We start from the raw sequence: 72,089 nt of genomic DNA, 5'->3' as shown, positions 1-72,089 counted from the left end.
ATTACCTTCAATGGATATTCTTTCCCCAACTAGCTCTTAAATGGGACAGATTTGTGAACTCTTTAGGTTAAACCTCACTGTGCATTAGGCAACATGGACAGTGAAAATTAGTTTTATGTAACATGCAGAAGAAAAATAACCAAAGTTGGTCACTAACATTGTTTAGAAGTTCTTTCTGCAGACAAATAAATTTGGAGATGAAGAAAATCTGGAAGAGGGCACCCCAAAATCTGCTTGATGGAATCAGGGAAAGGCATTGCTCATTCCTAATTAACTTGCAATGCCTACTAGATGCTGTACCATTTGAGAATGTAATGATTATGAAGTGTTAGGCTGAGATTTTCAAAGCTATATTTGAGATTCAAATATTCTTTTCTCATGAAGATGAAAGATGGAAGTAGTACCCCTTTGATGATTACTGCAGCATAAGCAGGCAAAGAGGTCTGTGAATGAGGAGAGCAAGATAGTGGCAGGCAATGGAGTATGGCAATCCAACAAGACTATAGTAATATTCGTATAGTTTACCAGAGGTAATTTGCTGGTGTCAACATTTAATCCAACAGACACTGTAGAAATGAGGATTCCTCATGAGAAAGCTGCACACCCATTCCTAATTGAATTCACCATTGGCTTAATTGTCAAGAGCAGAATTTGCTTGGAAATTATTTGAAATTTGGACTTAAGTTATATGTCAGGTTGCTTAAACATTTATAATAAACTCCTTCAGGTGGTAAGGCCTGAAGTAGGCTTGGATGGAAACTGAATTATTAAATATTGAAGTAAGTGTTCCTGTATAACAAATAAGTGTTTTCATATAGTGATAGCTATTTTCATCAGGCTTATCCATTAGAAATATTTATACATGTTTTCCAATTTATGTACAGATCAGGCTGTAATGTAGGTCAAGCTTGATATGTAGGTTCCTTTTTTTTATTTTTTTTTTTAAAGTAAAAAGGTCCAAGTCTTTCCTCACTGATTACTCACTGCCTTTGGTGGGGTCCGATCTGGAATGAGAGCTGTAACCCCGAGCTGTCCGGTGCGCCCTGCAGCTATTTCGCAGACTCGAGTTTTCTCAGTTTTCATGCTTTTTGCACGAAATATAGGTCTCCAGCGCTACAGCGCGGCTTTGCCACTGGATGGGGCTCTCAACACACAAGTGACGTTCCCCGAAACCCGCCGTGTCCGCGTCAGCGCTTCATCGCGTACCCGCAGCGCAGCGCTTGGCGGTGTGCGGCAGGGAGGGAGCGGGGGGGGGCTGAACCCAGATCTGCAAGCAGGTGAAAACGGTGCGGAAAGAGAGCTGCTCACCTTTAATTCCTCAAAATAGGGCTCATGTATTTGTGCTAGCCACGCAGAAGCGAATGTTGTGATAACATCGAAAGTGTATATTACACGTGTACATGGGCCCAAAAATACCTCATACCTACTAATATACAGAAAGTTAATGTGACATCTCAATAGGCAGAAAAAGAACATATAGCTTCGAAGTAAGGAATGTTATAATTCTGTTCCTTCACTTTTTTTTTTCTTTTGAAATATATATTTTATTTTAAATATTTGTATAGTTCATGAAACCATAATGCTCAAGACCCATATGGCTTTTATTTTATCTCTAGAAGTAGAGAGATATGCTTATTCCCATTTGACAATTGCTGAACAGACACACAAAGGGAGTTTTTTGGTAAAGGTCACAAAGAAAGTACATAACAGAAAAGTAGTGTGAGCCTGCCAGACACCAGCCTCATGTTCACACCATCAAACCCTCATTCTTAATAGTCTTCTAAGTATTAATCTCCCGCATTAAGAGAAGTCCTCTTTGCCCCTGCTGTTGAACACCACTCATGTTCACTGTTTATTAAATAAGTCACAACTCCAGTTTGACCATGTAATACTGTACTTGGAATAACTCAAAACTGCAAATTCTGCAAATACGCTATTGAATATACCGTGCAGGTTGAACTTTGTGAGGAAAGAATAAACACACGAGGGAGCTGCATGGCCAGTGATGGCTTCTAACTTTAATAGAAGAGTATAGCAAGGCAGCAGAAACAAGTCTGCTCTGATACACATTTTACCTGTGGCACTTCCATTTCTCCTACTTTTGCTGTGAACTAATATGGAGGATCTTATTTTAGTTATTTTCTGAGGAGGATTAGGGATCTGTGGTTCCTCACCCCCACTGCTGCCAATCAATTTTAATTTTTTTTTTCTATATGGTCATTCTTTAGCCTCAGTCTCCACTCATTTTTCCTCATATAGCCTTGCCCATTTTCTGATATGGCATGTTTAACACTACTAGATGGGATGTGACACACTCATTCTCTTTTATATTGCTAAAATTGCACTTCTTTCTCTCTTGTCATCCTTAAATCTTCCTTTCTCAAGCCTCTGCCTTAAACTGCTGCCATTTTGGAAAAAAAAATAAAGGAAAGAAAAAGAAAAAAGAAATCTCATTTCACTAAGCCTAGAAACTGAAATTCATTCCTGAAAACTTGTCTAATTAAAAACTGGAGTCAAATGAAAGACAGCTGGGTATAAGCTTTTTTCCCAGCTCTCTCCATGGAGTTGAGTTCACCTTATGATTGCTCAGTAGACTTATTTCCCATTCTGCATCCTTAAAATGTGTTATCCCCTCACCACCAGTGCTGTCTTCCCTTCTAATCTGTCCTACCATAAAGAAACTTCCTGCAACAGATTTATATAGATTATTATAGGAAGTCAGTATACTTCGGGGCTCACAAAGCAAAACCCCACAAATTACATATTTGTAGCAATTAGGAGCCTGAGGATAACCTGTCAGGACAGAGTTATTTCCAGAGAGAAAAATTCGAGAGTCAAGGCTAATGACTTCTGTTGCACAGCTGAGACCCCCTGGCAGACTGGAGAAAATAGCCAGTATTTCCTTTACAAGGGAAGAAGAGAAACTAGAAAAAGCTTCAGCTTCCAAAATTGTTTTAGGTTTACTTATATCTTCTAGTAATTAAGCTTCAACAACCTGAACACGTTCGCTTCAGGAAAATACCATCATTCCAGTTCATGGAAACTGACTGCCCAAGACCTGAGGGCAGCCTGGCTATCCACAGCCACACTGCAGCAGAGCTGCTGGTGCACCGTGCTGTTTGGGGACAAACACAGGGACTGGGTCTTCTCAGCCAAGGAAAATGCGTGGTAGCTGAACTGCAGTTAGCCTACAGTGCTGATGAGCATTCTTTACTAAGAGTAAATGATGAGCATCTCTTTACTAAGAGAACCCTCAAAAATATTGGCAGTCATCAACCACAGTTAGGCACCCCCTCCCAGGTCTCCAGTGTTGTGGAAATTACTTCTGTGGTCATAGACCCATTGCTTTAGACAGTGGTTAATATAATCCCTTAAAATATAAGCCCTTCCACAAACTTCCTTGGCTCCTTCATGAAGAAAGCTACATTTTTCTGGTCTGCTTAAATTCTTCTTAGAAGCCTCATACAGAATCTTGCAGTGGCTTGAAACGTTTCTGACGTTCAAACTGAATTTATGAATGGCCACTGTATAGGCAATATCTTGTACCAATCTTGCCTCAGCATGGACACCTGTTAATAATTTACCATTAGTTAAACAGCTTCTCTTTAGCCAAAACTTACTGTTTTCTTGACTAGCACAAGTCCGTTACCCACTTAATTTCTCTGCTATTCCCCACTAGGTCCAAGTTGATTAAAATTTTCCACATTACTGAAGTCATTGATACAGTGCAAAGAATGTTTGAAACAGTCACTGCTGGATCATAGGTAATATGAAATTAGTTGCACAAAACCTATTTCAGGTCAATCCAATATTCTAATTATCCAATTTCCAAGTAGTTCTTTCTTTAGCTCTTTTGCCCCCTAGAAGTGCTGCATACTATTAATGCCAGAATAACAGTCTGGTATTTGGCGAGACTTATTTCCCCTTTCTTAAAGATGGCTACTACATTTGATATTTTCCAGCATTACAGTACTGCTCTGACTCAGATTTGTCGGAAGCCCTCCTGCCAGCTTTGTATGCCAGCTTGTTCAGGTTTCTGTGATAGAGGTTACCTGATGCATCCCTACTAAATGCAGGGAGCGAACCTCTGAATTTTGCTTGTTGCTCAGGCTGATCGTTTCCATTTCCACACCCTCCTTTTAGCTAGAAGTTCTGCCTTATCACAGCATCCTCTTACTGAAAACCAAGCCAATGTTTGTTTTTTTATAGGAAATAGTCACTGGGCTCAAGTTAGGGACTGTTCTCTCTGCATACATTTCCCCCCTTCACTCTTAAAAAGTTACAGGGTTCCAGGCTTGTTATGACTTCTTTACTTTTCATTGGCGATTGAAAGGTGAAAAGTTCCTTGTAACAGGGAATACTGGATTTCTGAAGGTTTTGAGTAGTGTTGCCTAGCTATAAATATAAATAAATAAATGCTCACATACTCTTCACTGAAAAATAGTTAGATCAAATGTCTTATTCAGCCACATCGAAACTCTGCAGTGACTTGTGTCAGTGGATCACGTACGCTGCTTGGCAGAACAGAATCTGACATCTGAAGGATGCATTTTTAGTGGCAGAGTGTTCGGAATAGTTCAATTACGAACAGTACTTTTCAAGAATACAGCCGCTCAGTGTAATGATTTCATCTGTTTCCTTGGGGGAATTATGTGATGAATCCACACAGAGCATCTGATTGCATTTACCACCTGCAGGTGTTTTTAAAGTCCTGTCTTGGTTTTAGGAACTTCAGAGCTTCACATACCCAATGGGTCTGATTATGGGTTTTAGAAAGGGTAGGAAATTATTTCTCATGTATGGGTATTACTATACCAAAGTCGATTGGTATATCAATTGGCATATTGATTTTGTACATATTTTACCATAGAGCCCTACCAGTAGAGAAATGTATTTCTACTGTGGATACATTATTTTAAGAGAATGTTGAGTTTCTAAATGAGCCCAAACCTACTTTTTAAATAGAGTCTGTGGAACCAGCTGTATGGCAATAAACCTCTCTGCAGAATATTTTGGGTTTTCTAAGGGTTCCGTAACACATTTTGAAAGAGGTTTATTTGCACTTGTGCATCATGTTTGCGCACATTTAAGTGAAGGAAGATCTTTCCTTGGTACTACAAGACACATTTCCATCTGTTACCGCACACTCAAACCATTACATATTATGCAGTCAAGAAGCAGAGCTCCATTCCAACATTTTACACTTTTACATCAGGCTATGGTCTTTGAGCAGAAGCATTCCCTCAATTTTGAGATCTGTGACTTAACTTGTTTACTTAGGAGACCTCTGCTTAGTTAAAGAACAAACAATAAGAGCATGACGAACTCTCATGGACTTGTTATTTTAACAATCATTAAGATGCCAACAAACTAAGACAAATACTTTAAAACTAAGCTACTGATTAAATCCCTGCAGGTGCTGTAGATTTTTTGCAGACTTCAGCACAGCCTGCAGAAGTAGCTAAATGGGTCTTCACAAGAAAAAATGAGTATGCTTTTGAACACTAGACTCCTTTTATTTTGACTTCTTTCAGACAGTATCCCTATGATTGGACAGATTGTAAGAGTGCAACTACAAAGCAACACAGAAACATCTAGATGGTCTGAACATTACAGAATCTTTCTAGATCATCAGTCTGGCAATATGTTTTAGAACCCTCTTGGGAACTTCAGGTACTGTAATCCTCCAAAGGCAGAACAGGTCCCTCATAAGCATGGCATCTATGTCAGAGCACTTTTAAAAGAAATGCTTATAAACTTGAGCATTATGAAATACCGCAGGAAAAGAATTGTGATGAGCAGTCTATATGCCCCTTAAGCTGTATATTGTAAGAGAGCACTAAAATGACTTTGACTATGGTTTGCTTTGCTAATAAGCAATGAATGCTGTTCTTGATTTGCTAGATTCTGCAAATACGAATTCTGAAATTACCATCTAAGCTTTATTCCCTTTTTCTAAAAAGAACAATTTTGACAGAATATTTCTACCCATCAGACTTTCAAAGTGTCACTTGTGCAAGAGTGTACTAGGTACTTCACAAAAATTAAAATTATTAAGTGTCCTTTAATCATGCTTTTATAATGGATTACCCCATACAGCATATTTTCATTAGTTATTGCATCACATGTTGAAGATGTTTAGGTATTTCTATTTATTCCTCTCATTCAGGAGTCTGGCAAAGAGTGGAAGTGAGAAGAGTAGGCTTATGGGACTCTCCCCTCTCCATAACACAGACAGAGCTACAGGAAACCTGAACCTTGATGTAGGCATCCGCCTGACTCATGCAAACATGTTCCAAGTAGATACAGCTTCTTTCTTAAGTGCAGCCAGTCAGCCTGGATTCAGTAATGGGACAAGCCTGTTCTGACACCAGGGAGGAAAAACCTCACTGTGAAAGATGGATGGGAATGAGAGTGTGTTCCTGTATATCCCACCAGGGATTCTGCACATACAAAAGAAATAATCTTTTCCCTGTCATGTCTGTTTTTCCTCTCAGCTGTGTGTCACAAAGCAGCACCTGTAGGGCCATTGGCTTCCTCTCTTGGATGGGAGAATTAAAAAGAATAGGGAAATTGGTTCCAGCTCTCTCTCTAAGTTCCTCTCTAATTCTGGTTAATTGTATTGGTGTGGAAACTGGAGATGGTTTTGTTTTACTGAAAAAAAAGATTAGCAGATTTTGCATGGAGATATATCTGCTACATCAACAAGCACACTGCTTTGACTACTTCATGGTTACATTCATATTTCGTTTTCTTTACATCATGGTATCTCTCAAAGGGATGAGCTGATCCAGTCACAGGAACTGGACCTCAGCTTGGCTCCAACTGCTTTTTCTAGTGGCCTGTGAGGCTGCGGTGGTACCTCCAAGCCTTAAGGAGCAGGTCATGTGCCTGTGAAACAGTAGTGTCTCAAGTCCCACAACCCCAGCCACGGGCACAGAAATGGCAGCTTGTAGCTGTCAGTTCCAAAAAAAAAAAAAAAAAAAGCAGCAGAGGCATGTTAGGAGCCTCTCAGAGCAACATATGGAGCCTGGCAGCTTTTCACTGTCTTCTCCAAAGCAGTTTGGAGTCTGACGGACTGACCCAGCTCTTGAGAGAGATTGAGGATGACAAAATACAGACATCTGCATCTGATTTGAACCACAAAGAGCAGCCTAGAATGACCATGGAGAGAAAGAGGACCTTTTAGGACATGATTTACGTCATCCTAAAGATGTGGGTTGCTGACTAAAAAAGGATCTAAGGATGACCTGTGTTCAGATGCACACAAAAAACTGTAGTTGTCTAAAGTTAGTGAACACTAATCCCCCTTCATTTCTTATACTTTTATGAAAGGTGGGGGCTAAACAGAGGAGACATAGCCAAGCTGGCTTTCCTACAGATAGAAAAGCAGCAGCATAAGGTCAACAGTCATCAACTGATGGCTTGAAAGCCTGTGTTATGGCCAGAGTTCACTACTGCTGCTGCTACTTGGCTTGTTTGAGTGTACACTTACAATGAGTAGCCCCAGTCCCGGCAGTCAAACTCACTTTTAATCTTTTTAAAGTCAAGTCAAATTGGGAATATAATACACTAATTACACTTCTCCTCTCAAATTATTTTCAGTAGCACTCAGATGTTTAATCATGATCTATAAGAACTACAGGACCATAAAATGCTTTCTAGTTACTAAGCTGTGTCAAGCTATGTTTATTTTATTTTTATATTTCCCAAGAGGTGCCATAATGGGTTATTATCTCCTTCTATAGCAGTAGCTGCATTGTCCACTGCTAATTCCAGTTTCTACAGTCCCATAGCTATGGCCACATAAGCTAAGTAGTTTCAGGATAAAGTTAACTATTAAAATGCAGCTTATGTTATGTCATAAATATGTTATAAAGATAATGGGGCAGAATTAATCTTGGTTCTTTATTTCCACACAATATATTCCATATTTCTAAAATTTTTATTATTTCCCTGGCCTAGCTTGCTGCATAGAACCAATCTATATATGAGTCATAAAACATATCAATGTGTCTATAAAATGAGGAAGATATTCTTAAACTTTGTTTTCCTCCCTAAGCAAGATAATCTCATGTATCCAAATAAATATCCTTCATGTAATAGAGGCTGAATTAGAAAGTTTATTAACACTAAATTAGGACAACATATTGCTATTAAATGTATTAGGCGAGTGATTCAACGTTCTTACCACCTCACTTTGTATTCAAAATTCATCTTTCTTCATGAGGCTTCACATATTCTTAAGTAACAATTTTTAATCCGAGTTTCCTCCAAAACTGAATTTCTCTTTGATTTTCACTCCAAGCTCTTGTTTCACCTGCTCACATACAGGTGTGTGTTCCTCTTAAGTGAGTGCTAATAAACAAATTTGCTCAAATTGTAAGATGAAGTTGATGCAAGAGGTTTAGTGGTTCCCAGAATTTAGCACAGAATTATGCACAGACACACATAAGCAAAGTCAGCTCATGTACAATATCAAGGCCTTAAAAAGTATATACATTTCTGGAAAGAACAAGGGCATTATTTGTTTAAAAGGCTAAAAATGTAACAGTTTAAACTCTCTACTACAAAAGTTTTTACATTACACATGGTAACAGTATAAACAGGCAATAGAATATATGAAGGGCAAAAGATAATGGGAAGTTGTGATACTTTTCTGTTGTCTTCTTGCGGTGGCACTAGTCTGAGACAGGAAGACGGAACTCCAGCACTAGGTGACACCAGCCTTTACAAAAAGGGTCCTTGTTGGAAAACACTTTCAAGCCCCTGCTATGCTTTAACATGTTCCAAACAGAAAACCCTCCCAAAATGCACACAATGCTTTGTTTAATCTGTCCATCTCAGACGACAGAGATAAGCAACCCTACATCACAGTCCACCTTTTTCAACAACCCACCAAGGCTTAACAGTAAAGGAAGAATAATATATGTTCAACAGAACTTAAGGTCAAACATTTAGCTAAGGATTAGAAAAAAAAAGTTTACAAGCAAAGATGCATATAAAGGCACTTTCATCTCAATTTAACAGTATATTTTGTGTACTCTCACCTGTGAGAAGCCATCAGAGAAGGAAAGAGCTTACACATTTTGATCTCTTTCTGGATGATATCCTCTGTTTTACAACTCTCTTCTTCACCCTGAACTGTTTAAATGTCTTTGCGATTAAAGACTAAATTACAAATGTTAATGCCCCTGCAGTTCTCCAAAATCAACTGTTTTACAGCTTAATCTGCAATTTCTGTCCTTCTTATTATACTTAATCTGCTGGATTAATATAATATACAGTCTATTGCAAACATTATTAATGACATGTGTTTCTCCAGAGTTTAAGTCCAAACTTTTCCCTCCCTGCCTATACTCTTAATTTTTGCTACCAACACGTCCTTCAGAACATGAAATGTGATTCCAGCTACATGCATCCTTGGTGAAGCTCAGCATCTTCAGTACATTAGCAGTTTTCTGCAATAGCTACACATGACAATACACGATGCACTTTGTGATACAGCATTTTCTCTAGCCCCATTTCCAAACAGGCACTGTAATTTTTAAGGGTCTGTTGTCAGACACAGCGAAGACAATTAGCTATTCTGAGCTATTTGCTACTTATACATTTAAGTTGTTTTTCCCCAATTGTTTGGTGTGAAGGTTTTTTCAGAGTCCTCCTGAATTTTTTGACTGACATTAAATTATTTTCCTCTAGATCATGTAAAACAGATAGAAGGTGTACTATATTGCAATACCAGGGGAAATAGATTGAATTTCTTTCCTTTCACCTCCTATTTCTCCTTGTAATCTCATCACAGCCAACCATAACAGTAAAATTTTATTTTATGGGGAATTAAACATGAGCTATTTTACACAAAGAACAACCTAAGCTGAGGAACTTGCAAGCATTACCTGAAGTCTGGAGCGACTGAGTTTCTTTGGTGGTTCAAGTAATTGTATGAAACTATTATTGTAAGTGCCCAGCTGATTAAAATGCTTGTTTCATCTATATCTAAAGCTGTGATAGTCAAACCAGGTTCTGTAAAGTGGTCCCAAAATCTGTGATGCAATTTCAATTAGTAGGGATAAGCCTGACCAGTTAAGGAGTGACCCAAAGGAAGCTTTCACAGAAATTTAAAAAACAAACCATGCTTTCCTGTTGTTTTTTTAAAAAGTTAAAGAATTTCTCCAATTATCTTCTCAGCATTCACTATTGTATTTCTTAATATCTAGGTATACACTGAATGACAGTAGGTAATGGTATAGTACATCACAACAAAGAAATTAATCACTAAGAGTGCCGATAGAGACAAGTGAAACACAAACGAGACATTATTGCAATTTGTGTGTTTATAAGCTTGTGTAGCCTAAGAAATCAGTTCATATCTTTTATCATGAAAACTGACTGCTAATAGTGTTGGATAAGATGGATCATATATGATTGTGAATCAACACCTCAGAATGGAAACCAATAACTATAATTTCTCCCTCAGATTCTTGCTTCAGATCTTATAGGTCTCCCTAAAATGTTGCCATTTTAAACAACTAAAAAAGCTAGGGTAAATTTAACAGCACTATTTGTATATTTAAAATGTAGCGATCTCCTCAAGATCTTTAATGGTGTAAAAACAGGCTTCAGCCTACTGAAAAACGTGAAGCATCAGATGTCCAGCAACCCACCTTCCAACTGGTTAATATTTGGCTGATAAACTACTGTCATTTTAGCCAACTTCAAAAGGTGCTGCCTGCAAAAAATGTCAACTTGCAAGCTTTGAGTTGTAAAAAAAATGTTTTATTAAATGCCAGTTTCTGTTACATCACAGTTCCAACATATCTTAGAATTTGATACGACAGATTTCCAAAGCTCAGTAGTACTAAAGGCAAGGTAGAGAGTTGACTGGGTTGTAGGCACATGCACTACATAGCCATCTTCTAGTTCCACATCTATTTTATCATAATTAGAGAACATTGACCTACGTGGTTCACTGAATAAAAATAAAAATCCTGAGCCTGACTACTTCTCTGTCTTACAGAGATGAGGTCCCACTGCAGTCACTTTCTTAAAAGAGATGCTAATAATATCTCTCTTGTACTCTCTCCTTTTTTACAACCCCCTCATAATATCTATAAAAATGTGAATCTTTGGAACCAGTACCATCAGGTCAGACATACGGCAAATTTGTCAATTGTTGCATCTGAGGAAGAAAGGGAAGGAAAGAGGAGGACCAGAGACCAACAGTGTAAATGTCTAACTCTGGTTTCCTTTAGAAAATGGACTAAAAGCATCAGGAGAGAAGTTAAAAACAGAGGGAGTTAAAGATGAACCAATTTATCCAATAGTGCTTAATATCAATAAAAGGATTGATTCTAGGATTGTGCTGTCAGATCCTCATCCATACTGAACCTACCTTGGGCAAGGCTATACATCAAGTGCACAGGAAGATTTTCTGTTTTTTTCACCCTGACATATATTAGTGTCTTGAAAGAAAAGAAAAGGAAAATGAACTGGGAATTTCTACTTCTTCCTGTTCTCCAGAGAGTTCAGTTAACACTTTTAAAACCCCGTAAAACAACAACAAAACATACTAAAGAAAACATATGACCTAAAACACAGTACAACAAGCATCCATACTAGGTGAGTTTTCCCGTATTCATAATCCTGACATAATGCAGCATTTCTCCTCATGTATTTTCTGGCTGCATTTTAGTTTTTCTTTTTAAGAGATATCTAGAGGAAAAAATCCCTTGAAATTTCTCTTGTTTGTATGCTTTGGCAATTGAAAGAAATAACTGAAGTCAAAAAATACAAGACAATCTCCAACTTAGCTTTACAGAGAATGTGGTTAATAACCTATCAAGTAGTTCACTGAAAATAAAATTGATCTATATATTAAATATGAAGCCTGGGGTCAGATTTTGGAGGTCTTGGTTTAAACAAAGTCTTTGCATAGACTTATTCTGGGTTATGGGAAAAAGTACTTTTATTTACCTTAAATGAGTACATTGCAGGATCACTACTAACCCAAAACCACCCAAATTAAGTTCACAGAGCTATTCTGACCATCCAAAAGTTTCCATGTGCCTAACAGTAAATCAGTGTAATCTGCATTTTAACCTGTGGTGTCATTGCAATAAAAAGACAGGCTGCAAAGCCAGCTCTGTAAGTACTTCGCTATGCTCTTAATGAATGGCTACACATAAATTAGTAGCCCAGTAAATATTTGTGACAGATGGTTATGGCCTACCAAATGGCAAAATTTAGCTACTAGTTGCAAGTCACAACTCCAGGAGAGAGAGAGGAAAAAAAAAGTATTTTTTTGAAATAGGTAAAGGTAATTTAAAAATAATTTTTAGTGTGAAAAGTATTTGGCATACGTATCACAGAAAGGATACATGTATTAATATATTGTGTTTGTTCAGAAAACGAATCAACAATCACCATTTCTTCCCCTCTCTTCTCTACATTCAAAAGGTTTTGCTATTGCATACATAGCAGGGGATCATTTCTATGCCTCAGGAAACATGAAAATGGATCCACAGGTTACATTTTTAAACTTGGCATTTAACGTTCAAAATTCACACAAAACAAGTCTTGAACTCAGACATATATTTAAAAGGATTTCTTTCCTAATAGAAGGCTGAAGGCTGAGAGAAAGAGTTTTACTTTTTAAGAGGTTTAAAGAGAAAAGATGAATGAGATTTACTGAGATATTCTAGAACTACATGAAATAATAAAAGGAGGGGCTGAACATGCCTGCAAAATCTGGATTATGGTATCAGCACTAGTAGCCATATTCAGAAGGTCTAAATTCCTCCCAGGTCTCTCTGGGAGACAGCATTTCCAGTGTTTATTACTAGCTGACTGCAGGTCTTCACAGACCCCTAGCCAACAGCTGTTACCATGACAAAAGAATTAGACAACCTGAAGATGTCACAGGATATCATGCAAGTTTACATGCTGTAAAGGTGCTTTTAATATAAATAAAGAATTAAACATAAATGCTGTGGTCTATGCTTTAATCAGCCTGTAGTTTTCTGTTCTTCAGGGACATCAAAAAAAGCTTGACAACATAATGAGTCAAGTTGCTGTTCTCTTCCAGAGTTTGCAGACAGCCTGAAACAATAGCTTGGATAAGCTGTGATGCACCCCAATACTCTTTGCTCTAAAATCATCCACTTCCCTGAGAAAAGCACGCTGTCAGGAGTTATAAACAAAATTTATTCAATTTAGAGTCTCAGGCTTAGGGAAAAAACTTGGTATCATAGTTGTGCCTGTAGTGATGGCAATGAAAGTAGACTCTACCTGAGTTAGTGAAGCTGGTGGAAAAAACAGAGGGCAAAGAAAAGGTTGCAAATGGCTCTGCTGTCACAAATGACAAGCTCAGTCTGCTTACTTGAAAAGTAAAGAGCTACTCTAACAAGGATGGAAGTGGCAGGCTTATAATGAACTTCCCAGGTTACTTCAGAATAGGCCTTTTGAAGGAGCAGGCGATAGAGTTAATTACTTGCCCTTTTCTTTGTCTCATTTTTCCCTATGCAAACTTCATGCACAAAACGGACCTGTGAAATAACAAACCTCTTGTGAAGTAAAGTTGTAGTATATGTGTTTGCAACCCATCTATGCTTTTATTCTGCAAACCAATTCAAAACAGCTTTAGGCTTAAACAGGCCTTCTCTCAACTCAGAAGCAAACTAGAAATCGCTTCTCAGTCTTGTTTTGCAGACTGCTAGGTAAGGCAAGCAGAACCAAACTTTCGCATCTCCTGTCTTTATACTTAAGGGGCTACAAATTAATAATTCATCTTGATGTAGCAATATGAACCATGACAGTAAGAATCATAAACACTATCTGAACGACTAAACACAGCTTTGGAGGAGGAAGAATGGGGAGTGGAATAAAGCTGACCTTCAGAAAACTCCATCTGGGCTGAGTCGCCTCCGGTACCCTCCTCACTGTGGCCACAAGCAAGAGCAGGTCAGGCAAGCCCCAGTGAACATTTCTTTATAGGGTCTTACAACATGTTTCTGTCTGAAGCAAGGGGACCTATTTTATTTCATTCTCTGGGCTTCTTTCAAGCAGAAACTGCTGCTTTTGCCAAACTGCTGAACTATTTAACAATTCTGCAATATCCACAAGCAGGGGTTGGAATGAGATCCTCCAGCTTATTTTCATTTGATAGGGCTTAAATACTGAGCGTGGTATTTAGAAATCAAAGGCTAATACTAACTCTCTACTACCTCTTTCCCTGCCATATGTGGGATTCCTGTAGTGAAATTGCCTTTTCACGATAAAAATAGGAATTTAAATAGGACAGACTTCAAAACAGGTAAAAATTGTGTTTGTAAAGAAATACTGGTAACATAATTAAGTTGTCTGTTGAGATCCCAGTTTATTTTACTGTTTTTTTCTAGCACTGACAACAGAAGTGTATTGTGCAAAAGTTTATTTTCTCCGTCTTGCAAAAGGAATAAATATTAACTGGCCATAAAGTAAGCTGTGTACATTACTTTCCAAATACATTTGATCTTGTTAAAATCTATGTGTTATATATAAGCCTGTGCAAGGCTACTTATCCTTTCAAAGAAAGAACTGTTTTAAAGGTAAAAAATTCTGTGCAAACTATTCCTTGTCTATGTTCTTCTTAGTGTTTTTTTCAATTTTTGTGTAGTAGAAGATCACTAACTTAAAAAACAAACACCACCCCACCCCAGTCCAAAAAACCCTCCAAAAAAAACCCCTATGGACCAGTTTTTACATGCTGCAGATTTTCCACTTAGGTAAAATGATAAACCAATTTGCTGTTGAATAAACAAGATGCTACTGTTTCGTAGGGTCATAATTTTGCTCTTAGGCTTACAAGTTTTCCAACTTAAACAATTAAAAAAAAGTACATGACCCAGAGCCCAGCAGCTAGTGTTGACAGGAGCAGTCATGAGACAGCATCCAAATATGCTGCCAAGGGTCCCTTACTAGTTACACGAGGCAAGAAAGAGACCTCACCCATATGTGCATGATGCATTTTTTGCATTGTTTTACTTTTTTGAACTGTTGTGGTTTCACAGGTCACCTTTAACTCCTATGAAAAACAAGATTAGTAACACTGCTTTGGTAGTTTGTCCAAGCATAAATCTGCTTCTTTGTTTTTCATGGAATAGGAAAGTCAGATATATTACATTTAAAAGTTGAATGAATCAAGAATGTTGGAGGAGGTGGAAAAAGAAAAGGTTTGTTTTGTTCTAAAATACATTGTGGAAAGGTGAGACATGTATCAGCCTCCTGCTTCATTACTTTATTAGTTCACATTCGCAATAACTTCAATGGACCAGTCTCTCTTTTAATGAGAAGATAGAATAATTTTGGCAAAGTTGACTCAAGGAATTTTGGTTCCACTCAAAGGAAAAACTGCATTAATGCATTAATCTATCTCACATTAGGAAAAAAAAAAGACTTATTGCTGAGATTAGTGTTGTGTATGAAAGCAGAAAAGCTGGAAGTGGGACCTGAAAGACAGGAATCTACCTTCTGACTTTGTTTTGTGAAGCATTTGGAGGCATCTGTAGGCTGTGGTGGCACATCTGTGCAGCCAAATTTGGTACGAAATTCAGTTTGCACCTATAGCTGAAAAGACTGACAGGTAGGAATTAATCTCATAGTTTGTCCAGATTCTGCTAGTTTGATTGTATTAATTGCCAGCCTACTTCCAGTAGTTTTGCATTGGGTTCTCTAGAAGAGCAGAGTTATCCTACCTATGTAATACATCAAACAGCACCACACAATATGCAGTACAGATACAAATATTCTCAGTACACCAAGTTCTACTGTTTACATAGTACCTGATTGCTCCAATTCCATTTCTTTTGTAACTCTACTATATGGTTAACTCCAGTTAAATTAAAGTTTAGTTCAGAGTTCAGCAGAGATGGTCCTACTAAGTGTCCCTGAAAGCACTTCCAGCAGTCCGTCTCCTGGAATCTTCCACTGAAGCATGAAGGTTACATACTTTAGGACTATGAAGACATTTCCACATAAAAGGCAGATTTATGGGTTTTGCGGGGGTTTTTTTTTTGGTAAAGCTCTGTAAAATCAGAATACATTTTCATTGGTGCACTTTCGTTAGAATCAGCAAAATAATCCGATAGTTATGATCTCTAGCCCCATATTATGCCATCTTGATAAATCCTGTATATTTTCCTTCCTTTCCCTTATTCCCATCCTCCTTCCCAAAAAACATTATCATAGGTCAGAATTACAGTTGTTTACTTCAGACACACATTGTACTTTGTGTACTCAGTATAAACTGAGGGATTAAAGACATGGGAACCCTCAGGAGGTGATGCACTTGCAGAGCCTTCACAGAGTAGCAAGAGCTGAGCAGGTAATCCACCACCATGAGCCCTTAGTGCATGTATATCTCTATCTATAAGACTTTTCATCAAGACACCAAGTTATTATCATAACAGGATTATAAACTGGTATAAAAAAATAGATAGCTTGAGTAAGTTGCATGGAACATACTCAGTCACAGTGATCCTATGTCTGTTTTATCAGTTTTGTTAATGAGTCTATTCATAACCTATGTGAATAGCAAGATACAATTGTTAATAATGTAGGTTAATTGGATCCTACTTTTATCCAAATGCAAAGGACTAAAGTTAACTCTCTCTATACAGAAAATGTGAAGTGTCACAATTATTTAGTTAGGTCAGAGGAATAACCAATCCAGGTACTGAATTTCTTCAAAAGATCTAACATTTTTAGTAATTTAAATTAAGACTGATTAATAAACTTGCAAATGTTGAGAAAATAAATTTCTTACTCAAAGAATAAATGACAGCAAGTCTGAATGATCTGCTAGATTTCTGCACAGATTTAAGTGAAAATATGTTTAAATGAAAATTGTAATGAAATTTCTGTGGAAAAAATCAGGTGAGTTTAAAAGTACATGCAGTCTGGCTACAAACAGATTGAAGGAGGAACTCACTACAAATGCAAGTAAATTGTTCTGTCTCATAACATGTTGCATATTTATTTTTTTCCACATTTGCCTCCCTTCAACTTTAATGTCTTTTGCTATGAACTTTGCCTAGTATAGCAGCTGTGTACTCATAAATAATTACTTGGGAGAAAAGAGCAAAGTAATCTCAATCTTCATGCAATCCATCTATTTGTTCTTTAAGAGTTAGTTCAGCATGGAGAAGTGGAAAAAAAATCTGTTAAAAAAATAAATCAATGTTATATACACCTGCATTTCTTGAGGAAATAGAAATGCAGCATGCAGTTGACTAGACTCAAGATGAAAGGATGATACTAAACAACTGCAGCAGCCATGAGTGGGGTGACATGAGGCATCAGTGAGAGCTGATCAGCCTGCAGAAAGGCACAGAAATAGCCAGCACCAGTCCAAAAAGAAACTATAAACTGATCCTTAAAACATAACTGTGCTTGGTGCTGTCCTCTCTACCTAAAAAAAAAAATGTGCAAATGTGCTCATGGTACACAGTTGTGTGTTTGTATGGTCCAAGACAGATTCTTGCTCTCAGGATTTTATCCTAAAGTGTAACCAACTGAAAGAGCTGCAGGATCCCCCAAAAGACAGTCAAAATGCTAATATTTATTGATGGACATCCTTTTAAAAAAAAAAATTAAAAATCTATCCTTCCAATGCAATTGAAAATATGTCCCAAAATCTTGGCTAGTTATTAGGACTGCCTTTGAAAAAGGAACTGATGCAGAAGAACATCAGGAATTCTAGCAGAACACCTGCATTTTTTACCATAAACCTAAAATAACACTGTGAACTGTAAATCTGAACTTCAAATTCTCTCCTCAGCCTGGCTGTTCCCACTGAATATACCATCAGAAGCAATCAAGTTTTTATCCGCATACCTAGATGGAGACAAATTCCGTATCATCAAGATTATGAATCAGAAACCTCCGAAGTCTTGTTATTTGCTGAATATTTTAGATACATTATTTGCTCTTGTATTAAAGGGCAGGTAAAGATAGTTTTATTTTTCTCCAGTTTACGTATATTTTGACTAGGGAAACAAAAGCACAGAAAAATAAACTATATCCATATGATTCGCTGAATAGCATTGTTAATTTGATGAGCACAAATCAATATAGGGGTCAGGAAGCAAGTCTTAATTCTGCTTTATATGCCTGTCTGAACCTGCTACACATTGTTATAGAGTGTTAAAACACTGTGAGAGATAAGGCTATACATTCCCCTAAAGGCAGTTTGAAGCTGACCCACTTCTGGTATAAGGAAATTCAGGTCTATTTTGTTGTAAGAATTTCTTAATCCATATCTACATCTTGAGACAACGTCCAGTGCTCCATCCCTGCCTTCATCTCAGGCTGCCTTTAGTGTTCAGACTAAATTCCAGGGGGCAAGGCTGGGGCTCTCTCCTGGTTCTCTCTCTGGCAAAACCTATTCTTCTGGCTCCACAGAAGCATTCATTGAACATTTTTTTTGATACATTATTTAGAGTTATTTATCAGAAAGCCAGGATCCCACATCATCTTTATTACCCATGGATTATGTTTTCAGTTCCTTTGCTGCAATGCTCATGTCCAGGGTAACAACTGCCCAGGCAAAGACTGGTAAGGAGTAACTATTGGAGATAAGGTGTTAAAAATCAAAACAAAAGAAAAAACACCACCACCACACCCCCACACAAAACACCAGCAGTAACAGGCTCTCTCAAAATGAAAAAGAGCAATTATCTGTCCTGACTAATTAATAAATATGTTGTGTAATGCTGAGGAAAAGAGGAATGCATTTACTTCCCAGAAGGAGGATCTATCTGAAGCCCTCTTCCTTGACCCTTTAAGTAGCACATTAGGGAGAGAATCAGAGTTGCTGTATCTTGCAATTTAATTAGGTGCATGTTTAAGAAAAAGTAATTATTTGGTAGACCCTTGATCTGCAGTCCTTTCTCATATGAATGCATAACTGCAAGATGGGTTCCTAATTAGGTCTTATCAACTGTTCTATCTATTTTATGTCCGAAAGAGAGCGGTGTAGATGTAGTTCCTTCAATACTGTTATCCTCTATTCTTCTTTGTGTTTCTTTTGTAAGCTTGCTAGAGTAGAAATGCTAAATAAAGCAGTTCAGCATAGCAGGCCAGAGTAGAATAGTGTGCTTTCCTGTTTTAAACTTTTTGTTCTTTTCCAGGCACCTTCAGTGACACTGTATCCACTTTTGACATTGGTTCTTGTTATTTTGCTCAAATAGCCAAGGAGGGATACTGCTCCGCTGAGCAAAAAAAGTATTAAAAAGTGTACCTCCGTAACATTTTTAATGTTGGTCACTGGAAAACTGGCAGAGTAATTGGAGCTGGGAGTGACAGGAGAAAGATAGATTTTTACAGTGAAATAAGTCAAATACTACAAACACTAAGTAATCTTTTTCCAGGCTTTAGTTTTACGCTGAGAGAAATATGCAAGATAATTTCTCCTAACTATAGTATTTTAAAGCCTTCCAGAAATGAATCATATCATCTGTAATGTGCATATGCATACTGTAATTTAACTGGTCTTTAGTACAATGAATCTCCAGTGTGAAATTTTCCTTGTTAATGATCAGCATAAGCTATGATTCTTAATGCAATTATGAAACCAAGGCTTACAGTCTATAGGCAACAGAGTAACAAGATGTTATCATTAAACTTCTCATTTCATTCACTGATACCTATAGGGAAAAAGCAACCATTATTACAAGCATCTTACTTTTTCTGTCAGCGAAAGGGACCTTAGCACACGTTGAATTACATATTATAGGCTCTTCATTCCCTTGGGTAGGTAAATAAATTGTTCCAGCATCGGCAGGTTCTCTTTTAAATGGGTTTTTGTTTTGAATAACATTAAAAGAAAATAAGGCAGTCTAGATAAGGAAAGAACCTTTCTTGACACCAAAAGCAAGCAAGCCCTTCAGTCCCTTTGGAAAGGCTTTTCCCTTTGAAGGAAGAGCTAACCTATGACCCCCATCAGTTATCTGAGGGCTTCATAAGTCGGACCCTTCCTCTATCCTGGCCTGCATTCACTAAGGCCTGGGAGCTGGCTCCGTCCCATAGAGTTTTCCAGGACAGCTTGGGTAGCTGCTTTCCACAGCCTCCAGAGATCCCTGTAGATGCTGTGGCATGACTTCCCCACCTCAGCTGAGTAAGTAACCTGATGGGAAAGGTGCTAAATCTTTCCTATCACTAGGAAAGCTGCACTTGGTCTGGGTGACTCTGGGCTGACAAAAATCTGTAAAGGCCTAGAGCAGAAACATCAACTAGTGATTGTCAGATAATATCTTTTTCAACAGCACGTAGTCTGTCAGAAGGGTAAGTGGGCCTTCCCTAAAGGATTTCAGCAATTCACTTTCTAGGCAAGCAGCCCCTCTCAACTGCACCATAACATTTTTCCCCTGAGAGAAACTTATGGCTCAAAAAAAGGTGGTGTGTTCCCTGTCCATGTCCTTTGACAAGGGAGCCAGTGCAAGTCCCAGACCAGAAGTTTCCATACACCTCAGGCATCTCTAGGACAGCCACACTCAGAGCCATCAGTTCAGCATGTGATGTTGGCACATGCATGTGCTTTTGAAACCAAAGGGAACATCCTGGGTGAATAAGCACTGTTCTACCTTCTTCTATACCACATGTCTCAAGACTATACCTTTAAAAAAAAAAGTACACATCCGAAAATATTTTCCCCTCTCCTACAGACTGCAGAATGTTTGCTAGTCCCTCTGCTTAAAAAACCCTGTGTGATAGAGGCCAGTTCTGTGATAGATCCCAGTGATGACATTTCATCATACCAAACAGCACCTCTGGACGAAGAAAAAAAGGTCATTTCTTTCAGAGAAGGAAATACATACACCTGCAGGAGGGAAAATTCTCCTAAAGTTCTCTGCGACCTTTGGGCGTTCACAATAGCATGTCTAAGCTACACAATGTGCAGTATTGTGGCATGTACATTACATTTCAGATTTTTAAAATTTACAGATAAAAATGAAATTATTCTCACCCTGCATAGAAGAAGATAGAATCATTTTATTCAGTGAAACTTTAGATCAGGACCTACAAAGAGGAGTTCTCCTTCTACCTCCAAACCCTTTTAGGAACATTCCTGGTTTCCAAGTTTTGAGAGTTACAGTTTGTTTTATTAAGCTTCATCATTTACACTCTAAAATATGTAGCTTTTCTTTCTATGATGAATATTGAATTAGACTTAGATAGTAGAATATCCTGAGGGTGAAAAAGTAACATAATGAGCTTTAGAACACAATAGATATTGATGTACAGAGTATGTAGCAGCTTTTCTTTCATTATTTCTATCTTAATACCTCAATGCAATTCTAAACCATCACAAAAAACAGCAAAATATTCTCACAGTGACAAAATCTAGGGAGAACAAAACATTGTGAGGATTGTGGTGTTGTGGTTTTTTTTTTTTTACTTTTTTTTTTTTTGAATCTTCGTAATCTTACCTTTGCATTTCCTAAGAGGACAACTGACCTACTTAGCAGCTAATACCTTACACCTAAAGAAGGTTCTCTACAGCCCTTTCAATAAGATTCATGTGAAAGTGAGGGTAGCTTCCTTTAACAGAGGTGGGATTTTAAATGTCTGCTTGAGAGATTGAGCAGTGGGAGTTTTGGATTAAGAGCTCTTTGACACATAACAACTAGAAGAAAAATGTTATTAAAGAGGAGCTAGTAGCTGGATGGATCTGTTCTCATCTATCAGCATTCTTCTCAAAGCAAAATTTTCATGCATGAATGAATCTGGTTTTAATTAATCTTAAGGATAAATCCTAAAGATCTCTTTTTTCTCTGTCAGAACATTGTGATTGCCTTCATGTTTTGCACCTTCTTTGACTAAATTCTTAAGACCAGCTGGACTGAGAAAGTCAGCCACTGCTCTTAATAGAACAGTCCTTATTTCTCTACTGTTCAGATGGAAAACCTATGTTGCCCATTTTTTTTTTCAGTTATCACAGAGGACAAAATTTGAAGTGGAAGAGCACATGGTGTATGTTTTTCTAGACTTGTCTCCCTGAACCCATCATTTCCAAATCATAAACTCCAAATAAACCCCGAAAGATCTTCAGAAGACTTTTAGCCAACTAAATGTCAGGTATTTCTGATGGATAATTGTTTAATCTTTTCTGTAAAATCTCCGGTGATGTAGCTCTGTCACCTTCTCAGTCAATGAATTCCATTTATCCTCACCCTTATAGTCAGCACATTTTTTCTCTACCACCTAATCTAGACCTTCTTTGCTGCAAACTAAATTTGTTACTTCCTGTCTTATCCTTTGGAAAAAATCTTTGCCTTTGAAGTTGTAGCAACCAGGGTTTTATATAATTGAAGACTGTTATTACAACTTTTCTTTGTGCATTGTCCTCTAAATTAAACAACTCCAGGTCTTTCTATCTTTCTCCTACTCCTTTTTTCTAGACCTCTGATCCACTCTTGTTGTCTACTCAGGATTCTTTAAAAGGTCACAAGTAACCCAAACATAATAATTCGGCTGCAGCCTTATTAAAATGAAAATGCTCTGAGCTTTACACACTCTTTAGACAGATAAGAATTGTTTTTTTGGAAACAACATGACACTGTTGATTACTACTCAGTCTGTCATCCACCATATTCATTCTAACTCTTCTTTTTATTTAGACATCTTGCACTTTGTACATGTTCTTAATTGTGTTTTACTGTTTTCAGACAGTTTATCCAGTTCATGAATGGACCTCACGTATGGGAAAATTGCCTGAAAAGTGAATATGTAAGCTAACCATCATGTGGCTGAGGAGAGGGGTGCTTGCAAAGTGACCTGTTAGAAACCTCACATAGTCAAGCTGCCCAAAATAGAATATTTGATTAAATAGAATATTGTCATCTCTTGCTGACTTCTACATACAGTCAAGTTTGAAAAAGAGAAGGTAGCATTGGTGCTGTAAAGGACCAGCCATCAAATTAAGTACAGTACTGTGTTCAGCCAAGGGGAGAATGCTGTAACCATTAACATTATCAACATAGGAGTTTTCCTATTCAAAACATTCATCTGGCCTCCAATATATCAATTTACTACAGCAAAAAATGGTATTTAACCCAGTATCATCAGGATAAAGCTGTCCTGAAAGACTGCTGATTCTGATCCCATTGCTGTGAGGGACGAGAAGGAGACAGAAAAGCTACCTTCCACAAAGAGAGTTGTGGATGGCAGCAAATATTTTAGTGCCACTGGCTATGTGGTTTTGTTCACAGAAGTACTTAAAAAGGTTTCTTCTTAACCTGAAGCTTTTAGTTCTCATCTGATCTTAAAAGTGTCCCTAACAGAGGCATGCAACTCTTTTTGCACAACACTACTCCACCACTCTGTCATAATCCACCTCCCCTCAGCAGCTGAATTTATCCTTGGAGGGGAGGAGCAGAGACCAGCTTCTAGAACACTGCATCCTCTTTTAGTCACTGTTGTTTCCTAAGGAGAGATTAGGATGCACTCTTATTTCCTAACACGCTGACAGCCAGCGTGGATGGCCTCCTACTCTCCTCTTGCAGGACAGGTGCTGACAAAGTTGTCTGATGTGGCCAGACAGCTAACAGTGTCTTCTTGTGCCAGGGGCACAAATGCCTCCTGACTTAACCCTGATATGTTGCTTCTTGCTAATTGAAATGTGCCCTGGAGTTTATTCCCTGGCTTCAGCAATGCTGTGAGGAAGCTCTGCTGTATGTGAATGACCCCCGAGAGAATAAACAGAGTGAGTGCACCGCAATAATTTCTGGATTTACATGATCAAAGAATAAGCCCTTTCATGTTTACAGCACTGAATGATTGATGCTCTCAAAATCTGTTTTAATATCCTCCTTGAAACACCTTTCCTTTATTTAATTATTTGGTTTATTTTGTTTCAGCAGCTAGGTGCATATAGTCTGCTGTCTTTCACTTGTATTTGATAAAATAAATGTAGATCTATTAAAATACGGTTCATTTAAAATAAATTGCAAGCTTCCACAAAGAATGCTTTGGTACTATGCTTTTACATGAAATGAGATGAGGTGACTAAAAGCCAGTATCACAGTCAGAAGCAAGCAGCGTTCAGCCTGTGATATGTTAAATAAAAATATTCTAATAGCTTTGTCTACTGACTCAGACATACTGAGTTCCTGCAGATAAAGTTTCATGCTATAGTGAAGCACTGAAAATTTGCAAAAAGGTGTTGGGATTGAAACACATTTGCAAGTAAAGGACACAGTCAGTGTTAGAGAGCTTATACAATAAGGGTAGTCTGTATCCCCTAGACTTGAGCCTCTGGGGTTTTGGCATGTGCTATGTTGAATTGGGTAGATTCAGTGAACATTTCCATTGGTAGGAACTGAAGATGCAAAATATCCAGCAGAATTAGAATCATGCCACCACAAGGATAATTATCCTAGAGCTGAGAAATTATTATAAGAACTTTTTATTGAAACTGATATAATTTATTTTTTTAAAAATCATTTAAATTAAGAAATGTTTTTTATTTTAAAAAGTTTTCTCAAAGAAACTTCAGCCAATGTCTTATTCTTTTTGCTATTTTTTATTCTAGGAAAAAGAAGTGAAGTGCTGCACTAGAACAATTTCTGACCGTTTAGCAAAAGCTGCTGATTTAACTGAAAAGTAGTTAGGAAAACCTTGTATAAAGTAACTAATGGGGAATCAAGTCATACAGCCTATGGCACTACACGTATTATTAATGAGTCTTTGCTGGTGACTCATTTTTCATATTACAAGCCATCATTTAGCAACACTACCACTGTGTAAGCCGTAGTGAAACTGTTAATAATCTTCCTACCTAAACACTTAACACCACACCCTAATAATACATTATAAGGAAAGAAAAGACTTGGGAGATAGCTCTTAAATGGCTAATAAGTCCAGTGGTTAGTGAAGTGGCCTTCTAAACCCAGAAAGGTCTTTTTTGTAAGACAACCAGAAATAAGGAATTATAGATGAATTTTCTTGATTGGAAGGACTATAATAAACCTTTGGAGTACAAATAAGCCGTTTTGTTGGTTTTGTTTGAACTGATTTAGGAGAAAGCAGGAGAATCCCTGAGACAGAAAATAATTAATGTAAATAATGCATGGGAAGCTTTTACACTGATGCTTTCAATTGAAGAAATGTGATTAGCATTTCACTTCTCAATTGGCAGTTTTAGGTCACTGGCCTAGTCTAGCATGAATAAAATCAGCGAATGAAAAATGGCAATCATGAAGCAAAAATTAAAGAAAGGCGATTTGGAAAGGGAACTTTTGCTACATCAAGTAAAGAAGATTAAATTTAATACCTCATTTAATGTCACCATTAATCTGTCATTGCACTGGGTCAATATGTGCAGAGGCAAATGGAGACAAAGAGGAGACTAAGGGTAATGGGGCTTACATGCATTTCCTTCACTTTGAAAGTTTGACTTGGTAAAGATTAAACAGAGAGAAAATGATTACTCCTGGCCTTTGCAGTGTCCTTGAGCTCTGGGGTCCTAAATAACTGAGACATCACAGATTATGACATTAGGCTCAGAAGCACAACCCTTGGAAAAGTAGTGCTCTAGTACAGGTAAACCCTCTTGCCAAGGTTTTTCAGGTTCTGGTAGATCTGAGGAAGTAAAACTGCCCTCCAGGTGACATATTAAGCCCTGCCAAGAAACTGGAATAGTTTTTCAATATCGATGATGTGATGTGCTCTCAGTTTGTACTCTGATTTACCTCCCTGAAAGTCCATGGTTTTCATCTATAGATAAATATAGGTATGCACATATACATGTGTGTATGCATATATGTGTGTATATCTATACACACAAACATCCCCATTTATAAATAAATAAATTAAACAAAGCACATCTACTCACTCAGCTTTGGACATATGTTTAGATCGCAGTGACTTGTGTGTGTGTATAAAAGCAATTTCTAGAAGTGGGTCTTGCTACCTTAGGCAGTAGATGTTGCTGAGTATTTTCCAGTGTTATTAATAGTATTTATAGTAATTATTTATAGTAAAACTAATCTGTTCCTACATCTTTAAATAGTGTACTTTAAGACCATTGTTTCCTGAAAATGCAAGCAAGTATGGATCTTATTTTCCATTACTTTTCACACAAAATAGATATTTAAAGTTTTCATTTGGTATTTGATCATAGTTATAAATTACTACCATAAGAACTCAAGAAAGATCCTATATACACATTTAAATGGCTTTTTTTAGCATATGATGGTAATAAACAGAATTACCCTTTTACATGTAAGTACATATACAGAAAGAAAAAGATTCTCTGTAGGTTGCTGCAAGCAAATGGGAGGTAATTGTGGGGAAATAACGCTAGTAAGCAGTTAGTGAGAGGGAAACATCAGAATTTTTAATGGCTTATCACTTGAATTTTTGAACATTTGCAAATATTTTTAGCGTGAATATGGCCTTGGAGATCCTGAACAACTCTTGGACTTTGTAGAGTCAGGACCAAGTTATCCAATGAAACAAATATTGCTTTTTCTAAAAGAAGACTACTGTCATGGTGGAGAGTGATTTAGATTTAGGTTGCTTAAAGAATCTCTGTCAAAGATATTAGCAAAAGTGATTTTAATATGAACTTGTAAACATGTGACTTAACAATGTTCAAATGGCAAGGTTCACTCTAATACTTACTACATGGGAGAAACATACAAAAGGGAAATTGAGTTGGGATTGGGCTAGAATGATTTACATAGAAATCGGGGGTGAAAAGGGTAAGTGGAAAAAAGGGTAAAGAAGACCCTCCCATTGAGTCACAAGGTTCAGAATGGACCCCTTGGTTTCTAAACTTCTCAGAGAGGAGTCTAGGTGTGGCTGGATCCAATCCTAGTCTCAGACTTGGTCAATGTTTTGTGTCTAAGGGAACTGGATACAGGGATTTCAGTTGTATTGATTCAACATGCTGTTATGGGATTTACACAACTTAGGACAGAATCATAGAACGATAGAATCGTTTTGGTTGGAAAGGACCTTTAAGATCATCAAGTTCAACCGTTAACCTAGCACTGCCATGTCCACCACTAAACCATGTCTCTAACCACATCTACATGACTTTTCAATACCTCCAGGGGTGGTGACTCAACTACTTGCCTGGGCAGCCTGTTCCAGTGCTTGACAACCCTTTAGGTAAAGAAATTTTTCTTAATATCCAATCTAAACCTCCCCTGGTGCAACTTGAGGCCAGCAATTTAAGATTATTAACATTATTATGATAAATCACAAGATTAGATTGTATGATTTTCTAGTAATAATTAATCAAGCAATAATCAACGATCTATTATAGTCAACACAGCAACTTAGTTACAGATTCAACGAAGTTTCTAAAATCAAATCGCATACACACAGACACACATGCATGCACACACAGATATATAGGTTAAATTATGATTAAGATGTTTCTTTGTCTGCAGATTATAGTAAATTGTGAGATCTGACAATCTTAGAAAACCTCGCAAAATTGAAATATAGTTAATTACTCACTTTTTCCTTCATTGGCATCTATTAGCAGACTATCTGCATTACCAAGCAAATCTACCTTGAACTTCGCAAAATCTACCCTGAGAGGCATCCCAACTCAGGGGGAGATGCTGGGTCACAGCCTGCTGCAATCCTGGAGACCTCAAAAGGCCTCAATGAGGATTGGTATTTACAGGATCACAAGATGATTGACTTTGGTCAGTATGTTTTTCGTTATGGCCATTATTCTTGTCAGGCAATCTTGGTACCTTTCAGAGTGGGTGATGATCCAGGCAGGAGGAGTTCCGGGTACGTTTCCCAGGCAACAGGAGTTTTGGGTACAGTTAAGGGGTGCCTGATCATCCTAACTCACTGTACCTCACTCACCCAGGACAAGAAGGTACTGGATAGTCTCAGATCACTGCACCGGCAGGCAAGATCCGAGAGTGCCTGATTGTCTCAGACCACTCACTGCACCTGTAATTAGGCAAGATCATAAAGCTGGCTGGTCGTGACATTGCAACACAGCCCAGGGCAGGTGTCTGCACCACCACAACTACATATATCATTCTCACCAGAAAGAGTAATTTCAGTTTGCACTATTTACACTATTCTTCTAGTATGAAAGAGATTAGATGAATAAGATGACCCACCCTGTACAGATAAAAGATTTGAATACAACAGGAAACTCCTTTTTTTCTTGCATTGAATAGGCAACAGTGATACAGAAACACACATACCCAACACAGGAATCTAAAGGACTTTGCTTAGATCCCAGTCTCTCAGTTAAACCATGTTCTTGAATCAAATTAAAAAGATATATTAACATATATCTTGTTAGAGACTGTCTGTCAAATCTCATTAGCATCACCTACTGATTTTCTGAAAACTGGCTTGAAAATTTTAAAGTCAAAATCTCCTGCCTTTGTTTATTACACAATTAGAAAATTTTGTTGGAGAATCTGAAGACAAAAGAGGAGCTAGGAACATATGCTTTTGTTTTATTTTTTAGAACAGAATACTTGCCTGAGCCTGAAAAAAAGGCAATAGGAGTTACCACAAGCAAAGCACACAGAAGATACTAATGATCAGTGGTCCCACACACAAGATTAAGTCTGAATAGGGGAAAAAAAAACATTTTTCAGTAGGAAATGTGATTTTACTCATATGTGTGTTGAGTACAGAAGAGAAGAACACTACATGTATGTGATTTACTAGATAACAGCACTGAATCTGAACCTTTGGTCTCTGTGGGCACTTGATGAACAGATTCCCTTCAAGAATTTGGGGAGGACTTTCTACAACTTCTGTGGAATGGCATAGGCAGCCCTACATCTGAACTTTACTTGAAGAATTCTTTTAAAGTCTTTATGGGTAGTGTTTTAACACTAGCTAATACAGCTGAAGCACTGAGAGGCATAGAGGGTTAGATACTCTTTCTCCCTTGTGACTGGTACAGGCTTGTATGTGGTTGCAAATTAACAAATATACAGTGATAATGGTACAAGATATTTATTCTAGGTTTGTAATTTCAGGGATTTACACACATCAAAATTTCCTCTGTTGTGCCAAAACCATCAAGGACGACTGCTTGTCAAAAGGCTACTTTTTTATTTCTTAAGAATAGGACAATGGTTCAGCTATTAGATTAAGAAATTGCTTTCTGTTGTTGTTGTTGTTGCTTTGTTTTGTTTTTAATGCTACCTATTTTACCCCAGGCAGTGCCAAATGAGTTAAGAGATGGAGGTGAAAATTTAGGGCCTGACTGGCCTGTGCTGGTGCAGCAACAAGAGAGAGCAGCATTTTGCTCAGCTACAGCAAGGGTCAATACTCAGTGAGAGTCAGGAAAGATGGACTGTCTCCAACACTGGTGGTGCCATGACTTCAACTGGTCAACTGCGTCAGTGCGCCAGAGAGCTTTAGGTTTACTGGTAACAGATTTGGACAATCTACTCCTTCTCAATGCTCCTAAACCAATTTCAGATGAGAATAACAATATATTGCTCTTTTGGGGTAGAAAAATTTAGTTTCTCAGGGGAATACTCTTGGGATTGGATCTTTGCTGTTTCTGAAAATTTGAGTGGTTAGAGGATCAGATAGAGTCTTGAATTTTAAAAGGAATCCTTAAAAAGTGAGAAGTTTAACAAAAAATATATTAAAAAGAACCTTGTGATTATATAGTTAAAATAAATAGGAAATGCTAACATTCATATCTTCTTAATTCAACTTTTTTTTTTGCAAATGCATACCATTTGCCAGATCCTATTCCATTGTGCAGTACTGAGGCCATGAGGTATGAAGAACTGAAGTGTTGCATTGCTTTTACCAATGCGCTTGGGGATCAGGCCTCCAAGGGTACAGTGTCCACAATCCACCAGGCCCTCCTAAGTCTGTCTCAGGCTATGAAATAATGGAAGCTACATCTGTAATAAAATTTTGAGACCCTGCTGAAATACATACCTTGGCTCAACTAATTCCTCCTGTGCTTAGCTGTACCACAGCCACTGGCTTCAGGCTCCCAGAAGGAGCTGTGCAATCGTCCTCATAGATGTTTCATTTGTTTTGGCCCCCAGTAGCTGAAGTTAATAATACAAGTATTGAGAGTTTCTGAATTCAAGTGCTTTAACTAAAACTTTGAACAAATGCCTGTTAGCTGTCTGCATCCGGGGGGACTGATGACTATAATCCAGTGTTATCCAAACAGCTGAGATACAGTCCTAAGGTCTGCAGGCATGACCACAAATAGCAGAGAGAATGTATCCAGACTTCATTTTGAATCTGACCACAAGAAGACAATACTAGAAGCTACTTGTGCTTTAACAGTATCTTAGTTCAAAGCCAACATCTTTCCTGAAACTGAAACAAAGGTGAAATAAATTAAAGAGAGGATAATTTGCAGGATAATCAACTAAATGTCTGTAGGCAACAGGTGTTTAACAAGCACTATAGCTGATTCTTTGTTCTGAAAATGAGCAGAAGAGGATGAATAATCCCAGGTAAATCTGTTAAGAAGCCAAAAGAAACCTCTGGGGAAAAAAAGAAATGTAGCAACAAATTAGAAACAAAGATTAAAGAAGGGAACAGTTAGAGATGCACAGCTGCCATGAGCTGGAGTTTCTCATCCATCACCTGTGGGTCATGAAATATGGGGAATTCTTGATAGAGGTGATGAAAACAGTCAAACTCAAATGTTGGAAGTTAAGGCCCTAAGTACACTTAAGATACTTACACAATACATGAGGCTAACAAACGTTGTAAAGTCTTAACTTTAGGCCTGTTTAAACCATGTGATTCTCCAACTTGCATTTGTTATGCTTTTCCATTATTGTCAGAAAAGCAGAAGTATTTCCAATTTAATTGCCACTATTGCAAGCACTCAATTCTATATTTCAAAGATTAAAAGTCAAAAAAATTAAACATAGCAAATGTATCACACTAGATCTGGTGTAGGACTAAGATTCAAAAAGGCTCTTAGGAGCTTAAGTCTCATTGAATCCCTTGAGATCTGGGCTCCAAAATGTCTTGTGACTTTGTGTGTCAGCATATCCAATCTTCTATGAAACATGCTGCCAAAATATGCAAGAAACACAAGATGTTTTTAATAGTTCAGGTAAAAAAATCTTTTCTTTCCAGTCCCTTAATTCGCCTGGACATGAACTTTAAAATGAGATTTCCTTTCGGAAATAGCAATATATTTCAATGTTGCTCAAGAAACAGTCCACCTTTCCCCAAATTAAGGACAATGCTGTATAAGAAAGGCTCTCTCTGAATTTTTCCATTTTAAGGACTTGAGCAGAATAAGAGGTTATGAAGGAATATTCATTTGGTCTTGTCTGTGCTTTACAAAGTCCTCTTTGGCTCATGTTGCTTTCTCTGTACTGCCAATCATGAGTATTTTCAACTACTGTCTCATTTAAAATAGAGACCACAGAATATCAAAGCATCTTTGTGAAGTTCATAGTTGGATTTATGCATTTATAATAAGAGGCTCTGAGTCTGTCTGCACAGGCCTTTGCAGACCCCCTTGCATTTGCTTTACTCCCAGCTGTCCAGAGGGAAGCCAGCTTGAACCCAAGAGCGTTGTGCATGACCAAGTGAAGTAAGTCCTATGAGAGCATGGTGCACACATACTACAGGGGGAGGAACTTTGTTATACACATTAGAAATGGTTGCCATCTTGTCTCAGAGAACAGATTTGAGAAAAGCTCAAGTAAACACAGTAAGGTATTTCCTTTAATAATGTTGTTCATTGTCTTGGTAAATTTTGTAGTGTTACAGTGAGACTATGCTCTTGTTGTTAAGACCCCAAACAACTACATTCTTCAAAATTTCCATTTTCAAGTATCAGCAGTCTCATGTTTGACAAGATGCTCTGTCCTGGTTTGGCCCAAACCAGGCCAATTAGTCTTAGAGAAACCAAGGTCACTGCTAAATTCCTCACTGCTTACGAGTGAAGAGCCAAAGGGAGGTCGCAGCTGCAGGGGGGAGCAGACAGGGCAGGTGACCCAAGATTGACCAACGAGGTATTCCATCCCACACACGTCATTGTCACTTTCCTATTTATCACTAACCCACTGCCTCCTGGAGGTGGGGCCCAGGAGGGAGGGGCCCTCCTGTCTCCCACTGATTGGTACCAGCTTTGCCAATTTTCCAGTTAAAAGCCTGCAGGTGTGATGGCAGGGAGAGCTATTGCATTTTGCCCTCTGCCCGTGCTGGGTGGAGCTTTTGCATTTTCCCCTCTGCCTGTGCTGGGGAGAGCTACTGCTTTTTCCCCTCTGCCTGTGCTGGGGGGAGGTACTGCCTTTTCCCCTCTGCCTGTACTGGGGGGAGCAACTCTGCCTGAGGAGGATTTCCAAGCTCTCAGTCTTGGCTTTGTATATATTTGTATATATTTGATTATTTCTATTATTATTGTTATTATATTCTTTTTCATTATTATAGTTTATTAAAACTGTTTTAACTTTCCAACCCATAAGTCTCTCTCCCTTTTCCCTTTCCCTTTCCCTTAGGGGGGGGGGAGAGGGTTAACAGAGAGCATCTGCCACCTGGTTAATAGCTGGCCCAGCTTTAAACTGTGACAGATTTATTGGTGCCCAACGTGGGGCTCGAGAGAAGCTCCAACAGGTTGCTCTGATAAGTTGAATCCTGGCTCTGGTGGGAGGAGACCCGGAGAGCTCAGATGAGAGAATATCAGATTTCTTCCTTTGAGATTTACGAGGGGTTGGAAAGTTAAAACAGATAGTGAAGATGGTGATGTCATTTTTGAATGCTGTGTTATCTCATCTTTTTATGGAGTTTCTTTCACAATTGAGTATTACCATGATGCCTTACCTGCTGTGGGCACTGTGTTATTGCTTGCTTCTTATGAATGTTTACATGCAGTTTAGCAGTGGGCGCTGGTCGAAATGTATTGTTTTGGTATGGGGTTTGATACTGAATTATGCTGTGATAAACTGGGCAGTTAATATTCCGATCTCTTATCTCTATGACACAATGATGGGCAGCTTTAATCGCGAATCAGTAGCAGCGACTTCATCTGCACGCTCCAGGCGTCCTTTAGCTGATTCTGTTAATGATTACACTTCCAGTTTTACTTCGGGAAATAGCACCTTCTCCTTTTCTGCCAAGCTGATTCCACCAGATTTTGCGAAATTAGGATGGTGCTGTCTAGGTGGCATGTTTTCATTTTTGGTTGTCCTGAATGTGTTTCTGATGTGGGATAAGATTAAATATCGGTGCAGGGACAGTTGTAGGTGTTATGCAGCCACCTCAGATCCTACAGTGTGTACTGCCACTACAGCCACTAAACCCACTAACACCTCGGCAGCCTGTACCACAGCTGTTACACCCCCCAAGATGGCCACTGCAGCTACTCAGACTCTCAGCACTCCCACGACAGCCACTGCATCTACTCAGACTCCAGCATCTATCGAATCTGTACCAATTGCTCCTGTAACCAGGAAGAAATACCAAAAGAAATCAGCTCGTGAAGTGAAGGATGATGACTCAGAGCCTTCTAAGGCAGAGCCATCATATGACTCAGGTGAGGGCCCTTCTCAGGCAGAGTTAGGGCCTGACACAGATGGGGGTTTCCTCGATCGTCCTTTTAAAGCAGACCCATCACAGAAGAAAGGTCCTTCTAAAGCAGAACTATCACAAGAGGAGGACTCGGACGTAGAGATAACCTACCACTCTTTATCCCTGAAGGACCTGAGAAATATAAGGAAAGACTTCAGCCGTTATGACGGTGAACCTATTATTACCTGGCTGCTCCGATGCTGGGATAATGGGGCGGATAGCATGCAATTAGACGGCAGAGAAGCCAGACAGTTGGGATCCCTGTCCAGAGATGGTGGTATTGATAAGGCGCTCGCAAGAAAGTCAAACACTATCAGTCTCTGGAGGCGACTCTTGTCAGCTGTAAAGAGCAGGTATCCCTATAAAGATGATGTTATGAGCCACCTAAGCAAATGGACCACTATAGAAAAAGGTATTAACTACCTTAGAGAACTAGCTGTGCAAGAGATCATTTATAGACACCCACGGGACATTGTAGATCCTGTAGATCCTGATGAAGTGGAATGCAACCGATCCATGTTCCGGAAGGTTGTGAAGAATGCTCCACCGACATATACCCATACATTGTCAATATTAGTCTGGGGAGAAGATGATATGGCACATTCTACTGTGGGCGAAATGGCTAACTGTATGCGACAGTATGAAGATAGTATTTCTTCCCCACTGCAGACCCGCATCTCGGCTGTGGAAAAACTGACTAAGGAGAACAAGGACTCATTTAAACAACTGTCAGACAAACTGTCCAGGATCGAGAATAAACTTGACTCTCTACCTACACAGGCGTGCGTTGCAGCCGTTAGGAGAAAACACTCTCCTACAGGACCAGCTCAAAGGAAACGGAACACATCACGAGGTATCCTGTGGTTTGCCCTGCGTGGTTATGGGGAGGACATGAGCAGATGGCATGGACAACCTACCAGTACCCTACAGGCACGAGTACGTGAGTTGCAAGCTAAAAGAAATACCACAGAGAATTTTTCTAGAAGGATGGCTGCTCCAGTTACCAGTGAGCAGGACCCCAGCCAGGGTAGATGGGCCTCAAATTCCTTTTTCCCAAGTGTGAATAGGAGAAATGAAGGTCCAGTCCCTGTGAGCAGCACGAATCCATTTCTTAATTAGGGGGGCCCTGCCTCCAGCCAGGTGGCGGAGAGGGACAACCGAGTTTATTGGACTGTGTGGATTCGATGGCCTGGCACATCAAAACCACAAAGGTATCGAGCCCTGGTAGACACTGGTGCACAGTGCACCCTCATGCCATCGGATCATAAAGGGGCAGAACCTATCAGCATTTCAGGAGTAACAGGAGGATCTCAAGTGTTATCTGTATTGGAGGCCGAAGTGAGCCTAACTAAAAATGAATGGAAAAAGCACTCCATTGTGACTGGTCCAGATGCTCCGTGCATCCTTGGCATAGACTACCTCAAGAGAGGGTATTTTAAGGACCCAAAAGGGTACAGATGGGCCTTTGGTATAGCAGCTGTAGAGACTGAGGACATTAAACAGCTGTCTACCTTGCCTGGCCTCTCAGAAGATCCTTCTGTTGTGGGGTTGCTGAAGGTTGAAGAACAACAGGTGCCAATTGCTACTGCCACGGTGCACCGACGACAATATCGCACCAATCGAGACTCCCTGATCCCCATTCATAAACTGATTAGACAATTAGAAAATCAAGGAGTGATTGGCAAGACTCGCTCACCCTTTAATAGTCCTATATGGCCAGTGCGAAAGTCTGATGGAGAATGGAGATTAACTGTGGACTATCGTGGCCTAAATGAAGTTACGCCACCGCTGAGTGCTGCTGTGCCAGACATGCTAGAACTTCAATACGAACTGGAGTCAAAGGCAGCCAAGTGGTATGCCACTATAGACATTGCTAATGCATTTTTCTCTATTCCTTTGGCACCAAAGTGCAGGCCACAGTTTGCTTTTACCTGGAGAGGTATCCAGTATACCTGGAATCGACTGCCCCAGGGGTGGAAACCCACAATCCTGAACCAAATGAACTTAATGAACTTTTTGTATAGAGATGAATCATAAACTAGTGATATGTGTATATATATTTGAAAATGAAAAGGTAGTGGTGATCTGAGTATGACGTGAATGGTATGGAATAAGGGGTGGAATGTCCTGGTTTGGCCCAAACCAGGCCAATTAGTCTTAGAGAAACCAAGGTCACTGCTAAATTCCTCACTGCTTACGAGTGAAGAGCCAAAGGGAGGTCGCAGCTGCAGGGGGGAGCAGACAGGGCAGGTGACCCAAGATTGACCAACGAGGTATTCCATCCCACACACGTCATTGTCACTTTCCTATTTATCACTAACCCACTGCCTCCTGGAGGTGGGGCCCAGGAGGGAGGGGCCCTCCTGTCTCCCACTGATTGGTACCAGCTTTGCCAATTTTCCAGTTAAAAGCCTGCAGGTGTGATGGCAGGGAGAGCTATTGCATTTTGCCCTCTGCCCGTGCTGGGTGGAGCTTTTGCATTTTCCCCTCTGCCCGTGCTGGGGAGAGCTACTGCTTTTTCCCCTCTGCCTGTGCTGGGGGGAGGTACTGCCTTTTCCCCTCTGCCTGTACTGGGGGGAGCAACTCTGCCTGAGGAGGATTTCCAAGCTCTCAGTCTTGGCTTTGTATATATTTGTATATATTTGATTATTTCTATTATTATTGTTATTATATTCTTTTTCATTATTATAGTTTATTAAAACTGTTTTAACTTTCCAACCCATAAGTCTCTCTCCCTTTTCCCTTTCCCTTTCCCTTAGGGGGGGGGGGGAGAGGGTTAACAGAGAGCATCTGCCACCTGGTTAATAGCTGGCCCAGCTTTAAACTGTGACATGCTCTCAAACTTATATCTCTTTATAGTTGTGAGAAAAATAATTTTTTTAAAATTTTTTGTGGTTTTGTACCTGGTTCAAAAGGAAAGCAAATATAAGTTTTTTAATGAAACTCTATTCATCTCAGCTGTGGCTATATTGAAGGGCACTGAGAAGGGACTTGAATGAGAGGATGAAAGGATTAGGTCATGCATTTGACCTCCTGTCTTCCAGCTATATCTTGTCTGCATGACTGCAAAAACTAACAACGCTTTATCCTTAAAAACCGATAGAGGAATTCCACAATTAAAAACCTTACTATCAAGTTTTCAATTAATTTTTTTTACTCCATATTTTCCCTCTGCTTGTCCATAGAAGTTCTCTCTGCTTCAAATTTAGTCAGTCATTTGTCCATTCATTAATATTTGCATTGCTGTTTTATTAACAAGCACAGAAACACAGTAACTTAGCTAAACTCTTTTGATGAGTTCTGTAGGGCTACTATGGTGTAAAAATGCAGGAAAATCACAATTCATGTCCTTTTTGCCTTTGACATAACATCAGAACTACGCAGTTAATCAAATAAAATGGTCTATTCAGTGAAATTAATATCAAAAGAGACAGAAGCAACTTCACTTGTTCTGTTGGCACATTTCAGTGTTAGTTTTAAACTGTCTTCTGCTTGCCTGCCTGTCGGCTTGTCTCCAACATCGTATGAAGAAAACCTCTAATTTGTTCTAAATCATACTCAATAAACATCAAAGTTACTGCGATACACCACCTAAATGCATGAAGTTCCTTAGCATCAGTCAATGAGCTTCTCTAGCTCCAGCCATGGTCTCTCCATGGACAAATTAAGTTGTGAATCAGGCACTACAAGAGTTATGGCAGCCCATTTTTCCAGTAGAGACCAATATCACCTGTTTATCCATATCTATGAATACCCTTTTCAGCACAATAGTTTTCTCCTCTTTAAGAGTCTTAAGGCATCATCATAAAGCGCTTGGAGCAGCTCTTAAGCTCTCTACAACCTTTTATATTTTAGTGCATATAAGCAATTCCTCCAGGGTCTTAGCCTCTTAGACATATTTTGAGAATGTTAAGTTTGTCAAATAATTTTGTAGTAATGTTTTTCCATCACTTTATTGGGATAAATACAAGTTAGAATAGAATTCTTAATTTTTTTTAATATCTCTTGGGTCCCTATTTGTTGTTCTTACTGATATTCATGTTGGCAGATGGCCTGCTTCCCAGTTCCTTTTCAAAGCTGGTATGTCAATATTATAGTAACTTTATACCTTTTCCTCTCTCTCTTCCCCAAAATTTCTTTTCAGGAGTTGTTTTCCTCTGTGAAGCCTAAAAAAATTTAATTTTTGCGTTAGTTAATCTTTATACATATTAAATATTCCCTGTGTATTCATGGATACTGTTTATCCTAATGATTTTTGACTGTAAATATGTCTGAACAGATTCATTAATCAGCCTGAGCCACAAATACCATTCACATTACATAGCCCGTGGAGTTTGCTTTTACTCAGAAAGAACAGAACATCAAAATCAGTTCACAGTGTCTCTTCAATCTATCTTGGCTGTTTTTGGCATACCTTCTTTGTTCTTCAGCCCATCCCCCTGGTTCTTCATAACAAGTTTTCAAGTTCCTTTTGCCTGCAAGAATCACCAAAATCCACCTATTTTTTTTAACCTTCTGCCTTATCAAGGAAATGAAAATTTAATCCCATGTTTTTCCATTCATGCCACAGGTCCTTTGAATCTAATGCTTCTTTCTTTAGCTAAAGGCAGCACTTTCCACTTCTGCTGGAATCCTTGTTGAATTAAAATTGCAACAACTTACCACTTACTTATGCAAAACTTATTGACATAGCAATAGTTTCAATTATTTTCTTCATCTCACACTTCCCTTTTTTAATGTACTTGTGCACTGCATTTGCAATGCACTTGCAAAATACACTTACATTTTCTATTAAAATGGTAATACTTTGTAGTGTAAAAGCCCATATTTTAAATCCATTTTTAATGTGATTCCTGGTAATATTTTTATTTCAAGCCACATATTTGAAAGCTTTGAGTCATGATTCACTGCTCTCTCTCTGTGTCAGCATAAAGTAGATAAACTGAAAACAACAGAATTACCCTGTTACAAAATAAATTTAGGAAAAGTAATAATTAGTCTTTGACTAATGGTGTGAGATAAATAGATACCATTCAAGTGTTTTCATTCTGTATTCATGCAGTAACAAACAATATTAAGATTATTAAGCACAAAAACTAGCACTGTATCTTGCAAACACATTTTGCCCTGCTCTGTTCTACCTTCCATGTCTCTGTCCACCCCTGCTCTATGTTGTCTGATCCAGCAATATGTCTGCATCTGCACCTTTCCCCCCTCCCAACTCCAGTTCCATGGAGATGTTGAGGGGGGCGTATCTATTCTGTGCTTTAAATCCCACAAGAGATCAGACTGGCTGAATCACGAAAGAAGTAAGCCACATGCTGAAAAAAACAAGAAACACTTAGGAAAACAAACATCATATATCAATAATTGTTCTAATGGAAGAGGCTGTTGTTTATTTTTTGCAAAATTGACTCCTACAGAGAGACATAATTTTAAATGTTTTTATCAGGTTTTCTGAGTTAATATAAATATGTACTACCTAACATAATTAGTACTTTTTCACTTATTTGTCTTGCTATTTATTCTTGGTTTTGATGGCAAACTAAGGATTTTACTGGTTGAGATGAAATTTTAGGGCATTATTAAATCATAATATATGTCACACAAGTTGTTTGCAGCATCCAGTATAAAAAAAAAAAGAAATAAAAAATTCAGGTTTCCTTAGTCTTGAAAAAGATGGCTGTGGCATGCAAATTAGAGTTTTGCTCCCTTTGAAGGAATCTGGCAAATATTCCTTCAAGCATATCATTAAAACACTAGAACTAAGTGGTAGCATGTGTCAAAGAACTGTACACTACACAGTTCTCACTCTTCCTCCTCATCCTGTACAAGTGCTTCTTTTCATCCCCTATGCTTTTTTTATGATTTTCTCAACTCCAAGGTTCACTTCCAAATCAACAAAAAGCCACATTTACAGTAAAATAGTTTTCCTATGGAAGCAAAATCCAAATCAATTCCTTCCTTTTCAGTCCATATGAGTAATTGGCTAGAAGCACCTTATGTCAGCAAGAGTACTTTTGACACTCTCCTCTATTAATTTCCTATCTCCCTGTTGTAGTTCAATTGTATCGTTACTGCATTTTAGCCCACATTAGCAGAAACCAGTCCTTATCCACGTTTCACATTTGCTGGTTTGGTTTTTGCTGATCATTGCTTCTCCCCGAGGTGGGCAAAAATCTATTTTGTCTATCTTTGTATAGGTTTTTAGTTAAGGACTATGTAAGAAATGGATAGAGCATAGGTTCTAGACATGGCATTGGTTCAGGATTTAAGAAGACGAAATGAACTGGAGAAAGCGTATTGATGCTGGACAAAAGATATAATACAAAGCACAAATTTTGCAATAGGCTATTATTACTGATGACATTAAACTCCCCATAGGGAAAAAAATGTTCAGGGTGATGCCATGTCTCTCCAACTCTCTGTTTAGGCCAACAGAAATTAAATACTGCTGGACTTGTGTTGGAAGACAAAGGGTATAATCCATGTTTTCAAAGAATAGATAATTTTCATTGAGTTACAGAGAATGAAGCTTCTGTTCCAGAATGTATTGTAGCAAAACAAAATATAGGAAACCCCATACAATTACTTTGCATACTGATGATAGGGACATCATCATGTTGATACTAATGATGGAAAAAAGCAACAGAAGTCCAAGAAATAGCCAGTAATTTCTATAGCGATAATAAAAACTAAAGAATTTACAGAAAGTGATAGGTGTGTTCTATGAAAAAAATGTGGTCTGTTCATGGAAATTCAGAAATAAATTATGAATTGCCAAAATTTACAGCATGGAATCTTTATGCTGAAATTCTACTAAAGGAAAATTGGAAGAGGAATTTCCCTTGAACCCTTAAAAAAGGGGAGAAAAGAGAAAGACAGAGAAAGACAGTCTGAGACAGAGGGAGTGTGAAAGAAGGAGGGAAAGAGATACAAAGAAACTTGGAAATATAAAATGGAAAAAAGTGTGTTTTGAACCTTTCAGGACATTTTAGAAAGAGTGAGATTGCATAGCTTTTGAATGTGAAAGTCTGATTTTGCAGTTCTCCAAGGAGAGTCTGTTCTGATACTATGATCCTCCTACGTTCAAAGGACAACTATTATTGTCAAGTTCTCTGTATTTAGTATAAGTAGATGTATATTGTGTAGATCTGAGAGGTAATTTTGTACAAAACCAGCATCTGATTGAACTGCAGGAGCAACAGGGCTTTCTATGGAATTGCACATTTAACAAAATAACCTTTTTTCTATCAGAGTAGTGCCCATTTTCCTTTGTCTTCTGGCTAGCCAACAAAGTTTCTCAGCTGTCTAATCATCGATTTTGAGTCCCACATTTCCCTATAGGCAGTGACTAAGGTCCCACCATTGTCAATCTATCTCTTTTTTGTTTCTTAGTAGATCAATTTTTTTTCCCAGATGTTTGACTTGTCTTAATCACTGGTGATCTGACTGGGAGCTGTACGGTACTTTTTTCAAGAGCTGCTGCTGTTACTCAGGACTGACTTTATGCTCATTTTAGTAACTTGGATTCTTTTTTACTTTTCAGCTTAGCAAACATCCCTATTCAACTAAAGACTGTAATGCACAGGTCTTAGGAATTACGACAGATATAGGGTAGACAGAGAAAGTGTTACAGAGCAGTGAGCTATTGTGCTGAGATGCTGAGCCCTCAGCCCAGGCAGCTGCACAACTACAGGCACCTGGCTCTCAGGAACTGAGCTGGTTACTTGGCAGCACTGCCTCTTTATGCAATTGAACTAGTAAATGGTGAATAAAAGTACTGGATGAGCAAAAGCTGTGAAAGTGAAATAAGAACAGCCTTTACAGCAGTCACATTATTCTGAGCTGAGAATCTATTTTTTTGTTGTGACCCAGCAGTACCATTGAGCCACCTGGAAGTCAGCCATAGAATCATAGAATCACAGAATAGTTTGGGTTGGAAGGGACCTTAAAGATCATCTAGTTTCAACCCCCCTGCCACAGGCAAGAACACCTTCCACTAGCCCAAGTTGCTCAAAGCCCATCCAACCTGGCCTTGAACACTTCTGGGTAGGGGGCAGCCACAATATCTCTGGGTAACCTGTTCCAGTGTCTCACCACCCCCACAGTAAAGAATTTATTTCTAATACCTAAACTAAATCTACCCTCTTTCAGTTTAAAACCATTACCCCTCATCCTATCACTACACGCCATCGTAAAAAGTCCCTCTTCAGCTTTCCTGTAGGCCCCCTTCAGGTACTGGAAGGCTGCTAGAAGGTGTCCCCACAGCATTCTCTTCTCCAGGCTGAACAGCCCCAACTCTCTCAGCCTCTCTTCATATGAGAGGTGCTCCAGCCCTCTGATCATCTTCGTGGCCCTCCTCTGGACTAGGTTCCAACAGCTCCATGTCCTTCTTATGTTGGGGGCCCCAGAGCTGAACACAGTACTCCCGGTGGGGTCTCACATGAGCAGAGTAGAGGAGAATTACCTCCCTCAACCTGCCTGTCATGCTTTTTTTGATGCAGCCCAGGATACAGTTGGCTTTCTGGGCTGCAAGCACTCACTGCCAGCTCATGTTGAGCTTCTCATCAACCATCACCCCCAAGCCCTTCTCCTCAGGGCTGCTCTCAATACATTCTCTGCCCAGCCTGTATTTGTGCTTGGGATTGCCCCAACCCACGCGCAGGATCTTGCACTTGGCCTTGTTGAACTTCATGTGGTTTGCACAGGCCCACTTCTCAAGCATGTCAAGCTCCTTCTGGATGGCATCCCTTCTCTCCAGCATGTCAACCACACCACACCGCTTGGTGTCGTCAGTAAACTTGCTGAGGACGCACTCTGTCCTGCTGTTCATGTTGTTGACAAAGATGTTAAACAGGACCGGTCCCAATACCGACCCCTGAAGAACACCACTTGTCACTGGTCTCCACTTGGACATTGAGCAGTTGACTGCAACTGTTTGAGTGTGACCGTCCAGCCAATTCCTTATCCACTGAGTGGTCCACCCATCAGGTCCGTGTCTCTCCAATTTAGAGACAAGGGTGTAGTCTGGGACAGTGTCAAATGCTTTGCAAAAGTCCAGGTAGATGATATAAGTCTCTCTTCCCTTATCCACCAATGTTATAAGCCCGTCGTAGAAGGCCACCAAATTTTTCAGGCATGATTTGCCCTTAGTGGATCCATATTGTCTGTCACCAATCACCCCCTTGTTTTCCATGTCCCTCGGCATCGTTTCCAGGAGGATCTGCTCCATGATCTTGCCAGGCACAGAGGTGAGACTGACTGTCTTCTAGTTCCCTTGGCCTTCCTTTTTTTCCTTTTAAAAAAAGGGGGTTGTGGTTCCCCTTTTCCCCATTTCCAGTCAGTGGGAACTTCACTGGACTGCCATGACTTCATCTCCCCTGAAGAATTCCTACAGAGGCTGAAGATGAAAAACAGGGAAGCCAACAATAGCAACATGCATTTTGCAACCAACACTATAAGGAAGAGTAAGAGAAGTTTCTATAAGAGGTGTTTCTATGGCTTATGCAATGACATGGTTGACTCGAAGTTGCTATTGTAGCCAGTCATAAGCCAAGCCACAACTCTTCTCAGAAGCTCAAACCCACCCTTATTAGAAGTAGGAATGAAACAAATGGTACCATATTCCCTAAATATTTAAGATTTCTAGAAGCCAAACTGAGATTCTGATAGATATGCACATTTCTTTCCATACATATACTTTCCAAATAGGACCAAGAATACTATGAAACAGTATTCTGAAAAGAATTTTTCCTAAGACTGGAGCTAGTACTGCTACAAATCTTACGTGAAAAATCTGTTTCTGAAAGCTTTCCAGCTCATTCTTCCAGATTCAAATGACTTCAATGGTCTTCACGCAGTTATTTAAGCTTTCAGCTCTTTATCCTAAGAAAACAGAAATTATGAAAATTCTGGAGTTGCCCATCTCTACTTGCATTATGCAAGCACATGTGGTTAATCCTGTCCCCATTTAGCATCACTTTGGTCAATTCCCACATCAAGCATTTAGTCTGATTTTAGAATGTTCAGTCCACTTCCCAAGTCCTTGAATTATCATTCATTTGCTATAGTACTGTGTCCACTGTCTTTTGATTAAGACATTAGTATTGTATGTGACCGCCATACTTCCTATTCCTTTTGCATTTCAAGATCTAGTTTTCCATAGACCATCTGAGAGTACTATCTATCTTAAACAGATTAAATCCCATAATAGTTGTCCCTGGCTGTTGCTGTTAGAAGAAACATTTGGGTTTTAGTGCAAATAGTTTAGTTTAGTTTCAAATTACTCCACTGACTTACACACTGAAAGATTAGATGTAATTTAGCATACTAATAATTTTCCAATAATACTTTCATTTGGATTTTAGCAGGGTAAAGAGTGTTAAGCAAAAGTAGCTGTCTTATTCAAAATGTCAATTCTGAAGGTCAAGTTCTATGAACTAAGGATTGTTTTCATAATCAGTTTTCTGCTTTGAAAACTTTAAAGCCCACCATGTCCAATTCATGGAAAGCCTAAACCAAACACTTGGTTCACCCAAATTCAGCTAAATTACTGATCTTGCAATACAAGCATTCATTTCTGATGCTAATCTCGATAGACATAAATCCTTAATGCCAAAAGCCCAACTGGTGTTATACGATGTGTATCCTTTAACCTTTGCAATAAAGACACAACTGAAGCATTACAGTCTCGCAATATGTTTGTAATGCAGCAGAGTTCATAATTTAACCTATTAGTGCATGACTACAGAATTTAATATTTTTTAAACAATGTAGCTGTCTGGGAGCTCATGTTTTCACTGAGAGCTGCTGTTCCACACAGTGGCAGACAACAGCATAGCACACCAGGAATAAACATGTCGTCGTCCGACTTAATTAGAACTAAAGCTGGTCAAGAGCTCCGCTGGCACACAGAGAATAAAAATGATTATTATTGAATCTTCCAAGCCCTTCGTGGCCTTCTGTGCACTCAGTATTTTAAGTATGCACACCCGCACAGTTTTTTTTTCCCTGGTGGGTGTGGTGCTGATTAAAAGAGGTAAATGCAAAAGCCAAATCCATCAGGCTTGGCTTTAACTTCCTAACATGCTGCAGAAGGCCATAGATCACTTCTACTGAACAGGATTAAAGAGATTAATTTGTGCCAGCGGTCGATGACAGGCTTGTTAGGAGAAAAATCCAATGTGCTAACCCTTCAAAAAACTGGTTATTAACTGCATTGATGACTGGCTCCTCATTAAAGATTACTATTACTGTCTTCCATAATGTTTTCCCTTTGACCTGAGTGGTTAGTAAGTTCTTAGGACTCCCACAGTTTTTGCCATAAAGAGAAGAAAGTGATGACAGATATTTCTTCCATTGAATACTATATATTTTCAAAGAATGCAAATAATCTCCTGCTTCTCTCAACAAAAGGAATCAAAAAGTCAGGAGGCAGTTCATTAGCTCACCATCTTTTTACAGAAGTCACTGCCTTTTAAGCTTGCTCTTCCTCCCACTACAAGTCATCTCAAACCAACTACATTAATATTTTTTTAAAAGCACTGTTTAATAATACCAGACTAGTGTATATTTGAATACACCTCACTGACTGAGAGTCCTCAGCGATAGCCACTACTGCTCTCTGCCGGCTTCTCTTTCGCACTGGCTGGATCTCTTAAGGCATCCTCTCTGCTGAGGGCTGCACTGGAGGTGAGGCAAAGTCTCCTTCTCGCAGAAGTCTCTGCACATACAGAGACACAGATCCCTGTAACCTTCTGTGGCCAAGCTTACAACTCCCATTTTCCCAGTTTTCCTCTTCTAGAAGCATCCATTTCTGAGACATGGACTGAGAAAAGCTAAAGGAAACATGGGAATTTGTGGCAAGGCAGACGAGATCAGAATAAATGATATTGCCTCTATAAGAGAGTTTCAGTACTTCTGTGAAACAATAGAAAAGGAGAACAACAGACTTGGAGAGAGCAATGGGTCCCCGCAGTGGTGAGGTCTGGTCAGGCTGGTCTGCTGCACAAATGCTTCACTAACAGCTCAGCCCAGGGAGGACAGAAAAGTGGCTGTGGATGCCCTTGTTTAACAGCACTGTTTTGTCAGGATTTTTCTGAGGGCAACTGTGGGCCAATCTGCCTGGCATCTGATAGGCAGTGGCATTAGAAGGTAGAAAGAAAAATATTTTCAGCTGAGACCAGAGCCAATCTATCCTCTTCCTCCACTGATTCGAAAGACAGCTGCCTGCCCAGGAAGTGCTCATTCCCCTATGCCCGACTCCACAGGAGAAGGGAACTCAGCATGAGCGAAATACGCACCAAAAGCCAGGACAGACCCATGCTGGAGGTCAGAGCAGCAGCAGAATCAGGAATTTATGGGCTGCTGCATGGTGGATGATAGATGCAGGCTTCTTACCCTGCCTGTCCCAGAGGAGCAAATGTATTGAACCAGGATAACACAGATTGCTTTCAGCTATTGCTTGCTAATAAGCATTCATAGATAGGGCTATATAGAAACTGTGGTGCATGCGGCACTCAGGACCACTCGCTCATCCAGAGCTTGCCAGCGTGCTAATTTGACAAGTAGTTAGCAGATGTTGCCTTATATAGGCCCTGAGGTCTATATTGCCCAATCACTCACTGCTGGAAATAGAGGTGAGTGTGACTGGCTGCTGGTTCCTTGCCTTCAGATGCAACCTGCATCTAGGCAGATGGGGTCACCAGGGATCCCCCTCCTCTGCAGCCAACCATACTGAGCAAGAAAGAGCTGAGGCAGGAGCTAAGGTTGTCTCCTTAAGCCACATATACATGAAGTTGCATCTATATAACAAGGTAGTTCTCCCTTTCTAATCATGTCAGTAAGACAGGCTGTAGTTCTGCTTTATATCTGCCACTGAATTTAAAGAGAAATAAAAGTGACTATCATTTAGAATAGTTGGAGCCTAGAGGTAGAGAAGAGACAAAGGTCAACCTGTGGACAGGTTTTAGATAGAAATCACTGATTGATGTGTGCTTACGAGGATTGGTCCTCTGTTCCACAAACTGTAGCATCCAAGTGTGTTAGAGGGGGAGAATAATTGCCTAATTTTAGATAATTAAGGCAGCCAACATGAAGAACAGCATGAGATGTTAAATGAAGTGACTGCAGTAGTGTAGTGTGAAGGCAACAGCAATCCAGTGGTCTGTGAAGTGAGCTTAAAGCAAATGAGTGCAAATTATTTTAGCAGCACATTTTAACAGCTAACGTTAAAGATGTGTCAGTGTTTCCATTCATAAACTTCTATCTCTGAGTAGAGCGGTTGTACTTTTGCTGTGGACATGAGCCCCAAGCTGAAACTTGACACATCATCTCAGGCAAGGATTTTTATTTGCTGACATTTTTATTTTTCATTCTTGTAAAAAAAAAAAAAAAGGCAGGGGGAAATACAACTAGTATTAGAGCAGTTTCAAATGTTTTTCACTGTGCATGAAAATGATTGTAATTTGAAATGGAAATGAAGTTCAACAGCTGTTATGAGAGATTTTTTTTAGAATTCACTGAAATTTTAAAATCTTAATTGGTCCCAGAGCCAAGTCTGCACCGAGCTACTGGGCTGTGAGGAGTGGCTGTACTCCTTCCTGGCTATACAGCGATGCAGCAATGGCAGTCACTGAGATGGGCTTTCCCTGTATCCTAGCTCAACGACACTGATGACCTTCTCTCATGACTCCCTTCCTCTCAGGATCTTTGTCTCCCTCCATCTCCATTTGCTTGAAGGGATCCTGTATGATGAGCCCTCCCAGCAAGGAAAATATCAAAAAAGGGTCAATTTTTTTCCTTTACAATCAAGTTTTATGAGAAAGCTGTTTGTTGACTAAACATTTTTTCTTCATGGAAAGTTTTTTTCCCTTTACTTTCAAACCTCATAAAATGTAAGAACAAAAATGAAAGCAAAAAACATATAACCCCTTCCCCCAAAACTAACAAGCATAATTGTTTAAATTTTTTATGAAAATTGAGGGTTTTTTTTCCTGCAGGACTTACTCTCTGTAATTTCTGAGGGATTCCAAAATAGTACCTGTAACCTCAAAGCTTTGAGAAGTGTGCTCTATATTTACTCCTCTTGAGTTCACTCCTAATTCACTTTCTGGGAACCTGCACTTTACTTTCAGGACTATTTTTCAAAGTAACAGATATTAAATGAATATTCAGGAGTACTCATAAGGAATACATCAGATTCCTATGCAAGCATTCACATCAGAAACATGATGCTAAGAATTAAGTTCATTCAACCAAGGAACCAAGACCACAGCATGTAATTTGAGTGCAATTAAATGATGCCTCTCAAATTATTAATATTTACAGTGAATTGCTTGGGAGCAAACTGCCACTCAGAACTATTTGAATAGCAAATCCATTTGAGAAGACTCAATATTGTTTTGCAGAACATTCACAAAGAGAAAAATAAACCTGATTTGCTAAATATATTGCCAGCTCCAAAATGTTTTCTCAGTCCTAAAATTTACTCTGTCTGAAATAGTGGCTACAGACAACCAATTCACTTGAGTAGCACAAATGTGCTGGACAAACCATAGGGTTCTGGAATATTTTTCATTATTCATGTTGGTAGAAATACAAAAGCGCGCAGCCTTAGAAACAGCAGTTTGAACTGCATTGTCACTGCACTTCTTAGAGACACTTTTTTCCCATTTTATTGCAATTTTGTGCTCATTGCTACGGCATCCAAGTGCCTGTGAGAGTAATTATAACATGGTTCCATTTAGCACAATGGTCAGAGGTATTTCACTGAGATTGTTAAATGTTATTTCCCACCTCTAGCTTGCTCCACTCTCTCCTTACTTCAGCAGAAAATGATATCAATCTGTTATGTGCCAGCTTAACATTTTTTTCTTCCTGAATAGTATTATTTGTGCTGTTCCGTTTGCCCTGATTAGGTTTCTGCATTCTTTTAGGTTAGCAGATTCTGAAGATGAGGCCAAAATGGAGGTTTTCCTCCACTGTTTTTTTTTAATGTTTAGTACTTTATTTCTAAAATGACTGGATAGTCTGCACAGAAAAAAAGATATTCTTTAATATCTTCTATTTTAGCTGGTCCGAATACATTGCATCTTCAACGTCTTCCATATACATCCCCAAACTGCTTAACAGACAAATTCTTTCTTAAGGGGCCCAGCCCATCTCTGTTGGGATAATGAAGGCATCTAATCGCATAATTATAAGTCATATTGTGATTAATGGTGTAGCTCCCTAAACCATATAATAAATTCCCTTCTGTCTGCTGTTTATCAATTTCACTAAACAAAGTCTCCATTTATTTGCCTTGAATTATTTTTTTTCATTTCTAAAACAGAAACAGTGAAAGATTTTTCCAATTTTCCCTTGCTATTTTAGTTTTCATAAAGTGCTGCTTACAGGGATGGCATTGATCAATTGTCTGACAGCAGCTTTCTTTACAGTGTTTTCAATCCAACTGAAAGGATAACTTCCTTTCCCTTCTTCAAAGATGCTGAGCAACACTGCGCACTATTTTCACTAAGCCTTCATAACCTATTGTTTACAACCATGCCTCCTTCTGCCTCTCTGGTTTTGAAAGTAAAATTCCTTGATGGAAAGTAAATTTTTAATGCTTACCTTTTTTCTGGTTCTTTTTCTTCTTTACAGGGAACTGTAAAAAGAGAAAAATGGAATCTGAGATGTCCATAGAGCTTCTAAGATTATTATTGATGCTACTTATTCAAGCACTGTCATTGCCATTAGGTTCAGAAAAAAGGTTAAGGCAGGTGTGAAAAAATAGGTATGTCTCTCTGCTATAGGATGATTAAAACCTCCATGAAATAGATGAGATTACAAAAAGTGGAATAAAAGTACAACTTAAAACACTGTGTCTGTATAGCTACTGAATGAACTTGTATCAGCAATATATAGGCTTTTTAAAAAAGCATTTACAGAAGCCAATACAATCACTGCTAGTTTTCTAAAACTGTCCATAGCATTTAGTTTACTCAGATATAGAAACAGGCAATGCTATTATTCAGCATTGTTAGATTCCAGCTCTCCAAGGTTCTGTACTGTTTTCAAATATGCCATAATGCATCTGTTCCATGTCTCTTGCAGAGAAGCAGTGGTCCATGACATGCAGTTTAAACAATGATTTTTGTTTAGCTGACATTTCACAGTTAACTGTATGGCAAAAGGGCAGTTCTGATCTTGTCTGACCTCTCAAACAGACAATAACCTGCCATTTTTTCTTCTTACCAGTAGCGTGTGGCATTCTTCTCTCTCAAACTGCTTAAGCTCTGCTCAGAGAATCCACAAACTATTCAGCTCTGTGACTGCTTTACGGTTTTGGGGACATGGTCTGTAGTTTGCCCTACCTGTTCATGTGAGAGGTCTATCCTTGCCATGAATCACCCATGACCAGAAGGAAGACAAAGAAACCTTTTAGTTGGTTACTCGGAGCTGGGAAAACTGGAGCAAACATGTGTTAAGTCTGAAATTCGGTACAATACCTGAAGGTAGTCCAGTAGGTGAAATTTCAGGTTGAACTGAATAGCATCTCATGAGTATTCATGGCCCCGGAAAGAATGAAAGAGAAAGTAAAAGGTTAATATGAAGAGATTGCCTCTAAGAAAAGCAACATATGGAAAGTCGGTTTCATAGTGGTCTGTTTTTTTAAAATTGCTTTCCTGGAGTCTAAATTCACTGTTATTTTCCCAGACTCTAAATTTTGTTATTTTCAGACCCTATAACTACAACAGGTAGCTTTTCTTATAACTAGGAATGCCCACAGGAATCAGAAGACACAGAAGTAGAGGGCTTTTGTTCCGAGCAAAAGGAAACTTATGGGGGAAAATAAATGACTTGCATAATGGGAATTTATATAGACTTGCTAGAAACCATCATATTGAACTTAAGCTACCTCTCTTTTCTTCCTGACCTATGATTGCCGTCATTATGTAATTATCAGAGATATTTTTAAGTTATGTTAGCACTTCTTAAAGTCATTGCATTGATAATAGCAATGATCTTCTTCTGCAAGCTTAGAAAATGAAGCACTGGGTAATAGTATAAAGAACTTTTCCCCACTAGGTCATCATTAACTTGATCTGGTCAAATACATAATGACAGAAAAATGCTGCCATCCAATTAATGGTGCATAGTGGCCTGTATATAATGAGCTGGTTTACAGTCCAGATCCTGTTCAAAGATTAGAAACAATCAATTTAATTGGGGATTAATTTGCACCTGGCTTGCCAGTCTTGATAATTTTTAGGACATAGTCTTTATTTTGATTGTAAGCACCTTAGGGGAGGCACTGTTTATTACTGTGTTTGAAAAATTCGGCACCGCCATCCTTGTGAGTGTAATATCTATCATAGATCTGAAACAACTTACTGTGCTATACTTGTAATTGGAGACAAGCAGAACAGCTGATTTTAACAACTCTCAGTCATCTACTGCCTTTGAAGAAGCATATGAAATGTAACCGTTACCCCCACATTATTCAAAACTCACACTAAATGCAGAGGTTCATCTTTTGGTTTGGACAGATTCTTAGTTTGTCCAAAATAGTTTGCGTGTCTCCTGTTACCATGTAGGAAAATCTTTTGAAAGAAAACAAGTCTCTCTATAATAAGAGTATGAAGAAGGAGGTAAAAATAGTTATCTCTAAAGCCTTAGAGATCTATCAGCCCTTCTGTACTTACGAGAAACAATGCAAAGCTTTGAGCAGCCTCTTGTCTTAATGTGTTCATAATAACATTACAAGGAGCCATGTGAACATATCTGTGGGGCAAAAGATCCTTGATTCACAGTGACTAATGCCCATAAGCATTACCCAAACAATATACATGACCAAACAATTAATTCAAACTGACAAAAATAAATAGATACCAGAAATTAGAGAAACTAAAAGAAATTACTTACTGCATGCATGGAAATTTCCTCAGATAACATTTGTGTTCACCTCCACAATAATATACTTTATTAACTGCATAATCTGAGGTACACTTAGTTTTGTTGGGCACAAGAAGGAATAATAGCCCTAAATATGCTAAGCCTTGCTTGATCTATGCAAAGATTTTTCTCTCTTTAGAAGATCTGATGAAATAAAACCACATCTGATAAACATCAGCACATGGTTTGGGGTTTATGGTTCTTACACTGACCTAGAGTGTGAGGGGACTAATCAGACCTTAGGGACTATATGAACTTGACTACAGTGCTTGATGGAGAAATGGTGGGGGGCGGGGGGGGATGGGGGAGAAGAAAAAGAGGAGTGACAATGAAAATCAGTTGGGTGAAAGGAACAACCATTTCAACATCAATATATCACTGCAGAAGTCTTTAAGTTTGGAGGGTGTGCAACAATCAGCTGAAGGAGGAAAGTCAAAGCTGTGGTGAGATGAGGAAGGCAAGGCTACCTGTTGCAAACACACAGTGAACAGGCTTGGAGGGAAGAGTGATTAGTTTTGCTGGCAGCCACAGTAGCCAGGACTGCAGGACTCTCCTAACTCTTTTTCTTTTTGAAATCCACCTTTTGCTTCTACTTCCAGTAATTAAGGTCACCACACTAGGGCATTTACTGTTTGCCCTGATGAAAACCATTCTGAATTTGACAAATTGCATTTGTGTTTGTCTTAGCTCCACATCAAACAAGACCTAGAATTTTTGCTCAGCTGCAGGAACAATTTTTCTTGCCTCTCTGAAAACTCAGTAGAGCAGATATTCTCACAATATTTCCAACATTTATATGCCTTCAGAAATCTCAGCAGAGACTTTTTCAAAGACTCTGTTTCAGTACTATAGATCTACCTTTAGAAAGAAGAAAGTGTAAATATGAGATGGAGCATATGATTGCAAATAGACGTGCTCCTTATGGGCTTACTAATTTAAACACAGTGACACAGTATATGGTTTGGAACTGGCTTGTCACTGCCCAACCTAAAATACGAGTAAATAAAACTCATATCTGTCTATAAAAAAATTATTAGATATAACTTGAGTGACATCTGTGTATACAATGCTATTTCTAATATAACTGTCTTTCTTTTACTATATTACTGTTCCCCCATAGAAGAGACAGGAGAGGAAGATGGTACCAGGAAACAAATGGAATTTTATTCACGAAAAGCAGCATACGACAGTTTCAGTGTCTCTTAAGATAAGAGGAATCCCATTTTAGGATGGAAGGCTCTTGAGCTCAGCAGGTGGAGCACCTCCAACTTGTTAAAGATGCTGGCATTTTGTGAGGGCGATTCTCTTATTTCTTTCAAATCATCTTTTCTCCTGACACCTCCATCAGCAGCAGAGCTTGTTCACAGCTCAACAGCCCCATGTAAAGCATGACTGGCTCCTCAGAAGCCCATGGGGAAAAGAGACCAGCCTGGGCACTTCAGAGAGGAATTTCTTTTGAAAAGAAAATTGCATGAAATGATTTTACTGGCACTATTCATGCTAAAAGCCAGTGGCACATGAATGGCTTTCCAATAAGAACAGGCCCTTGCTCCAGACTACAGATGCAACTAGATCCATATTCACAGCTTCAGGTTCAATCAGTGTTTTTGCTAAGCACGTAGAGAATCTCCAAAAGACATGTCTCATCAGGACACAGAGACTCCATTTTTATAGTTGGTTCTACAAAGGAAAACACAGCTGCTGAGGAGGAACAGATTTTGCAGCCACAGAAGTACTTTCTCCATCTTCAAGGAAAAATAAGAGAAGAATGTAGGAAAGTAGCTTTACATTAAAAACAACTTCTAAAAATATTTCTTTCCATGAGCAGCAGAAGTAATTAAGCATTACTATAGCGTCACTTGCATTCACTGTTCATATACCCTACTTGTTCAATGCATTAGGAGTTTTTTTATTCTCATTGACTGGACAACACACAGCCTAAAGGAGTTTTAGTCATGACTTGATCTCCTGGGTACTAAGTACTGATGACAGATATTATCAACTAAGCTGGTATTTCTATACAGCAGTATATTTTAATAAACAAGATGTTCCAGTTTAAGAATTTTGGTAAAAAGCTGAAACTTATAGTCTGAAACCTTTCATAAACAGGATTGTTGTGAGGATGAAGAGATAAAAAGTTGCATATAAGTATTTGTTACTGAAGATGGATCTTCAGTAGATGGCTTTATTCACTAGATTTAAGTTGTGCTATAAGGACATGACAAAGAAGGAAGGGTAAAAGGATTTTTACTACAATGCTTAGAACCAGCTGAAGATGATGAAACCCACAGATTCTTGGGCTGTTGAGACAGTGGTCTCATCTCTGCTGTTTATTTTTCTTATGCAATTTTTCTTTGTCTGAATAAACCCATTCCGGTTCCCTCAGATCTGTTTTCTAACTCTGTAGATTGTGGCTCTTTGCTTTGGGTAGAGCTCTGCTGAAGCCCGGACCCTGTCCTGCTCTGCACTGCACAGTGCTATTTCTCACCCCTTCCACTTAGCTGGAGACCTTCTGCTCTTTCCAATTCTGCTAGGAAATAAGGTGTACAAACTTACTCAGCCCTGCTTCTTATCCTATGTTTTCTATCACCTTCTTACCACCCATTCTTTCTTCCCTCCCTCCTCTCACGTTGTCATTTTCATCTGGGATTCTTTGATCACAAAGAAAAGTTTGGATATACCACAAAATACTGGCTGTACTCACAGCAGCCAAAAGTTTGGAGAGACAATGTAACAAAATTTTGGCCGGCAACACTCTTTCCTGTAATTTTGCACTACCTGCACAGACCTTAACGCCCCATTAGAGTCTGTGGGAGGTATTTGACAAGCAAGGGTGCTCAGACAGCTGTTCCCTCCTCTCTTTCCTGTTCCTCTGAAAGTGGCTTAAATAGATTTCTCAGCACAGCACTGGTCTCAGGCACCCACTCACCATTTATCTTCCCAAACCATTAATCACAATCGTGTGCAATTTAGAGCAGTTCCTGGTCTTTTTCCCTGAAATGAGAGTCGATCTTGTCATGAATATTATTGCTTATGAATCACAGTGATTTCCAGCCATGCCATCAATTATAAACACAGCTAATTGGAGTGCTGATAGGGCTGCTTCTCTTCACAGAGAGGGTCCTGCCATGAATTTTGCTGGCCATGAATCACTGTATCATCAAACAAGAGACTCCCCTTCACTCCCCTCCACTGACCTGAAGCCAAGGCACCAGTATTGACTTCCTGAAGTTACCAGGCTATGCAATGTCATAAATCCATATCTAATCAGTTCACCAAGGAAGATACTGTTTCCCTCTGTGCCCATATTGCTTTCTAGTCTCTCTCATGACTGTCAGATCTTTGCATCATCAGGGAAATTGGCAGAGGGATTCCTCTGTGGCCTTACAGGTCTCATGCCAAGTCAATATTCCCCACACTTTTTCCAGGGGAGAGACAGAGATGCGGCTATCAAAAAGATGATTCTTTGTTCTCTCCTCAGACATACAAAAAGTGCTGCCTCCAAGCTGTGAGGACTTCCAGGATGTATGCTACTGCACAAAGGATAAGTAGTAGCCAAAACCTATCACTTTTGTTTCTGAGCGATAGTATTCATGGAAAATGGATCTTGTGCTGGACTGTGAGTGAGGAAGAGGGAGACTGGGAATTTGAATCATGCCTAGAAAAAGAACAAGAAAATTGATTGCCTCTGCTGCCTCTAACTTTAAGCACAAAGCACTAAAAAATCACAAAATTCAGTAGCTCTTCTGGATGTTGTGCAAGAGAAAACCCCAGAAAAAAATGAAGACTGAATCTGTTTCCTCCACAGATGGCAAAGTATCAATATACAAGAGATGGAGGAAATGTACGCTAATGTGAATGAATACATCAACTCTTACAACACCCACTTCTCACCCATGAAAACACATTACTTGCAACACAACAAATTACACCTTGACAAATTGTGTTGACACACAATCAGCTTGTCACTGCACAAACAAGACTACCAGATAACACCACTTCCCATCCAGTTCAGTGCCTCTGGTAGATTCAGTCACCTCCACCACTTTCAGCTGTGACCTTCAGCCAAATTTCATAGAATCATAGAATCATTTTGGTTGGAAAGGACCTTTAAGAACATTGAGTCCAACCATTAACCTAGCACTGCCAAGTCCACCACTAAACCATGTCCCTAAGCACCACATCTACACGTCTTTTCAATACCTCCAGGGATGATGACTCCACCAATTCCCTGGGCAGCCTGTTCCACTGCTTGACAACCCTTTAGGTGAAGAAATTCTTCCTAATATCCAATCTAAACCTCCCCTGGTGCAACTTGAGGCTGTTTTGTCTCATCCTATCACTTGTTACTTGGGGGAAGAGACCAAAACCCACCTCGCTACAACCTCCTTTCAGGCAGTCGTCGAGAGCAATAAGGTCTCTCCTGAGCCTCCTTTTCTCCAGGCTAAACAACCCCACTTCACTCTGCCGCTCCTCATCACACTTGTTCTCCAGACCCTTCACCAGCTTCGTTGCCCTTCTTTGGACTCTCTCCAGCACCTCAATGTCTTTCTTGTAGGGAGGGGCCCAGAACTGGACGCAGAATTTGACGTGCGGCCTCACCAGTGCCAAGTACAGGGGGACAATCACTTCCCTAGTCGTGCTGGCCACACTATTTTTGATACAAGCCAGGATGCTCTTGGCCTTCTTGTCCACCTGGGCATGCTGCTGGCTCATATTCAGCCAGCTATCAATCAACACCTCCAGGTCCTGTTCCACCAGACAGCTTTCCAGCCACTCTTCCCCAAGACTATAGCGTTGCATGGGGTTGTTGTGACCCAAGTGCAGGACCTGACACTTAGCCTTGTTGAACCTCACACAGTTGGCCTTGGCCCATTGATCCAGCCTGTCCAGGTCCCTCTGCAGAACCTTCCTACCCTCAAGCAGATCAACGCTCCCACCCAACTTGGTGTCATCTGCAAACTTACTGAGGGTGCACTCAATCCCCTTGTCCAGATCATTGATAAAGGTATTAAAGAGAATTGGCCCCAATACTGAGCCTTGGGGAACAGTACTTGTGACCTGCCGCCAACTGGATTTAACTCCATTCACCACAACTCTTTAGGCCCAGCTATCCAGCCAGCTTTTTACCCAGTGAAGCGAATGCCCATCCAAGCCATTTGAACTATCCTTCCACCTATTTCAGCTCCTGTTGATTGTTCGTGCCACAAGAACCAGCTATCACCACCAAACCACAGCTTTCACTCATTAGCTCTGATTTTCACTGACCAAGAACTTTTCTTCATGGCTTCCTGACATTAACATTGATTCCTTCAACTACTCCGAGTATCTTAATCATTCCCTCAACAGCCTGGAGATCTGTACTTGGGCCTCAGACATCTAGGGTACCTAGTCTTCATGGTTGTCAACACAACTGCAAGATACCTATGCTCTATCTTTAGTGCTAGTGCCTGGGTGATGCCCATGGTCTGCACTGCAAGCCACAGCATGAGTCATGATCTGGCAAGGACAGGTGCTGTCGTGGCTGAGGGCTGCTTTGAGATGCACCTGCCCTAGAGCCATCCCACTAGGGACATGACCTCCCACTGAGGTAGACAACTGTAATTACAGACTTCCTCAATGAAGCCGGACTAGCTGGTACATACAGACAGCTGCAGGGCTGCCTAATGCCTGCTGTTTGTCCTGCCTTTAGAGCCCTCCCTCCGAATCCTTCCCTCCTCTCCAAACCTCATCTAAACACAGTTTATCTCTGGTCATTAGTCTTCTGCTGCCTCAACTTGGAGTTGTGTGGTCTCTAATCTCCATACCAACCCAATCACTAATAAACTAACTATATTCTAACTGCTAATCCTACAAACTAACTGAGCAAGTAGTCTGAGTTAAGCACAACAGTTAGCAACTTATAAATTTCTATCTATCTATCTCCACTACAGCAGACCCTCCAGACCACTGTGAGAGAGCACTGCACTCTGTTGTCTATTTCCAATTCCCCTTCAGCAATAAGCTTACTGGAAAAAAAAATGTTCTGAACATTTTAATATAAGAGATATGAAAAATAAAAACCATTATTAGTCTAGGGATAACCTAAGTCCCATGCCTGAAATATTTTGCATTTTGCAAGAGAAAGAATTCTTGACTCAATCTCAACAAAGGGTGAATGACCTTATACTTAGTTTCAGATAGATAAGGTCTGTCAAGATTAGAATAAAATTATTGAATGCCTCCTTTCTTTTTCCCTGAATTGATATAGTACATCCTGTGACACAAAATCAATGATGTCTAAACAATGCAGAATGAAGAGTCCAAGAAAATAAGATCAGGAGGAATTATGAATGCATCACACAAAACTCCCTGTACATGCAACTGAATTGTAAAAGACAATGTGCTTTGGTGCAGAGGTCATCACCAGGTAGTATCCAGTGGATTACACTCCTCTGGGGGGGAAAGATGCAAAATATTGGACTGTGACAACTTAATTGGGAGCCTGGGAAGGACAAGTGCAATGACCTCTCCTCTCACTGATACTGTTGTTGGTATAGCATATAGTACTTGTCCCCTTAAGTCTCATATGCAGCAATCCCAAAAGCTAACATAGTCTGTTTCCCCACTATCCACCTACTGGAAGGTTTTTACAAATTAAAATTAATTATAAATGGGAGACAATGTGCAGCCTTATCATTCAGGGGTAAAGAACACCTTGTCCAATCTGCTTGAGTCTACAGAGATAATTATTACTCACTATTTATTTATAATATATACGTAATTATGGAAATTATAAACATCCCCAGATAATCTCCTCTGTAGCAAGTGTAATGGAAGGATATGCAGCTTTGAACAGGACTTTCTAAAATCTTATGTCCTGCACCTATTTATGGTACTGCCAAGTTAAAGTCCACCCACCCCTTTGTTCAGCAGATGTTCATGGTTCTTTCTAATGGACGCAGATAATTGCCATTCCTATGTTTAGGAACTACAAATGGAAATTACTCCTCTGTTACTTTCCTCTTTCTTTTCTTCTTTGTACATTTGTGTATTTTATTTACTTTTTTCACCAAATGATTTTAGAAAAAAGTTTATGCAGTAAGATGAAGGGGGTTTTTAAATCATTTGGGGGTTTTTTTGAACAAAAATGGCCTGGATATAATTCAGTCTAATCACTTCTCAGTAGGTGTGCCATAACAAGAAATCTACCCTCATAAAGAAATCCTGTATCTCCAGCTGGGCTCTGGGACCTTCTGGCTTTCTGATGATGCTGGAGTGTGATTAAGTTTTCTTAGTATTTATTTTTCACTTGTTATTCCTTTCTCCTATTCCCTTTGGCTTGCTTCATCTACCCAGCAAATCCTGAACCATCAAAGACATTTACTTGCCTAACACTAACCAGGGTGGTCTCATTATACAGCTTTAAGCTTTTCCAGGATCAGAGCTTTTGATCGCACATTTGACTCACAGGTCCTTTTGTAGGTAATGTAGCCAGCACAACAGGGCTATGGTCCTTGCCTACCACTCCTTGGTAATACTGTGAGGTAAATAAATAACAGTGGTGTGAGTCACAGCAGAAGAGATAGCTTCTAATTGAAAAAACAAACATAAATAAAGAAAAAATGCACAGAGGACTGCATTTGTTGCTGATGATTCGAATGAATTAGCAACTTGATTCCCCTTACAGCAAGAAATGGCATATAACAGATAAGCAGCTGTACAAAAATAACAAACTTCACTTAGTATATGCACCACTGGAGCTTGTTGCAGATGTGCATTTTTAGAAAATTTTGTTCTAAACACTCCTATTTTTGCCGGTGTTTGTATAATGAGTATTGTGTTCTAATTTATTTTTTTATGTGCAACTTACCCTGTTCTTTGAATGAAATGTTGCTTCTCCATGAGTATTTCTGCATAAACATTTTATAACTGAACTAAATAACAAATCACCTTATAACTACTTGAGGTTAAACTGCTGAAAAAGTGCAAGCAATTCCATTTTGCTTTCACAGCTATTTCTGGTATTTTATAAGGAAATCTCATTGAGGCAAACTCTCAATTTTACTCCAGTTCACACTAAATGACAAGACAGTAAGTTCCTTTTCGACATGAATACGAATGAAACACGAATGTGTTTCTGATACAGGGCACCTTTGCTATAATTGAAATTACAGAGTAATGGCTGCAGACCTATTTAAGTCTGGTAGAAAAAAACACAGCTTTCTACACCATACAGACTCTGTAGTTCCTGAGTCCCTTTGAAATCAGGGTGTACTATGGCAACAAAGGAATATAGAATGTTTTTATTTACAATGCAAGAGAAATTAACAGCATAGAAAAATTACAAAGTATCTGTGTTTGCTAATTATCTTCTTCTGAACAGTGTCAGAAATTACCTCAGTGAAATTAAGTCACCTTTTGTTATCAAACTGAATGTTGCATCAACACACTGTTGTGTGAAAGAGAGTCAGCTTCGTGTTAATAGTGTGTATCTGTAATTGGTTTAAAGTAGATTTTTAAAATGTGGGTCACTTACCATCTGCAATCTTGTTATATCAACATAGAGGAAGGAAAAGAGAAAGTGATGAAGTGCAACGACAGATACACAGGTGTTTAGGGGATACACCTATGAGGACTCTATTGCTCACTTATTTATCTTTATGATTGAGAAAGTCCGAATAAAATGATTTCCAGAAAATTAGTAAGAGAAGAGTGACTCATAAAAATGTTTCATTACAAGACATAAACAAACCCTGGAAGTACAAGCATGCAAACTGTAATCAGTATAAAAGCACAAAAGAAAAAAGACAATTGCTTCAAATCACAATTTACCACAGTTGGGACAGTTTGTCACCACCGCTGAATGGGGTCCTTTTTGTTTGTTCATCATCAGAATCAAAATCCCATGACTAACGTATTTAATCAGTTTTGCCACAATGAGTAAAATGCCTCAAGGGTCTACATAGCAATCCTTTGCATAGGAAAGATTTGACAGAAGTTTTATTAAATGGAACTAAAACATATTTGTTTTGCTGTAAACTGCATAGCATGAGAGCACTGTCCTCTTCAGAAGCCAGGAGACGAATTAGGCTGGGCCTCAGCCACCATAGGCAAGGTCAACTGTATTTTGTGATAAAGAATTATAACAAACTCAGGGTACTTTGGCAAACTTGCAAAAGTTAAGCCATGTTTAATGTAAGAAATCCACTTATGAAGAAAAGTCAGTAAAGATCATCATGAGTTCACTGTCTTGAAGAATACAAATATCTCTAATCATAGTAGAAAGCCTAACTGGCATGATGAAGGCTTACGGTATAGTTTGGAGTACTACTTGTGTGCTACAAACACTGAAATGCAACAGCTTTGCTTTGCTGTCTGCCTCATTAATGGCGTGTTGCTCCACCTTAAATAATAACTGCAGCCTCTGTCAGGCTTTAGTTGAATTGGGTCCGGCTTTGATGTGTCTTCCCTGAAATGCTAAAGCATCTGTCCAGGAAAATTGAAAATAAAGTCCCGTCTTTAGAAAGTGCCTGGCTGTGTAGGTGGGCAACAAGTTATACTGCATCCCTTCCAGCTAATGAGTAACATAGGCTTAACCAGACAGAAGAGGAGACTTGCTCCTTAAAGAGAGAAAAATAGAGTCCTCCCTCAAACTGAACAGATAAGAATTAATCTCCTTTTCTTGTTACAGGAAAGCATATTTGCTGTGCATCAGCCCAAACACGTTTCATCCTGAGGCTGCACTGCCTATCTGCTAACACCAGCTTGGGCTTCTGGGCAGGGAGGCCTCACTGGACGTAAACCGGACTTGACTGCACTTAAGCTGAAACTATCTTCTCTGCTTACTCTTTCTGATAGCTCCCTTCCTTGCTAGCTGTCCTCATCCCAACTGCTGTCACTAGTTGCTCTTGCTAGGCCCTTTCCACCAATTATTTCTGCTGACTGCTCCTTTCCTCTGTCCTTTCCTGTTACTCATTTGCTGCTTATGCCACTGGGTGATGATACTGGCTTTTCAAGGCAAGTACAGCAATCCACAGACGCCCCTGCCATGTAAAATTTCCTTTTCTATTGTTTTCATGAGAAGCTAGCAAGCATTAGATTAAGTAGCTGCTCAGCCCAGGCCCTCCAGATATAGTTGGGTTTATCCAGTGTTTTGCCACAGCAAGAGTAGTTTATCCAAATTTATAGCTTCTTTTTAAAGCACAATAGACACACATGAAATGCAAATGAAACCTGTTTAGGTTAACCCCTATGTTAATTTTCTTTGGATCCCTTTACTCCCAACTGCATATCCCATATCATCTGGACTGCCTCCTTGTTGGACTTTTCTAGAGCTCTTTTTAATCCTAACTTTAAAACAAATATGTACAATTTCAACAAATCATTTTAAAATGCAACCTTATATGTAGCAGCATTGGCACAGCAAAACAGAATGTAACCTGAGGTGCAGGAGTTGCAATGTGTGGCCTGTGGCAAAAAATAGTGGGACCCTCATAGAACAGATTTCCCAGAGAAAAAAATTGCTGAAGCTACACCTTTACTCCATATTCTGTACATGTGTGTCCCGGACAGGTGACAAAACACTGCTCTAGAAAACAGCTCCCTGACGTCAGTTTCAGGCTAGATATTTTCTGGCACCACACAGAAATTACAGCCATAAAAGCAGTTTCCAAACAACTTTCTAGGTTCATATCAGACTGAATATGTGTCGAATCTATCTCCAGACCTTCACACATACTTTGGAAATATTTTGGAGAAGTGGTATGCAGCAGTGGGTCCTCTCCAAGGATGATCTCCTAGACTTTGTGGATATTTAGAAGCTTAGCACTCACTAGATTAGATTACTTCCATGTGTAGCTGCAAAGTTAGGGGCAGACACTAAGAGAGGTACCCCTGCCACAGGTGCAGTTATCTAGGCTGCAGACTAGCTGGAAACCCCAGAACCCATTGAGCAGGGTTTGCACAAATCTAGATGTCAACAGCCTTGAAAGATAAGGGTCATTTACTGCCCCTGCAGGCTCCAGAGTTTCTCGTTAGTGAGGAGGCAATTGTGAAATGAGGTTTGCGCTTCTGAGGAAAAGATACCCATAGGTTTCTGCACTGAGGAAAGCAGAAATTAACTCAACACCTGTAATGGTGTTTAGAACTGGAGATGCTGGAACAGCATATGATGCTATTGGCACTTAAAATAATTTGAGATATTCACACTGTGTAGTTTCGAAGCACCTGCCCTGTTCTGTGTCTACGAGTTCCTCTGAATTGCTCAAAGATGCCAAAGTCCCTTCAGTCACTGCAGAGACTTCTCTGGGTACTGATCTAGCTGCACTGTTATAGTGGGGAACTCTCAGCTTCAGGTCCAGGTCTCCATTCCTGATAAGCCACACCACCTATGTATTGGTGCACGTGCTCTGGCTCCATTTTGGCACAAATGTCAGTTGGCCCTCTGGGTGGTAAAACCTGAATGCTGAGGAACAGGACATGGGTATTTGAGTCCAACCCCAGCTGCAATATGGATGCATCTGCATTGTGCCAGTGTCCAGGTGGCTGGCTGGCCCAAGGTACCTGAGCAGGTGTCTAAGCTATCCACAGCTTTCATACCTTACCCCAGAACCAAGATGTTCAGTTCTGTTCCACTTGTGCCATCTCACAACAGCAAGCCATATCTGACAGGCTGCAAAGTAGCCCTTTAATTTAATAAATTACTATATCATATGTATAGAGAAGAATTAATGGAATATGAGATAAAATCAAGTACTTGTAAATGTTTGCAAAGAACATGCCTGGATTCATAGGTTTGCTGCTAACAAAATTTCTTGCCAACAGCATGAAACTATCCTGTGGGAGATGGTGGGGTTCACAGTTCTGGTTCACATGGGCACAGGGGAGAAATAAAAATTTAAATTCAAGAAATTGAAGGCAGTATGTAGATACATGCCCAGCACTTTTTATCTGTTGTTACTACAAGAATGAAACAAGATGTTTGGCCTGGAAATCACAACTAGTCCTCCCAAGGCAGGCAGTCAACTCAGGTGTGACTCTTACAAAGGCACATTAGAAAGCCCGCATCCTGGTTTTAGTGTCTGTGGGAACTGAACTGGATTGCCCAGGGACAATGCACCAACCCACCCTCAGATACCACCTCCACCAAGACATCAGATGAAGTTGTTGATATTAATATCTGCATTGCTAGAAGGTTATGAACAAATGAAGTTGCTAGAAGAATGGGAAACTGGGACAAAGGCCCGATGAGTTTCGTTTAGGGAGCACATGCTCTCTGCCGCTCTGCCCTAATAGTTGGATATATGTTCAGGCAGATATACTACACCTGTATGAAGAAAAATCCTCTGGAATCATCTTGCACCTTAATCACCACTTCGCATGGTCTTTCTGAAAAGAATTCTAAGGCTAATCGCATATTAGCAGTATACTTTGCACAGGAGACAGCAGTGGTCGGGCGTAGCAGATTAAGTGCAATCTAGCAGAAAAACTCTTTACAGCATGGGCTACTGCTGGACACATACAGCAAAGCCACCCACTGTGCTGTGTAGTGCACATATCTGAAAAACTCTGCAGACTGCTCTTTTGTATGGCCAGATCCTTTCCCAGCCCCACGAGTAACATGTTACCTCTCACATAGCAGAAAAGACCAGCTTCTCCTCTCTTTATCGAACTCTTTGTACAAAAAGTTTCTTCTCTTATCCATTAGCCTAATCTGTGAGCTGGTCACAGGTATATTCCAGAGCAATACCATTTCTCTCAGACTCCCGAACAACCAGAAATATCTGCTGTGCCATCTGTTTCCAAACCATATTTCTGGAACTCATTTTCCAAAATACCATTTCCATTCATTTTTATTTTAGTTTAGTTAAGCCATGCTTTGAAACAAACATAATAAAGGTAATAAGTTCGATTAACATTTTTGAGCCACTAAGTTTTTTTCTTCTCTTTTTTCCCCTTGTCTTTCAGAGGTTCTTAATGCTTCAGTTGCTCCTGGTCAATTGTTGTGCCCAACTATATTTCCAAAGAGAAAGGGCTCTTTCATTCTGGCTTTGCAATAGAAAGCAGATGTAGGCATCACAAAGAAAATCACTAAATGGCATGAGGGAACCTTTGGAGTGTATTTCATCAAAGAGATACCTAACCCGGTAAGTGTTTCTGTTCCCAAGATTTGAGAGGTCAGTTCTCTTCTTGCTTCTTGTGAAAAAAGTTGCAAGAAGGAAGAGGGAGGTAGTTAATCAGGGCACTGTGAGTAGTCTCCTTCATCCTATGTTTTACAAGCATGGTTGGTTATCTTGAACGTGATCTGTCTATCAGCTGCCTGTACTCCTCGTCAAAAATCTCTGCTTACCTGAGGGTGAGCCATAGTCATGAGTTCACTATCTTGAAACTACTGCCCAAATGAAGGTAGCATTGCCTTCAAGGAAGGAGAATTCAGTCTCAGGCAGAGTAACCACATTTGCTCAAGGGTCAAGGATGGAGTAAGGGGTGACAAATCTTTTGTCTCATGAGCTCCCAGTCTCTCCCCTTTTATTTACTGAGCCCAACTGTGGACTTGGCCAAACTTCCTCATTGCAGCTGTCTGGGTGCCCTGGGTGCAAGGCGCTTGAGGAGGCTGCAGCTGTGACTGGCATAGCCCCATACATGAGGCCCCTTAACACAGAGGCACATGGGATGTGCCTAAGCAGGGTGACTCAGAGGAGTCAGGCAGGAAATGGATGGGATGGCTCATGGTGGAAGGAAGAAAAGGCCATCAGAGCAGTTACTGCACCTAGGTCTATCCCTCCTCCCTGACTGACAAACCACTTCACATTCAAGTTGGTGCCAAGAACAGTAGTACTCACCTTATTACCAATGTCAAAGGGAATTTTAAAGGCTATTTAAATACAGAATATTTAATCACAGAATAAGGGAAAGTTATTTGGATAAGACAGTTCTGAAATTTAATGTGAATCTCAAAATCTTTCTACTTATTTTGTACTTTCTTAATCTTCAAAATTTAATCAAACCTGAAAGTATACTTAGAGTGCTGGAAATTGCCACAGAAAAGTGGTACGGGTAGTTCTGCTTCTAAGGCAGATCTCAATGAAATGCACTGCAATTTATTTAAGGGCAAAAAAAATTAAATCCTCACCAGAGACATGTTTTTTTTTATCCTGTCTACACCTCGTCTTCAGTTGTAGCTGTGTCATGGAGCAGAGCAAAAAGAATAAAAGCCACTCCGCTACTAAGATCTCAAGGAGCTTCAATGCACAAGGCACAAAAAAAAAACCCTGCTCCTTGGCATTGGCTTACTTTCACATCTCCAGCTAACTGATGCTTTTCACTCTATGTACATTATCAAATATTTGTCCATCAGGCAACTTTCTTTAAACCAGAGTTTTCTTCCAGATTTTGAAGCAGTGAAAAGTGAGGGTCACCTATCATCCAGAAGAACCCTTCAGTCCTCTCTCAGTACAGCTAGCCTGCAGCTTGCTCTACTGTGCAGAGATTCTCTTGGTCACAGGCTTGCCAGAGTGGTCCAAATTGTTGTTAAAAGTTCTCTCTCTTAAGGTGAACTCTCTCAGTGCCTGGATTGATACTGCATTTAGCTAAGGATGAAAGAGCAAATCACATCCCGTCCTTATACTCCCCCTCAAAAGCATTCCCTCCTTCATTAACAGCCACTTTGCAGGGTTCCTTCAGGCAACAGGAGCCCAGTGCTCACTGCTCGGTCCCACAAGCACACTTTTCCTGGCACTGCTTGTTCATAAATACCCCAGCTGGGGATGCATTTTCACTGGAGCAAGCAGCACGTTCAGGAGAAGTAAGGTAGTTTTCTTTTGCTAGTTAAATCTCTCCAACTGGAATGATTTCTTAATGCTGGAATAGAGTGCGATCTATGTGGCAGTGCAGTTTTGGCAGTTTAGCTTCAAATTAACTCAGGAAACCTATATATACCACTGATAATCATGTACATTAGCTGCTGTTTACATTGGTACAAACTAAAGCCAAATACATAAGATTAAAGCTACTGCAAGAGTTTCCAAATGAGTGTTTATATCAGTTTAGTTTTTAAACAAGTGCAAAAAAAATAAACCTTTTAAACTGGTGGCATTCCTCTTTACATAAAGCACTTAAGCATGTAAAGCAGATATCTGTAGTCCACTGTCAACCAAAACAATTACAATATCAAAAACGTTGCTCAGTGTTTTACACAGATTCACTTTTACTCAGATTTTACCACGCCACCAGAACATTGCCTACTAAGCAACGAGGAAGACAATGGTTGGGGAAAAAAAAAAACCACTAACAGAAAACAAGTGGGGTGATTCCAGCTTTCCTAGAGTGTGCTAGCAGCCATCTTTTCTCTCATACTGGACTGAAAATTATTGTATTTCAAGGGACATTTCACAAAATACTGTAGAGCCTGGAAGGAGCTTCAGAAAGCCAGTCTTGATTCCCTTAAGCAGTTCAAAAAGCAGATAGAAATTTTTATAGGGTACAATATATAAGGATCATATTAATGATCAATTAAGCCATTGAACTTTCCTTACAGACCAAAGGGAAACTACTTAATGTGGCATGAGGTTAAATTCGATCCCATACACTGTCAAGCTTTCAAACCAGTATTTTTTCCAAAAAGAGTGAAAGCAACTTGTCCCTATTCTAATGAGGATTATTTGTGGTATAAGTCTGGTATTAATAATAAACAACTACAACTACACCAACTGCAGTTCTAGTTCTTTTACAGGATCAGTTCTTGACTTTTGCTGAGCCATAACTCAGCACTGTGGAGAAGAGAACCAGCTTCACGCAGGACTGCAGTCTAACTCTATGACAAGACAAAAGCCAGTGTTCTGGATGCTGACACATCATTCAAAAGATTAATTCACAGCATAGTTTACCATCAGAGGAACAGGTACATGTGCCAGCGCTGTTATCAGGAAAGCAACTTTCAGACAAAAATTATTTTCTTTCCAACCTCAAGTAAAAAACTAAGAATTTGAGGTATGAATCTTATTTGCAGTAAGGCTACTTTTCATTGAAGTGACAGTGCAAAAGATTTCAAGTGAGTATGAATTGCACTTCCTACACCTTAAAAGCTTTTTATCTTGTCAAAATAGCATTAAGAAACTTCTGTATAAATATGGCTCCAAGCACCCTGACTTTTTTCCTGAGTCACATGATTTTTTCCTAATCAAGTGATAAATTAATTAGGAGGTCCTAATGGCCCCTGCTTTGCCTCTAAGATTAATACTGTGAAATGTTTTCCACAGTGCAGATATGGAGTGCCTCCAGTTAGTGCAGCAAGTTTTACAAAACTATATTTCAAAGAGAAACTGTACCAAATAATTAATTGGTGTCAAATTAATATTTTTTCCAACATCCCAGATAAAAGTAATCAAAGCTTATTATGTAATGCTGCAGATAGACAGGCGGATAGATACTATAGACTGAGAATGAATAGTGTCAAAAAAGCTGCATCAAACCAACAATTTTTTTTTTTTGGTCATCCCTCTGTCTCCTGTGAGAGGGAGGAGAGTTCCATGTGCTGGCATGTTAAATAGAGTATTACCCTTCTGCATACAAGGCTTGTTGCTGGAGCCACGGCAGGTATTCTCCTTTCCCTCGTAACAAAGAGTCGACCTTAAATTTTGATTCCTCCATAATCAACTAAATGAAACTGCTTCTATAAACATTTACAAAGAAAATGGTTTCAATGAAATTTTAGAGTTGTGAGATTGTCCCACCTGAGAATGTCTGGCACAATAAGACAGAAAGGAGAGAGCTCCTTTTAAGATCATGTCTGTGGGTTTTCTCAGGCAAGAAGCAAGAGTGGCTGTCGGGTAAGACCTGATTCTAAGTCCTGCCTAAGTGAAACTGTCACGCTGAGTCCCCAGCTTGGCATTGCCATTTTTTAAAGGCAGAAAACTGGCAGGCACGTTGTGCTGGCTGAACTTTATAAAAAGGGTTATTTACCTTAAAAACAACTAGAGCTTATCTCTACAGAGATCCAATCTCTGCAAATACTTACATGCATATTTAAAATCGTGTTCTGAAGTCAATTGGGCTGCTTTTATGCATACTGCTGAGTGTGTATCTAAGCGTTTGCAGCATACAAATATTTATCAGTAGAGAAAAACACACATTTGAGAATACTTCTCATGAATCATACAGATCTGCTTAAGTTATTGTTTGAGAAAGGCATTATGCTGTTCATTTCAAGATACTCTTTCTCCTAATTACAGTTCCAGGCATACTGACCTTATTAGAATAGCAGCAAGTGGAAGCATTATCAAGACATGTAATTTTTGGAAGGTCACTTAAGTACCAAGAAGGCTAAACAGTCCTCTACAGTTACAGTAACTTATTATGCAGTTTTCTCTTAAGGGGAAAAAAAAGCACAGTTTATCCTTTCACATCCCCAAATATGAAAGGTTCATAATTCTCATAAGGTTCAAAGACTTACTAATCGTTTGGATTTCTAGTTCCCTGAAGTTTAATGGTACCAGACATGACAGTCTAGTACCTTTTCTTTTGCCGTACTTGCAGTATTTTGGGTATGAAAAGGCAACAGGGAGAGGAAGGTTTTTATTCAGTTTAGTCACATGAGCACTGTGATGAAAACTGTGAAGATTACTTCAGGCCCATTGCCTCATGACACCTGAATCCTATCTCGTGGGACAGGTATCCCCTCAGAGGAAGAGAAAGTGAGTGTTTCCTTCCTCTCTGTGTTGCCCCGAGACACCTCATCACCACAATGACGGTCAATCCCAAGAGTGCTGCAGAGCAGTCGGTCTCTATTTTGTCTGCTAACCAGACTGACTGTCACTAAAGCAATGCCCCAGCACCAGAGTGTTAGGATATGTGAGATAGCAAGTGCAAAAAGGAGACAGAGGGATAAAATACCTTCCAGAGGTACACAGAGTTAATGGAGAGCTACTTGATTTTGCTGTGGCCCCTCTGCAACAGCATGCTTACTCTACGCTCTTCCAGGCTGAGACCAGCATCTGCAGATGTGGAGAGAGAGAGAGAGAGAGAGAGGAAGAAAAGTTGCATGTTAGTTCCACATGTTCTTTTCATACAGGAGTGGAAGCTATTCCTTTTTTTTTCTATTTCTCTTGAAGGGTTAGCCAGCTGTCTTAGCTGGCCATAGGCAAAACAACATCTCAGAAAATGTCTTAATACACCATACTTTTATGGCCACAAAGACCAGAATGTATTGTTTTCACCATGCCTGCAAGATGTGAACAATGTATGAAATGATGATACAGATCAATATTTCTTGGAAGAGATTTGGGCAATTTGACATTTAGATTTCCCCACTCCTGCAGAAACTAAAGACCAGACATACCCTTTGTGCTTTTTGAGTAGTATTCCCCTCCTTCAGGAAACTTGCATTTTGAATGAATGCCTAATAGCTATAAAATTGAAGCAGAATTTGGACATAAATATTGCAAGTTTTGCAAAATTATTTTATGAATTTTAAAGTTTAATATTAAGTTCAGCATTAAAGTTTAGTGTTAGATAAAGTTTAGTATTTTTGCCTAGTTTTTTTTGTCTGCAGTTGCAATTGTCATAGACTCTCATCATCATTTTGGATTAAGTTAAAATGCTGACTGCAGAACAGTATTTGTTCTTTTCCAGAAGAAAATGAAGGAGTTTGCAATATTCTGAGAAGCTCTTCGCTGCTGCTGAAACATTACATAAGCTAACATAAACCAAAACCAGGATTGGAAATAACAAGGCACCTTCCAAACACAGATCACTAGCCAGTCACTACGGTCCTCTGAGAGTGATGCATTGGTTCACTAGGAAACAAATAGAAGTTAACTATATCAGTTGTACCATATGCACCTTCTGAAATAACGTAACCTGAGTGTCTGAATTAAATACTCCGGATAATTTTGCACATATCCTGCATTCTTGTGTCACATGGATGCTCTTGAAATGTTAATTTCTGTTTAACCACTTGTTTTTACCTCAGACTAGCATGTAGCAGTTAAATTTTTAGCATGTTTAATAATCCAAATTCCCTTTGGTAAGTGTAGCAAATTTTGTCTTACTGCTTGCATAAAGTGTTTACTAATGCAAAAATTCATTATATAACCTGGAAAGTATAATTTCGCTATACATATTTTGGCTATATTTATGAGTGATTTTGCAGGAAACCCAAGTGTTGCAATTGCAGGATGGAAAATGGCTCTATTAGCTTACATTATTAAGAAATGTTGTGATAGAGCATAGAAAAATTAATTAAAAAAATGTTAATAGATGCTAATAAATGTTAAGAACTCAGCAGAAGCACAATATAAGTATTAGGCCTGAGGGGTAAGTTGCAGAACTATCACCAAAAGATTTTAAGTTTCTAGGAACTTGTTTAGTATTTGAAATTACCCAGCAATTTCAAAACTAATTTTATTAATTGGTCAAATTACTCATGCTGAAGTTTTTGATATTCCAAGGAGAAAATGAGGGTCTAGGAAGACTGAAAAACCTTTTGATTCATCCAAGAAGGAAAGAAGGTAAGTTATGGAACATAAATTCTCTTTTACACAGTTAAAAAATGGAATTTAATTTTCTTTACAAAAAGGGTCAGCTTTCACTCATGCGTTTTGAAAGAAAAGTTTGAACTTGTTCCTTGTGGACGCCTAATATGCCACATTGTTCCCCAAACAAGTGGAAGGAAGATGAAGCTCTGTTTAAGACCCATTACTATCTGGAAGATTTGTAAACAAATGACATGGAGGCAGAAGTGCTCCCACATTTAGACTATCCACGGTTTCCAAAATAATTTAAGGAAAAGTTAACATGTGAAATCAGTACAATAATCCAGAAGTTTCTATTCCGTAATTTTCAAAGCTTGAAAAAACTGAGATGGAGTGATGCAGACTTTTTTCTGCAGTTTGACTATCCCAAGCCAGGAATTTAAGTAACTCTGAAGTTTCAGATGCTACAAAGCCCAGTCTTTTTACTAAAGTCACTAGGAAGAGCAGTTGCTCAAGTTTTCTGCTGAGATCCACCCCTTAAGGAAATGTCAGTGTTGGTCCTGCGGCTACGCTAAATAGATAGCTCTTCAGTTGAAATTCATGTTGAATACCTCTTTCTCAGGTCCCTATGAAAAATGATTTTGTTCACTGTAAAACATAGTTTACTTAGTTGCAGCCTAACATTTAAGACAAAATATGAAGTTTTGGTGCTAATGAAGTCAGTGAAAAAGTTCTATTGATTTTCAATCAGAGCAAAAATTTTGAGAAATAAAGAAACACAAGGGGTTTTGTTATTGTTGTTAATCTATTCATCTGTCACCTTAACTCTGTAAATCTGCATTGGTTTGATCTCATACACAATATTTCAGAAGTTAGCATGCTACTATTACTGTCACAATTTTTATTGCCTCATGGGTTTGGTTCCTAACATTTACTTTTGAACCAGTGAGCATAAAATAATATCTTTCATCTGTTCTGTATACCTAAAGTGTAATAGGAGAATGATTAAGGCTATTTTTGTAAAGCTTAGCTTCTTTTCTAAGAACACAGTATGTAATTTAGAAAATACTGCATGAACACTGTATTGTCAACTTATGCAAAACAGTTTGGTTTTTATTGCTTTCTGCAATC

This window comes from Nyctibius grandis, chromosome 2, assembly GCF_013368605.1.
Source record: "Nyctibius grandis isolate bNycGra1 chromosome 2, bNycGra1.pri, whole genome shotgun sequence".
NCBI lineage: Eukaryota > Metazoa > Chordata > Aves > Nyctibiiformes > Nyctibiidae > Nyctibius > Nyctibius grandis.
The sequence above is the reverse complement of the archived record's forward strand: the minus strand, read 5'-3'. Positions refer to the sequence as shown.